We start from the raw sequence: 52,481 nt of genomic DNA, 5'->3' as shown, positions 1-52,481 counted from the left end.
TGTCGACTCCGATGTCGTCCAATCTTTCTTAGTTTTTTCATTATACATGAAACGAATGCTTTTATACATGAAATCGTTCTTAGTCTATTATCTTAGTTTTTTCAAATTTGTGTTCTAAAGAAAGCAAACAATTTTAAACGACAAAATAGGTTATATTATGTATTCTTGTGTGGGTGTGGCTACTTACAATCGAAGGAAGGAGTATTTAAATTCGCATTTTTATCTAATTTAATAAATGATACAAAAGTAAAACAACATTCTCGATTTACGAATATAATTAAAAAAAAAACTGTACAGTCGCAGATACAGATACTATAAATGAAAACAGTTATATTCATAATACATCAAAATTTATGTGAGCATAGCAATGACAGCTTCTCCAGGCCATAATGAAATATGTTTGAATGTTATTGTACCAGTCTTAGAATCTGGTCGTGGGCCAACTACAACCTCTCCGCTGTAAAGAAGTTTAGAAAGATCCGTGGATAACATCTTGTTGCCCAGATTGGAAGCCAGAATGAAAGCTTTTCTTCTTGGATACCATCTCTGCACTACCAACAACTCACCTTCAGCATATTTCACATCTATGTTTGGTTTGTTAACTCCTTCTTTGTACACCGAGTTCATATAAATAGAAGGAGATGCAGTTCTCAGTTCTACGGTTTTGTTAATTAGGTTTATTTGGTCAAATTTACCGTGTATGTTAACATCGCCGTTTATCCAAGGAAGTATTACCCGTTTTTCATTTTTCCAAGGCATCATCGTAAGTTGATGCAAATCTCTAATATCTTGCCTTTCTCCTGTCAAATCCGATATTTCCGGTAGACCTATTTCGTCACCATAAAAAATTGATGGAGTACCTGGAAGCATTAGTTGGAGGAGGGTAACCCCTAGGGTACAGTTGCCAGAAGGTAAAATATTAGCTAAACGTTGGGAATTAACATCCCCTACTGACCAATGTATCCATGGCATTCCAGGTTTCGAATATAATGTATTATTTTGCAAAGATTTGATTTGTCTACTTACGGAATTAACTCCTTGCTTTACATCTAGCCTGATATCAACCAAATCAACCTTATCTAGAATAAAGTTTAACGCAGGTGGTTTCAAGGAAGAGATAAAAGTATCGCTTACTATAAGAACTCTATGTTCTCCAAGAATTGTTTTCCAACGCTTTATAGATTCAACCAAGTTTGAATCTTCTTGTAGTTTTTCTAGACCTTTTATATAAAATCCTTCCACGCCATTAGAAATCCAATGAAGAATTGCCTGCTCTACCACATCGTATTCTCGAGCTCCTTCTTGTCTTAAAAACTCCACGTTAGATTCAGGGTAAGTTTCATTTCTTGTATTCACTTTTTTGTGAGCTAAGCTTTTAATATAAGGATATAATGGTAGATCTAATATTACCGAAATATTTCTTGCTTTTAGTTGTTTGACCATAACATTAAACTCACTTAGACTTCCCAAAACAGGAGCTATGTCCGTTAAACTTGTAATATTATCAAAGTCGTGGGGATAATTTGGATTTGGAAATATAGAATTCAATCTTACTCCTCGAACACCTAACTTCTGTATATAATCAGCTTTCTGAGTTATTCCTTTAAAATCACCTTCCATGTTTTTCTTTCCGCTGTAGAAGCTAGCAGGAAAGATTTCGTATAGTAGATTTCCTTGATACCAGTATGTTGGAGGATTACAGGTTTTTGGTAGCGTAGAGATCATTGTTATGACCAAGGCTAGCATTGCCACTAATGCCGACAGATAAATCCATGCTGATATTTTCCTAATCAGTGGCCAATTCCAGGACATGAAGAAATAATTGTCTGGAGGATTTCGGAAAGTTAGTTGAACTCCGAAAGTTTGACTTTTTCCAAGACCATCCTAAAAAAACGAAAAAGAAAAAAATAAGTAAGTGTATACATACATACAGTGGCGTAGCGTGGGTGTCGGCTGCCCGGGACGGAAGACAATTTTGCCCTCTTATTTAGGTATTTTAATTTAATGTATACTATACATTACATGCATTATTTATAGAGAACTTTTCGACAAGAACAGTCATCATTATTTTGCATTATTCTATTATACAGGTTAGATTTTAAATAAAAAATGTTATCTAAGTTTTACAATCACGTTTATTAATACAAAAATTCTTTTACTTTAACCAATTAGATACATTGATATAACTTATGTACCTATCACTTAAGATTAGGTACACCTTGACGATCGACAGGATTAAATAAAATCAATTTTTAACTAGAACTAAAACGATACTATTATTATATTTTTGTTTTTATTGAAAAGTAATCTGAGTATTAAAAACAAAACTTTCATCTTCAATTAAAAATTTATACGTCTACTTTTTGTAAGAGTTAAGTTTTTTATTGCACCGTCAATGTCTATCGCATCACACACCTCTTGCTCAATAGACAAAATAGCCAATTTAGTTAGTCTTAGAGTACTCATTGTCGATCTGAAATAATTTTTAATCAACTTCAATTTTGAAAAACTTCTCTCACAGCTGGCATTGCTTATAACAACTGTGAAAAATATTCGAAACATTATTTTCGTTGCCTGTACCAGCAACGAAAGTCCGCAGTCGAAGTCTTTCCAGCTTGAAATCCTGCTCGTCAATTTCGTTAGATGCGTAGTATAGATTACATTCAGTGTTGTCTGGATCCAATAATATAGTCGGCGTTACTTAGATATGCAACATTATCCGTCCAATTCTGTAGCTGTTGAGAACGCTCACGAATTTGTACAATAACTATCTAACGAAGAAAACAGCTTTCGTCTCAACTCATTTTCAAAAGACAAGTTAGCACCTCTAGTTCCGTCATCAAAAATATTCTTTTTGTTATGCGCCTCCGAGGTTTTATGGAAATTCTTCAGTTCTTCACACATATTTTTTGCATAAGTTACAGCGCCATTTGCTCATTCCTCCCTTTTCTCTGTCAATATCATCTGCAAAGCATTTACTTTCTACGCGCACAATATTATGTCAAGTCCCCTTGTTTGTAAATATTTTTGTTCATTATTCACTTCATGTAGCACCTGTTGCCACAGGCCCAAAAAACAAAGAAAGGACAATGAGTGCATCGAAAGTAGTAAAGCACCTGCATATATTATGTCCTAGTGTTTAAGCTTTCACCTGCCTCTGTCAGTTTTCCCAAAGTGACGAGAATGTCTTTGTAATGATGCCATGTCACATTTACGATATCGCCTCTTGCACTCCACCGCGTGTCTTGAACCCTTTTTACTGCGGCTGCTATCAGAACTTCCCAACGATGTGTTGATGAAAAAAAAAAAAAAAAAAGAATGGCAACGTTCTAAAGTGCTGAAAAAAGGCAGCGTGTAAACAAACTAGGTTTAACGAATGATTTGAGCAAGGTACGAATTCAGCTCTAGGGTTTATTTCTTGAATTCTTTGCCGAACTCCTGAATATTACTTACTCTTTCCAGCCATAACAGCAGCATTATCATAATATGCTTGGCCTCTACAGTTGCTCATATCTAGGCCATCAGCTTGAATCTTGTCCAAAATCATCTTTGAAATTCCTTCAGTAGTTTTGTCTTTAGTTTCAATAAAATTTATAAAAGATTCCATTACTTTTACTTCCTGATTTTCAATTATTACGTATCTTAATACCTGACTTGTTTGATCTTTATGAGAAAGATTTGGAGTACTGTCGAATATGATTGAATAATACTTAGCCTTTTTTATTTGTACGATGATATGTTGGCGAATGTTGGTTCAATTTTGCCGCCCCCTAAAAGGTCGCCCCTGCCGCCCTCACTACGCTACGCCACTGCATACATACATGATATATAGATAAGTCATTGTACCGGGTGTCCACTTATATTTTCCTCTATTTTAACTGCCTATAACTTCTAAACGGCTCAAGATAGAAATATGCGGTTTTCGCTGAAATGTTTTATTTTAGTAAAAGTTTTGTCTGAATGGATTGAATTTTTTATATCGCTTTCAAATACGAAAAGAAAAATGGCGGATTTTTGAAAAAAACGTTGTTGACTTTTTTTAATGGAACACCCAGTATATATTTTGTAAATTGAAAGAAAGGTCATTCACCTATCCAGCGATATAAAGTTTTTCAAAATCGGTTGTCAAATCACTGAGTAATTAATTTTTAAAATGAGGGGTGCAACGTGGATATCACATACCTAAATAACATAACTGAGCAAAATGATATTATGTTATGTGATTTCCACATTGCATCTCTCATTTTAAAAATGAATTGCTCAGTCATTTGGCAACCGATTTTAAAATTTTTTATATCGCTGGATAGGTAAATGACCGTTTTTCCAAGATACAAAAAAATATGCTGGGTGTTTTAATAAAAAAAGTCAACAACGTTTTTTTTTTCAAAATTCCGACATTTGCTATTTAAAAGCGATATAAAAAATGGCCACTTACCTAAAAACTTGAAAAAACGGTCATTTATCTATCCAGCGATATAAAATTTTTTAAAATCGGTTGTCAAATGACTGAGCAATTAATTTTTAAAATGAGAGATGCAATGTGGAAATCACATACATTTTGTAACTTGGTTAGTTTTTGTTATTTAGGTACTTGATATCCACGTTGCACCTCTCATTTTAAAAATTAATTACTCAGTGATTTGACAACCGATTTTGAAAAACTTTATATCGCTAGATAGGTGAATGACCTTTCTTTCAATTTACAAAAGAATATACTGGGTGTTCCATTAAAAAAAGTCAAAAACGTTTTTTTCAAAAATCCGCCATGTTTTATTTCGTATTTGAAAGCGAAATAAAAATTCAATCCATTCAGACAAAACTTTTACTAAAATAAAACATTTCAGTGAAAACCGCATATTTTTATCTTGAGCCGTTTAGAAGTTATAGGCAGTTAAAATGGGGGAAAATATAAGTGGACACCCGGTATATTAAACAAGCATAAAAAACCGCTAAACGCCGTAAAAATGAGTGGTGCAGACAATATTCTAGCTACAAAAGGGCTGATATGAATATTAAGTGGCGCAATAGTTATTTTCCTAACAAGTGCAGAAAGTCATTCTTTTCCGCACGCGACTGCAGTTTGCCGAACGACGCGAAGCGGGAGTTCGGCAAGCAGTCGAGTGCGGAAAAGAGACTTTCTGCAAGAGTTAGGAACAATATTTTTTCTAAGAGTCTTTAAAAAATTACCAAATCTTAATCAATTAATTTAATTAATATGAAAATACATACACAAACTAATTCTTTGACAAGGTTGTCAAAACCAAACTTTCAATATAATTAGTTAGCATGACGACGATCTTGGTTTCCATGACGATGATTCAAAACGACTGTTATTGTCTACCGATTTGACTTTCGAATATTATGTCAAAATAATTTTATTTCATCGAATTGTCGCGTTAATTTCATTAAAACAGGAACACAATAAGATATATTTGAAATAAATTAGTAAATAATATCTAAATATTAGTTTATTGCATGTATTATAATTATTTAAAGCCATATTAACATATCTAAATTAACACGCGTGCGGAAAAGTAAAAACCGCGTGCGGAAAAGTAACACGCGTGCGGAAAAGTACCACGCGTGCGGAAAAGTGAAACTTTCTAAACTAAAATGCGTGCGCGAAAGTAGAAATTTTTGCACGCTCGTAGAAAAAAATGTATTTTCATTTTGATGGAAAATAAAATTATAGTTTTATTTTGAAAGATTTTTACATAGTAAATGATATATATTTGAAGTAAAACGCGCCACAAAAGAGACTTAAACTGCAAACTTTTTCAAAGGTACTCTTTTGTGGCGCGTTTACATAGCAAATATGGAAAAAAAATTCAAAATAAAACTATAATTTTATTTTTCATAAAAATAAAGATGCAATTCTGCGGCACGTAATATTCATATCAGCTCTTTTGTAGCTGGAATATAGTGTGCCCAGCAGTTTTCTATTCTTGTATCAGGAATTTTTCAGAAGTTGTGTTGTTTCAGAAGTTTTTTTATAAATTAAATGTGTGAACTGGAATGTAATGTTTCTCGATTACATGTTAAGCGTTATAAATGACCGCCTTTATCGCATTATCGCCCAAATGATCTAGTGGTTACGACACTAAACTTATGTTAGGGCAATCCGAGTTCATATTCCAGCCATCCCATTCTTTTTTCAATATAATTCTTTGCGTGCAAGAAATGTACACTAGATTTTTTTCTATTAGGAATAGATTGAAAAAAATATTGGGATGGCTAGGTAACCACTACAAGTCGACCATTTCGGCGATAATTGTTAAATGGATTATACTTTTGGAGTTCGATAACTTTTAAACGACTCAACCGATGTGTCTGATAGTCTCTGATGTATGCAAGGTCAAATATGATAGCTGAAGGTATTATAGGATTTAGTGAGCTTAAAAGCCCCTTTTTTCCATAGAAAATGGATTTGATCATACCTATGAGGCCTGTAACTCAAAAATTCGAATTTGTTCATATATCGAGCTATACGCCGTTAGACACATCTAAAGTCATCCTATAATCGTTCAGTTATTGGCCCAATACGTGTTATAGTTATTAGCCCAACTTGAGTACCTAATGTCGAAAAACCAAAATTTTCAAACTTCAATTTTTCTAAGTAAGTTATTAATCGAAGTAGCACAGAAAACGACAATAAATATCAGTGGCGGCTCGTGGCCTTGGAGACAGGGTCGGCAAGGTTCTTTTGTCTCCTCATATAGGTATACCATCAAACTAAAAGGCTTAAATCATCATAGGAGATTTTGTTGTTTTTGTTTTTTTTTTATTTGATGTACTTGGCATTCTCTCTTGTTTCATGGTGTTTCGACTATACGTGTTGATTCTTTTGAGACAAGATAAATCCCATTTATTTGAGGCAGAAATCGGTGGTAGTGGTGATAAGATAATTGATGAACAGTTTGTTATAACGAATTGCAGTACTTACTACATAAAATTATACATACATATTTTGTAACTTATCCCAGTGTCTGAAAATATTTGGATCGGCATAATTTTTAAGTACCTAACTTGTTATAATAAATATCTTGGAAATTCTTTGGCGAAGGTAACTTTAAAATTTTGAATCGTCAAAGAGGTCAAAAATTTGCAAATCTTCAAAATTCGAAAAACGAGTATCTATATTTGCATATATTAGTAGGTACCCAAAATTTCAAGATATACCTATTCGTTTTTCGAGATATGTATCACGTTGTTGTCTTTTTTGGAATGGTTCGGAAATATCAAGCGAGTCCAAAATGTCACTGCGTATATATTGGAAACTACTATCATTACGAAAATCTCTGAGATTTTGCACCAGCTTTCATATTCTATTTTCTGAATAAATAATGTCAGTTGACTGATTTTGAACAATAATGAATATCTTGGGCAAACTTTGTCTTAAAAATATTTAAAAGAATTTAAATTTAAAAGAAAGTTTTCAAATCGATTGCTTCACGGATCGAGGTATCGCCAATTTCAAAATCGTCGCCTTCGATAATAAAATCAAAAACTTCCAAAAGCTGTTCACGAAAATCTGCTACAGATACTAAAACTACCAGAGATAATCTGCTTAGATAAAACTAACCGAGATTTAAAATTTCATCGCGTCTGACAAACTGTTCGCTTTTTTTTTTCGAAACAAATTTGTTCTAAAGCAGTAATCCGTTTAGGTGAGCTAAACTGGCAAGAAAAGACGATATTCTTTATTTTTTTACACGTATCATGCAAAACTAAATTCATTATATGCGCATAATAGTGAGTAAATAAAGCTTGTGATGCAATATGTAGTTTTAGTTTTAGTTATGAGACCATGCAATTTACCACACATCACAGCAACGCCGTCATAAGATTGCCCCAGTTTGCCCTATAAATTTATTTTTGATATCAAAAATTTTTTAAAAATTCTTTAAAACATCAAAAATATATTCTGCCTTATTGCTTTTACTCACGTTTCTAAAATCTAAAAACCTCTCATAAATATTACCACGTAACGACGTAACGCGTATGGAACAACAATAATTGATAATTGTGAATGACATGATAATCAAAAGTTTCATCTACTTTCAGCGAAAAGCAAATGGTTTTCTAAATCTCAGATTCAATAACGTTATTCAAAATGTAACTATTTTATTATATGTATTAGTTCATTCTGTATTAAGAATACACTTCGAATCAGAAAGTAAATATTTCTAAAACAATTTTATTATTTTCTCTATAATTACTTGGATTTTTAACAAATGCTTCGATCCATCATGTCCACTAAATGATAATTCCTGACAACTTACAATATCAATAAAAATTACAATATCAATTAAACGACGTAAAACGGCGTGATTATTTTTGGCAATTTCTGCCGATGCGATCTGGCGATGCACTACCGACCGGCAGATTTAAATATGCCGTACCTGCCTACGGAGAGAATGTATGTTTGCTTGCTCATCGACTTGATATTTCGTTGAGTTTTACGTGTAAATCGTCAGCTACGAATGCGTTGGGTACGGCTAGCCGAAAAGTCAGATGAATGGCTCGGATCATTCATTTTTTGAGAAGTCTGTTATGCGCAGGGATCACTTAACGCTCGGATTGATCAAATCCTTTTAAAAACCATGAATAAAATTTAGTCTGTATTATCTGACAGATTTTTTTTTACTTCACAGATACAAATATTAAAAAAATCTATCTATATAAATGTGTGGGTCGGCACTGCCGACCCTGCCGACCCTGACCGGCCGCCACTGATAAATATCGTTCCCATACCACCAGATTGACAACAGGTGGAATACTTTCTTTGATTACACCTCCTGAGATTTTCCTAATTTATAAATTTTGAAATAAATAAACTTAACCTATGCAATTAAATCAAATGCAAATCCTAACAACCACACCTTCAAATATGATCACCTTAACCGACTATCAACATTTTTCTCTAATAAACTACGTCTACACAAACCTTTCTACCACCGAATCAAAATGGATCTCTCATCTCTTAACACCACCTTACCTCTTTGTTTTCCCGTTAGTTTTGAACCTGTTGCGCTATGGACTTTGGGAGTGCCCAAAATAATAACTACCTTAACTTCATTGGACAAACATACTACTAACCATAGTATAATACATCAAAATCTGCAAAACTTATTAATAAACTGTAGAAATTTCTCTCAAATATAAACAGATGCTTCAAAATCAACAGATGGAGTGGGAGCAGCAGTAATATCCTCTAATATGTGCCAAAAGTATAAGTTGCCAATACACTACAGTTCTTTTAATGCAGAATTATATGCCGTATACGGGGCACTGATATATAATATTATATCCTCACCAAATCAGAAATTCATCATTTTGACTGATTCACTAAGCTCACTACAATCCATAGGAAAAATATACCCAGATAACCACATTTTGGGAAAAATAAAACAAAATCTGATAGAGATAGAAAATCGTAATAAGGAGGTAATCTTTATTTGGATTCCATCACATATTGGTATTAGAGGTAATGAAGAAGCAGATAAGTGTGCGCGTGAAGCCGTCAACTCAGCTGACTCTACAATCGTGAAATATGTGACAACTAGTGATGTTTCAAGTGTATCAAATCGCGTATTCTAAGTGAATGGCAAAACCGGTGGCAATTTTCAGTGTCCAATCTTTGGAATATTAAACCGAACATTAAACCATGGAGGTGTTTCCCCACCAAAAGAAGGGATCAAGTGACAATAACGCGTCATACCAGTGCCACACACAAGTTCTTTATTACAGAAGAACCCGGACCGAAATGTGATCAGTGTAACGTTAAACTCTCGGTGAAACATATAATTGTAGACTGTCCAGTTTTCTCCACAGCAAGAAGAATTTACGGTATTCCAATAAACTTAGAGAAAGCAAATTGTTCGTTCACAAATATTTTAAACTTCTTAAAAGCTATTAATTTTATAAATATACATATAATATTTAATATTGTAAATCTGCTCCTCGCTAATAACCTTCGGGTTGATGCAGAACCCATTTTACTTCAAATCAGGCCCGAGGCAATACATAATTTTCATTTCAACATGGCGAAACTGTCTCTGTCTCGAGCTATTCTAAATAGTTGTTCTGCTTTCTCTATTCCTGTCCACTCCCGGATATTCTTCAACCAAGAGGCCTGCTTTCTACCAATTCCTATGCGTCCTTCGATTTTACCCATCATAATAAGTTGAAGAATATTATACCGGTCTCCCCTTACTACGTGTCCAAAATAGGCCATCTTTCTATATTTGATGTTATCAAGCAGCTCGCGGGCAGCATTTGCTCTCTTAAGGACTGCGACACTTGTCAGAGTAGCCGTCCATAGTATTTTCAGTGTACGTCTGTGCAGTCACATTTCAAAGGCCTCCAAACGATTAATAGTCGATATTTTTAATGTCCATGCTTCGACAACATAGGTACAAGAGGACTGACCAAATGTAACATTTAATCATGCGCTTTCAAAGTTTAAGTTGCAAGTTATCCTTACAGAAGAATGACCTCATTTTTAAAAATGTCGTGCGGACTATCTCGATTCTACATTTTATCTCTTTATCTGGATCTAGTTGTTCAGTAATATGGCAACCAAGATATTTAAAACTGGGTACTCTTTGAATTATATGACCACCAACATATAACTGTGAATCTTGATGGGCCAAACGGCTAAATACTTTTGTTTTTGAACAGTTTATGTTTAGGCCAAACTCTCTTCCCACTGTGTCAATGGCATTTAAAAGGTGTTGTAATCTATTCATATCATCACTTAAAATAACTGTATCGTCTGCATATCTGATTGTATTTATCAGAATTCCATTAACTTTCACACCCCATTCCAAAATATGGAGCGCTTCCTTAAATATTCTATCTGAATATAAATTGAATAAGAGTGGGGACAGTATACAACCCTGTCTGACACCTCTTTGTATTTTGCATATTTCTGTTGATTTTCTTTTTATGCAAGCTGTCGCTGTTCGACGCCAGTATAATTTTTCTATGATTCGTACATCTTGACTATCAACTCCTTAATTCTTTAATATTTTAATTAATTTGTGATGTTGTACTCGATCAAAGGCCTTCTCATAGTCAATAAATACAGCAAATACGTATTTCGTTTGATCTCGACATTTCTGCAATAATACATTTAGTGCAAAGAGTGCGACCCGGGTTCCCAGTCCATTTCTGAATCCAAATTGTGTTTCATCCTGGTCTTCTTCACATTTATCTCTGATTCTACTGTGGATAATACGTAGAAAGATTTTCAAAGTGTGGCTCATGTGGTTCTAAGACCACAGTTGACAAATTTGAAAATTTATCTTGTTTTATTGCAATAAAATTTTTTTGATGATCTTTCCGGGCCCCATTAAAATGCGGGCCCGAGGCAGGTGCCTCACTGGTCTAGTGGTAAAATAGGCCCTGGGTTGATGCGAATTCCTAAATAAAATAAAAAATATGTAAGTTCCCTATTCTATCAGAAGCCGCAGAGATCGGACTAAAATTTTGAAAATTTTTGGGAGTTTTGGGGACACACCCTTAGGCCAAAATCGATGGTTGACATATTGATTGCCTGGTCTTTTACTTTTACGGGTCCCTTTAAGATGGGATTTGGCCCATTTTTCAATTCAGTCGACAGAATCGAAAATCGAAGTTAGATTAGTCTAAAATCGATGAATTTGGTGCCTGCTTTTTTTTGGTAATGTTATATACAGTGACTCCAATCAGTCATCTGGTATCTCTGTTACAACTCAAACGTCCTCACTGTAGGTATGTTATTTCTTGATATTTAGGCGGTCTGTGCAAGTGGCTAAATGTTACTTTTTTCGTATAAACTACTCTAATTAGGTTTTCTTTTAAATGGCTCTATATGCATGCTTCAAATATAATCTGTAAAAAGTAAAATATGTATTTTTAAAAGATTATTTATATTCAAGAAATTTCTCAGTACCTAATCAACACACGGAAACTTCGTAAAAGTTTTAAATCTCCTTGTTTAAGAGGCTTAAGTATGTCTGTATTGTTACAACGACTTACACAAACTTTTAAAAGAAAATATTATACGTTTACACGAGAGAAAGGAAAACATTTGTAATAAAGTTCCATGAAAAGTATATCAAGCTAATATTGGAAGAGACACCAACATCCTGACCTAAATCTTTTTCTACCTCAATTAAGTCAGGAATGTAAGAATCACCCACCGCTTCGATTCCTAAAATTATATTGTAAGTCTTAAACCATTATACTTCTCCCTTACCAATAATAGATCTTACCATTGTACCTTTGTAAAGTGATGTTTTAAAAAATAACGAGTTATATTCTATTGAATGGAAAATATTCTAACTACTACTTGTAGTCGGAGAGATAGAAGCGGATTTTGTGCGTGATAAGTAATATAGAAAAACTATACGGGGATATGTTGAATTAGTTGTGTACATGACTTTCACCAACTACCGGAAACCAGAGTTGGGGCCGAGGGTATTTATAAGGGGTCAAAGTCGCGGATTTTATTATTTTTTTTATGACGCTCATGATCGAGATAGTGCACCAAAATTTGGGAATAAGTAGGTCATGACGTAACTAAGTAAAATCTCTAGGGGCGGAACGCTGCATCGCCGACAAAGGGGTGGGGGTAGGGGTGAATATAAAAAATATAAAGGGTTTTTTGCGACGTTCGTGATTGAGATAGTGGACCAAAATTTGGTAATAAGTAGATCATGACATTACTAAGTAAAATCCCCAGAGCCGGAAACCAGAGTTGGGGATGAGGGTAGTTATAAGGGGTCAAATTCGACGTTTTTATTATTTTTTTTTGTGGCGCTCATGATCGAGAGAGTGCACCAAAATTTGGAAATAAGTAGGTCATGACGTAACTAAGTAAAATCTCCAGGGGTGGCACGCTGCGTGGCCGACAAAGGGGTGGGGCAGGGGTGAATACAAAAAATATAAGGGGTTTTTTGCGACGTTCGTGATTGAGAGAGTGCACCAAAATTTGGGAATAAGTAGACCATGACATAACTAAGTAAAATCCTCAGAGCCGAAAACCAGAGTTGGGCATGAGGGTAGTTATAAAGGGTCAAAATCGCCGCTTTTATTATTTTTTTTGTGACGCTCATGATCGAGATAGTGCACCAGAATTTGGGAATAAGTAGGTCATGAGGTAGCTAAGTACAATTTCCAGGGGTGGAACGCTGCGTGGCCGATAAAGGGTTGGGGATAGGTGTGAATATAAAAAATATAAGGGGTTTTCTGCGACGTCCTAGATTGAGATAGTGCACCAAAATTTGGGAATAAGTAGACCATGACTTAGGTAAGTAAAATCCCCAGAGCCGGAAACCAGAGTTGGGGATGAGGGTAGTTTTAAGAGGTCAAAGTCGCAGTGTGTATTATTTTTTTTGTGACCCGGCACAACATTTGTCCCCCACGCAGCGTTCCGCCCCTGGAGATTTTACTTAGTAATTTCATGATCTATTTATTCCCAAATTTTGGTGCACTATCTCGATCACCGACGGCAAAAAAACCCATATATTTTTATACTCACCCCTACCTACCACCCCTTTGTACCCCAAGCAGCGTTCCGCCCCTGAAGATTTTACTTAATTACGTCATAACCTACTTACTCCCAAATTTTGGTGCACTATCTCCATCATGAGCTCCACAAAAAAAATAATAAAAACCGCGAATTTTACCCCTTATAACTACCCTCGTCCGCTCCTCTGGTTTCCGCCTCTGGGGATATTACTTAGTTATGTCATGGTCTACTTATTCCCAAATTTTGGTGCACTATCTCAATCACGAACGTCGCAAAAAACCCCTTACATTTTTTTATATTCACCCCTGCCCCACCCCTTTGTCGGCCACGCAGCGTTCCACTCCTGGATATTTTACTTAGTTACGTCATGACCTCCTTATTCCCAAATTTTGGCGCGCTATCTCGATCATGAGCGTCACAAAAAAAAATAATAAAAAACGGAACTTTGACCCCTTATAACTACCTTCCTTCCCAACTCTGGTTTCCGGCTCTAGGGATTTTAATTATTTATGTCATGGTCTACTTATACCCAAATTTTGGTGCACTATCTCAATCACAAACGTCGCAAAAAACCCCTTATATTTTTTATATTCACCCCTACCCCCACCCCTTTGTCGGCCACGCAGCGTTGAGCCCCTAGAGATTTTACTTAGGTACGTCATGACCTACTTATTCCCAAATTTTGGTGAACTATCTCGATCATGAGCGTCATAAAAAAAATAATAAAAACCACGACTTTGACCCCTTATAACTACCCTCGGCCCCAACTCTGGTTTCCGGCCGTTGGTGAAAGTCATGTTCACAACTAATTCAACATATCCCCGTATAGTTTTTCCATATTACTTATCACGCACAAAATCCGCTCCCAGCTCTTAGACTATTGGTATACTTATTATTATAAAATTCTTTGAATATAAAACAAATATTATAATACCTTCTTTCAATTTACAGTGAATTCATATTTATTATTTTTACGGGCGGAGGTAAATTCCTCACCAACCAGTAGAACCATATAATCCGACAGGTATTTTCCTCACCAAGTTTAAGGGTTCGTATTAATCCGGTAGGTATTTTCCTCACCAACTCACTCAGGTAATAAAATAAAAAATATAGATGTAATTTAAGAATGATTATTATGAAAGCATCCGAAATCCGAATAAAAGACATTCATTTCCTTACGATGTAATAATAGTTTATAATATAGATAATGTGCCAAACGTATAACTTATTATTTATTATTTACTATAATAAGAAACACACTTTACAAAATCCATTATAGTCATTTGATTAGACTGATAACTTATTATAGTTATTAAGGTACCAAGGGTATAAGGATAATAACGCTTGAGGTCAATAGTGTATAGACCGAGGGCCTTCGGCCCGAGGTATATACGTTGACCGAAAGCGTTATTATTTTATTTTTATAATACCCGTGATGCCTTCAACGTTTAATATTCGACTAAATTATTCTTTATATGCAAAAAATTTGAATAAATTTTGAATAAATTAGTTTTCGAATAAGTACATTTACCAGAAATAGTCGTAACGTAATTGTGGTACCCATAGTTTTACTTAGAGTTTTATTTGTCAACATGACAGTATTTAACTCGTTATTTAAATTTGGCGGTATTTTTCTATAACACCCCCTTTGGCGTTATATCGTACTTAATAGACTTCGAAATAATGTCATTATTTGTCAAATAATAGACCAGTCGTACGTAAATTTTCTACATTTTTCTCAGCTTACTTGCAGACTGCAGTAATAAAAAAAATTAATTTTATAGTTTGCATGACATTAAATCAAACACAAAACAATCTGATACGTCTTCCGGTTTTATATAATGTAAGGCCAAAAGTATGTTTGAGCCTACTTCAGAATCATTTGTACAGTTGAGTTCGCGAGTCTTTACCCGTGCGTCATTATTACATGGCGAGATACAACACATACTTTTTATCTAGCATCATTCTCTTCCACGCATGAAATTAGTGACAAACCAACTGCCGTCTGTTACTAAGTAAAAACACATGTTATTTTTATGAACGATTTAGACTCAGTGCATTGAAAAGAGACAGATACAAAGAAAGACGATTGGGAATGTTTTCACATATTATTTTAAGTACAATTTCTGACGTTTTGGTTTGTTTACTTTTGTGGCCGTCAGTTTGTTGAACTTTTTGCTGTCATTTTGTCGAATTTTTGCATTTTGAAGTTTTTTATAATATATCATCAGTTGTTTTGACAACTAATTTTATATTGGAATTAAAAATTTTATGATAAATAAGTTTATGTTATTCTACGATAAATTTTGACAACGTACAAGATATGCTTGTGTTAAATGTTCCGTCAAAGTGAATAAAATAAAAAAAGAAAATATGTCATTGAATTTTTTTACAAATTGTTTATTCATTTATTAATCAATGATAATAAAATAATTTATTAAGCTACTTCGAATGTAGCTGAAATTATGCACCAAAATTTTAAAGCAAAATTTGACATTCTATTCATTTGATAACGTCAAATTCTATACTATAACCCGTGATCGATATAATACCCACTTTATGTCATTTGCTATTGCGTTTAGTAAATTTCTGACTTATTTCGTATACTGAATTTTCTATACCAAGTTTGGTGTACTTAGGTGAAATCTTCAATCATGTATTTCAGTGTTTGGACACATTTGAATGATTGCATTATGCATAAATATAGCCTTTTCAAAATCTACAAAAACTTTACTAGGATTAAACTCAATTTCGAGAGCTTTAAAAATTTCTGATTTTAAGAAATAGAAAAGATTGTTTTAAGTTTCTGTTTTTTTTTGTTTGACAGTAAACAGTATAATAAAGAAATATAATGCCCATTAATTGGCCCATGAATAGTGAATAATTGCAAATAATATGTGGTACGGTAATTGTGCCATACATATAATATACGAGAGGGGCAAAATTATGGAATAAATTAATTTTCTCTAAAACGGACGATTTTGGAGAAAAACCCCGAAACAGGTCGATTTTTATTTTTAAATTACAATTTTTTGGCCTATATTTTCATGGTAGTAACGTTATCTAACTGCGTGATTACGTAATCAATGATTTTTTTTAAATGGGAATAGGGGTCGTGTGGTAGCTTATTTGAAAGGGTGTTATATTCTCTATTTAGTAATATAAACATTACCGTAAGTATTGATTGATTGATTGATTGATGACGTCACTAATATGAAATATAGATATGCCAAAAAATTGTGATTTAAAAATAAAAATCGACGTGGTTCGGGGTTTTTTGTCCAAAATCGTCCATTTTAGAGAAAATGAATATATTCCATAATTTTGCCCCTCTCTGTATAAAATTCAATGTTGCTAAAAATCTTATATTTGTTTCACATTCACAACTAAATACAGTTATCTTACTTTTGACACAGTTTATAAAGAGAAAATTTTCCTCCTTGGTTGTTTTTTGAGCACAGCTCTTCACAAATTCTTGAACCTCATCAATATTGGAAGGAAGTCGACCAGGCATCATTTTCGTCGATAATTATATATTTTTTTTCTTATGTAACAGACATCAATCGTAGTAATTGTTTCAGACAAATTAGCTGCAAGCTCTTGGCGAATGATTTTTGGCGGTTTTTCAGTATATTCTCTTCGGCTTTACGTTTACAAGAGTTAGAAACAATTTTTCGATCTATCTTCTGCAGATCTGGTTCATGATTATGATGTAGGCTACTTCTAGTTATTGTAAAATTTCCCCCAATAGTATTCAATTTCGCACTAAAAGTTATTTTATTGCCTCCAGAACACTTCTTCACTTTCTAAAACTTTCACCTTATAAAAAATAAAATTCTCAAATACCGCGATTACTTTCTATTAAAAGTATTAAACATGCCATTTTTGTCAAAATTCCAATTATGACTAAAAATAAAATACTATAACTAATTAATTAATTATTTTAGGTACCTACTGTAATTTTATAGTAGATAAATAATTTCATTGAATGCCTTTTAGTAAAATCTACCTGAAACAACCATTTCAGTTTTGGTGAGGAAAATACCTGTCGGATTATGACATACCCTTCCAAACTCAGGTATAAGATTATTTTGGTGAGGAAATTACACCCGCTGATTTTTACAGATGTGGGTTTTATACTAAATTTATCTATTATCTTCCGTTTTGATACTTTAAACCCCTTAACAAACCATTTATTTCATTAAAACCATTATTTTTCTTCAACAATAAAACACTTAAAACATTTGTTTTCTATACTTCCACAAAATTTATTATAACTATGTGACTACAGCTGTTTCAGCAGAGTGCCTTTCTCAAGTGATTTAGTTAACTATGGGTTTGCATTTTAAAGTCTTTAACTGAAGAGGTTGAGGAGTGGGGAGCTGTTTGTCTCGAGTTGGTCATTCAGAATTACATCTGTATTTTGCAATTCATTAATTTCCATAGATTCCATAAAGATAGCTTAAGGCCTTTATTTTGAATATGAAGAATTTGAAACTGTTCATTAAAGGAATGATTATGGTCTAGAAGGTGAAATGCGTATGTAGAAGTGTCTGTTTTTCTATTGTTGAAAGCCCTTTTGTGTTCTGCTATCCGTTTGTCAAAGGTTCTGCCAGTTTGACCGATGTAAGTTTTCGGACAGTCACGACAAGTTATTTTGTAAACACCACTCTGTAGTTGCTTTCTCTTTCGGCTCTTATTGTTTTTAATATATTTGCTTAAGTTGTTGTTAGTTCTGAAAGCTGATGTTATTCCTTTCTTTTTTATGTATCTGGCTATTTTTGTGGTTATCTTGCCTGTATATGTGATAGAGCAGAAGGTACTGGGTTCTTTCTGTGGTGGTGGATAGACTAATTTCAGGACTTTCTTATGAAGTTTTTGGTCTAAAATTTTGTTAATTGTTTGTTCGTTATAGCCATTGTTTACTGCTATTTGCTTAATGATGTTTAGTTCTATCTCGAAGTTATTTTTTGACATGGGAATTTCTGTCAGTCTATATATCATGCTATGGTAGGCTGCTAATTTGTGTTGTGTAGGATGGGATGATGAATTGTGTATAGTTGTGTCAGTATGGGTAGGTTTATGATATACGGAGAACACATGTTTGTTTAGTCTGGTAATTGTTACATCTAGAAAGTTTATGGACTTATTCTGTTCTGTTTCTATTGTAAACTCAATGTTATTATGAAGTGAATTAATGTATCATAGAAATTGGTCAAGTTGCCTATTAGTTCCTCAGTTCCTGTAAAGCATACTAGTATATCATCCACGTATCTCCACCAATATAAGAACTGTTTGAATACGGGATGTTAAGAAATTGTTGTTTTAAGCTGGTCCATAAATATATCTGATAGCAATGGGCTTAGAGGATTACCCATAATAAGTCCTGCACTGTTGTTTGTGTAAATTTGATTATTAAATTCAAAATAGTCTTGATTTATGCAAATTTCAAGAAGGTGTAAAATTTTAGATGCAATGATCGGATTTGTACTATTATGGTCTAAAAGATTTTTAACTAGAACAAAAGTTTCTGTAGGAGGAAAACTAGGAACAAGGTTTTTTACGTCAAATGAAATTAGTCTGGAGTTATTGGGTAATTGAAAATGTTGTATTTTATTAACTAGTTCTACTGTATTTTTTACGGTGAATTTAGGTGAAAATTTAGTGTATTCTGCAATAATATCTAACAGTTTTTTTGAAAGTTTATGTGACGGAGCTGTATAAAAAGAAACTACGGACCTTATAGGGTGGTCAGTTTTGTGTAGTTTAATAAAAGAGTATAATTTAGGAGGTTGTGGGTTCATAATATTAAGGTATTTCTGTTCTAGCTCTAAACTGTCATCAGAATGTTGACTACCCTGGCTACAATTTGTAGTGAATAAAATAATGATTAAATTTCATTAAATATCTTTACGTATACACAACCGGACGCAGCAAGTGTTGTTTACATACTGAGGTCATTTACAAGATAAGCTCCCTTCTCCCTTTCACCGTTTTATTGACGCTATACAATCTTTTAACAACTACTTCGTCTAAATTCGTTCGAATTCCGAAAGCTCAGCTCGAAAGAATGAAATAAATCGATAAAGTAGCTCAAAATGAGATATCTCGGGTTGGTTATTTTAGATACAGCAAGTGCTTACGAACTATCTCGGACTACTTTCTTAAGGGGTTACTACGAAATAACCGCAGACGTTCTGATACAATTTGCGTCTCTTTTTAAAGACAATGAAATCGACACTTTTACTCAACACACGCATTATACACTACCCTATAAAGTCGGGTAAAATAATCCCCTTGTGTTAAATGGTCAGACAACATATTTCTCATAAATTTCATAAAACCGTGGTTTAGCTTTCTTTATTATATTCAGTACAGTAAAACTTCTGTTAACGGACACCTCTCCACAACGGAAGCCTCTTCTGAACGGATAGTTTTTTGGTGACCGAAGGTCTAACAAGTTTTTAGGTTTAACAATGTACATCAAGAAGACAAAATTTATGAGAATATCTAAACCGCAAAAAATAACGACAATCTCCTCATAAACGGAACCAATGTTATTCCAATGTCGAACGATTAAACCAATTAGTCTAGGCGCCAAATAGAGGTCACCGTGTCCTTTTCAATTCTGATGGAAAAACTCAACGGTTTCTTATGGATTTTTGGCTCCTGATTACGAATTTCGAGGGGGGATTTCGTTCCGAGTGGTCAAAAAATTATTATAAAGAATTTAGTTGTTTATAATTTGTTTATAAGGCTCTGGCTCATAAACTAAAAGAGATAAAAAAATGTTTCAAATAATGTTTGTTCCTTAATAAAAAACGAAGAAAAAAACGTTTACTAAACTTAAATCCAACAATTAGAACTCAAGACATTGTAAAATTAGTGTACAATGCAAATTGCAAATTGCAAAATAAGTATTTTTCGAAGCTTTATCGATTGTAACTCGTCTTCTACGCATGCAAATGAGAAATAGAAAAGTCTTTTCTTTTCTAAAATTCTAAATTCTAAATTCTAAATTCTAAATTCTAAATTCTAAATTCTAAATTCTAAATTCTAAATTCTAAATTCTAAATTCTAAATTCTAAATTCTAAATTCTAAATTCTAAATTCTAAATTCTAAATTCTAAATTCTAAATTCTAAATTCTAAATTCTAAATTCTAAATTCTAAATTCTAAATTCTAAATTCTAAATTCTAAATTCTAAATTCTAAATTCTAAATTCTAAATTCTAAATTCTAAATTCTAAATTCTAAATTCTAAATTCTAAATTCTAAATTCTAAATTCTAAATTCTAAATTCTAAATTCTAAATTCTAAATTCTAAATTCTAAATTCTAAATTCTAAATTCTAAATTCTAAATTCTAAATTCTAAATTCTAAATTCTAAATTCTAAATTCTAAATTCTAAATTCTAAATTCTAAATTCTAAATTCTAAATTCTAAATTCTAAATTCTAAATTCTAAATTCTAAATTCTAAATTCTAAATTCTAAATTCTAAATTCTAAATTCTAAATTCTAAATTCTAAAATTTTAAAGCTTAATTAATAGGCTTTTTAACAAAGTTTGTTAAATTACTTTATCTTCATTTGTTTTAAAGTTATACCCGTTTGAAGTGATAATTTTCTTAAAAAAATTGTACATTAATTTGTTTATAAGGGTTTCAAGCAAATTTGAGCTATAAACATCTATATTTTAACAATAGTGATAAAACAACTCAAAAGGTTGTAAGTTTATTCTTGACCAAGATATCGATATTTAAATGGCGCGCTATGAGGCGCAAGATCGGCTCACCGCGTAAAGGTTCACGCGCTAACTTCTCGATGCAAATTATAATTTCTATGTATATATACGTTATCTTCATTTTTCATTTTTGAAGATCCTAATAAAATTTAACAAGAAAAACGTAACTGCAAATTTTGCCAATTCTTGTTTTTTGCGTAACTAACTTCTAAAATACTGTATACATATGATAAAAAAGCGACATAACTGTAACTATGTGCTAAGCCACCACAGGGTAGTTGCGTCGTTATTGAAATACGCACCATTTTAGACCTTGTTTTAGATGAAGAATGACGCAACTGTAAATAGGGTTGAAAATGGGGGGGGGGGCTAAATTAAGATAATGAAATTCGGACCAACAGGGATGAAAATAAGAGCCATCGCTGTAAGAATAAACGGCATAAAAAAATATTAAAAAAAAATTTTATAGGGAAAACTTTTCAGATCAAGAATGACGCAACTGTAGATGGGGTTGAAAATGGGGCGATTAAATTGAAATAATGAAATTCGAATCAATGGGGATGATACTTAAAGCCATCATTGTAAGAATAAACGTCATACCGATGCTCCGGACGGTTACTCTCTATGTAATCACTATTTTACATATTTAAAAATTTTTAAATGAAGAATGACGCAACTGTAAAAAGGGTTGAAATGGGGAGATTAAATTAAGATAATGAAATTCGAACAATTTGGCATAAAAATAAAAGCCATCATTGTAACAATATACGCCATGCCTATGCTCCTGGACGATTACTCCTCATTTAATCTCTATTTTAAATATTTAAAAATCGATTTTTTGCTCTCCTGATAATTTTGGCTTTTTTCAGTTACGTCATTCTTATTCCGGACCGGCGATACTCTACCTTGTATCATCTTTCATTCTATTTACTTTGTCTTCTATTTTTTGTACTAAATGAGGAAAAAAAACATTAAAAACTAATATTTCAGAAGTATAACTTAAAAGTAAGTTGATATTATTTATTAATAGGTACTATTTTTACAAAAAGTTTTTTTCATGCATCTGAATACAGGGAATATCAGCTCTTTTACACCTGCATAAGTTCTTAGAGCAATTTTTACAGTTACATGGTGGTACTAAGTCTGTTCTTGTAGGCAGTAAAACTAAGATATCCATATAAAATGGATCTAGTTCTTTTGCAGCATCATCAAGGTGACGTGTGTATGCCGCCACATCAGGAATGCTCGTTTTATATGCAATGATGATGCTGCAAAAGAACTCGATCCATTTTTATATGGATATCACCTATTAACTCATTTGCATGCGTAGAAGCCGAGTTACGATCAATAAAGCGTCGAAAAATACTTACTTGACTGTAAGTCAATCTTGCACCTCATAGGGCGCCATTAAAATATCGATATCTTGGCCAAAAATAAACATACGAACATTTTCCTTTTGAGTTGTTTTATCATTATTGTTAATTAAAGTATAAATGTTTATAGCTCAAATTTGCTTAAAACCCTTATAAACAAATTAATGTACAATTTTTTTAAGAAAATTATAACTTCAAAACGGTACAACTTTAAAATAAATGAAGATAATAGTATATTATTCAACGAGCATGTAATGATGGCTATTACTCACGATGATGAAGTTTGCGACACGAGCCGTAGGCGAGTGTCGTAATTTATCAGAGTGAGTAATAGCCATTACGTGCAAGTAGATTACTATACTTTTTCTACGACCTTTTTTTATTTTAATAATTAGTAAAAAATATAATTATCAACTACTCGAGATTTAAATTATAATAATTTACAAAAATACCTAAATGCTGTGTACCCCTAGGCTGAATAATTGGTTGCCTACTATTACCAAATTCTTATTTATTGTAGAAATACAACAAGAAATAGTTAATCCAAGTTCTATTCGTTTCTGAAAAATTATAAGCATAAATTTGTACCTACTGTCAGTGAATCTAATAAATAGGAAATGGCTATTGTCGGTGGACATATTTCATATAGATATAATGTGTATTTACATTTATCTATATTTAATATGATAATATAACTATATACAGTATGTCCCTCTAAGTTGTATCCATATGGAAAACTTTTTTATTATTAATTTTACGAAAAAAAGTTATTCTTCATAAAAAGCTCTGCATAGTCCAAAACCTAATATTCACCCATCAGATATAAAATTGTATGAACATTATACGAGGTATGTCAAAAAGATTGAATTTCACTCAAGAGTAAAGTAGCTTTATTTTTCACAATATTGAAAATGGCTATTATGAAAAGTTGTTTGTAATTAAAAACTATATTCTAATATGAAATTACCTACATCCTCCTAATTGAAATTGTTTTTTTGAAAAATTATGGAAAACTAACATTATTTTCAGTTATTTCAATTCTGATAACTCTTTTATTATTAATTTTACGAAAATAAGTGATTCTTAATAAAAAGTTCTGCTTGGTCTGAAACCTAAAATACAACCATCTTATGTCAAATTTTATTAATTTTATACAAGGTATGTCAAAAAGTATGAATTTCGCTTCAAGAGTAAACTACCTTCATTTTTCACAATATCGAAAATTGTTATGATGAAAAGTTATTAAGAATTAAAAACCATGTTTCAGTATGTAATTACATCCTTCTAATTGAAATATTTTGTACTATAAAGGTACTTTACTTTTGATCTAAATTTATGTTTTTTGACATACCTCGTATAAAATTGACATAAGATGGTTGTATTTTAGGTTTTAGAGTATTTTAGACCATGCAGAACTTTTTATTACGAATCACTTTTTTCGTAAAATTAATAATAAAAGAGATATTAGAATTAAAATTACTGAAAATAATGTTAGTTATCCATAATTTTTCAATAAAAATTTTTTCAATTAGAAGGATGTAATTGCATATTAGAATATAGTTTTTAATTCCAAACAACTTTTCATAATAGCAATTATCAATATTGTGAAAAATAAAGCTACTTTACTCTTGAGTGAAATTCAAACTTTTTGACATACCTCGTATAATATTCATAAAATTTGATATCTGATGGTTGAATCTTAGGTTTTGGACCATGCAGAGCTTTTTATGAAGAATAACTTTTTTCGTAAAATTAATAATAAAAAAGTTTTCCATATGGATACAACTTACAGCAGTGCCGGTTTAACCTAACTTCGGGCCCTGGGCGCTTGAGGTTTAGGGGCCCCCTTCATTGCTATTCGTTGTCAGTTTTTAACAAGAAAACACATGCATTAACTATAAAGTGAAGAAAGTGAAAAGCGTGTAAAAATATTTAATTTCCTTAGCTAAGCGCTTTCAACATATGTGTCATCATCAGAGCTGATGCTCAAAGTATATAAAAAAAAGTACCGGCTACTTCGGGTTGTAGGTGTTTGCATTACGAACATTGGTCTGCTGTGCAACTCCGGGTGATGAAATGTTACTTTTCTTTGATTACTGGATTTTAATTAAAAATAATAAAACAGTAAGAACAACCACTTAGACGTTACAAACATATAAATTTTGGTCATGGTACGGTGTCACCGAACCATTTTTAAGTGATGCGAGCAGTTGACTGACCTGGGTCATGCTCGCATCACTTAAAAATGGTTCGGTGATACCGTACCATGACCAATATCTATATGTTTGTAACGTCTAAGTGGTTGTTCTTACTGTTTTATTATTTTTAATTAAAATCCAGTAATCAAAGAAAAGTAATATTTCATCATCCGGAGTTGCATAGCAGACCAATGTTCGTAATGCAAACACCTACAACCCGAAGTAGCCGGTACTTTTTTTATATACTTTGACCATTAGCTCTGATGATGACACATATGTCGAAAGCGCTTAGCTAAGGAAATTAAATATTTTTACACACTTTAATATACTTCTTTTTCACTTTCTTCATTCATTCAAGTGTGTACAAAACTTATCAGTCTTTCAACTTTTTAACTATAAAGGTTTATTGTAAAATCCATAAAATATTTTTTTTAAAACAAGCAAGAAGAATAAAAACATAAAAAATAATCCACAAAATACAGAAAGTTCCACAAAACAACACATGACAAGCAAAAAACATATTCTAAAAAATACATAAAGATAAAAATTAAATCACTTTTTTTCTTCACTTGACATTCGCAAACTGCCATATAATATTATCACAATTCAGTTTTTCTAGTTCTCCATTCTCTATATACAATAGTGATAATGCGTCTAGGTTTTCTTGACCCAAATTTGACCTTAAATATGTTTTTATTCTTTTTAAAGCCGAAAAAGACCGCTCGCCTGACGCATTAGAAATTGGTATCGTCAAATAAATTTGCAGTAAAGTTAAAATATTGGAAAAAGTTGTTTTTACATCCTGGAAGAATCAAATTTTTCATAAATTGTATGATGTTTTTTCAAATTATGGCATAACGCTACAAAATGGGTAATTTCATTATGCAAGTTCTCTTTGGTTTCATCAACATCGTTTTTATGTTTCTCGCATAAAGTATTAATTGACGTTTTGACTTCTTCTTTATCTCTGAATTAAAAAAAAAACATCTAAAAGCTGATGTTACATCCTTGTAGCATTCAATTCGCGATTCTGAAAACAGCGACTAATTTTCTAGACTCTAGATTTTCTGCCACAGCGATATTTTTGTCGCTGCGACTACAAATCACAGTTGGAGTGCTAGCCTTAGAGGCCACTGTATAATGCCAAATTGCAATTTTTGTAATCGCTTTACTTTTACTTTTGAATGTTTGAAAGAGTGTGTACCTATTGTTTGGGTATTGGCATTTTCGAGAATAATCTATTCTTTATCTATAAATTAGATTTATGTATATCTATTTTTGTCTTTCGTTTAACTATTTTAAAGGACTTATTTTGTTCCTATTTTAAAAGAACTTATTTTAAAGCCGAAAAGTGAGATAAATTATTATTTAAGCCCCACAATTCAAAATGAAATTAAAAAAACTCCGTTTGTGCGATTATTTTGTATACAATTCGAGACATGGCCATTGATTAATAACCTACACTTACACAGTTTTTACCCACTACCTGGGTAGTTTTTAATCAATGGCATGGCAAAATCTTACAACTTTCTGTAGTTTTTGGAAAAGGGCCCCGCCACAAACACTGAGACGGGGCCCCTGTGGGGCTAGGCTACGGCACTGTGTATAGGCATGAAGAGATGTAACAATAGAACAAAAGCGTTTGCAGTGTATTGGCGTATTTTCGTGTGAGATTTTTTTCGGAGAATATGTAAATTATTTAGCGACTTTATTTTTTTATAATTAGAAGGAACGGGCCCCTCTGGGGCCCGGGCCCCTGGGCGCCCGCCCCAAGCGCCCAGGGGATAAACCGGCACTGACTTACAGGGACATACTGTATAATATATTATACCATATTTAACACAATATAACTTGAAAAGTAAACACAATATTAGTTATAAAAATTGCAATTAAAACAAACAAAATGCGCTAATGTCACTGTCACTAAAATAAATGATAAACGTCAAAATTTTTAGTAAACAAGCTATAAACGTAAAAAATATACTGACATTGTTACAGTTTAAACTCATTTAAAAATATTTAGAAGTTAATTATTGATATAAATTACAACATTGTTGTATTAAATAAACAAGATTTAAGTAATTTTATTTGCAGTTTATATACGATTAATATTAAAAGTGGCATGCGCCACTTGAATCTAACTTCAGCCCGTGAGTAATGACCCGTGAGTAACTTCAGCCCGTGAGTAATGAACTATTACTCACGGGTACAGTAATGAGTGCTATTATCTATGAAAAAATAGCGAATAATGAGCATATTATTAAACGGTCGTAGAAAAAGTAATTTAACAAACTATTTTTGGAAGCCTATTAATTAAGATTTAAAAATAAGACCTTGTAAGGCTCATTTTCATTCGTAGAAGCCGAGTTACGATCGATAAAGCTTCGAAAAATACTAATTTTGCAATTTGAAATTTGCATTGTGCACTAATTTTACAATATCTTGAGTTCTATTTGTTGGATTTAAGTTTAGTAAACGTTTTTTTCTTTGTTTTTTATTGAGGAACAAATTTTATTTGAAACATTTTTTATCTCTTTTAGTTTATGATCCAGATAAACAATTTATAAACAATTGAATTGTTTATAACAATGTTTTGACCACTAGGATCGAAATCCACCCTCGAAATTCGTAATCAGCAGCCAAAAATCTATAAGAAACCGTTGAGTTTGTCCATCAGAATTGAAAAGGACACGGTGACCCCTCTGGCGTCTAGACTAATTTAGAGCGAATTGTAACAAAATGAGGAAATTGCTCTGCACAAGAGATCTGAAGTTAAACAGAGTTAGAGCAAGGTTGTCTAGGTGCTACGTTTTCTCTATTCTTGTTTTACGGAATGGAAGTTTGTACCATGAATGTGGCATCAATGGAAAAGCTGGAATCAATCGAGTTGTGGCTGTATAGAAGAATTCTGAAAATATCTTGGACAGAACACGTCACAAACAAAGAGGTTCAAAGAAAGATGAATAAAGAAATGGACGTCTTGAATACAGTAAACACCACAAAATTGGAATATCTCGGACCTACTACACCTGGAGAGAGATACAACTTGTTCCGACTCAATATGCAGGGGAAGATCCAAGGAAAAAGAAGCATAGGGAGACATATAATATCATGGCTGTGCAACCTCAGAGAATGATACGGATGTACATGAAATGAACTTTTCAGAGCAGCCGTCTCCAAAGTCCGAATAGCTATGATAATTGCAGATAAAGAAGATAAATATTATTATACTAAAAAGCCAACTGAATAATAAGAAATTAAAAATGCGATTGTTTAATAAGCATTGGTTCAGTATACCTGTGATTGAAAAACATTATTTACCTCTTCATCTTTTTGTTCGTTATTTCCGTTATGGTTGAGGTAGACATTTCTGTGATTTAGCAGCTGAGACTCAGCTAAAGCTGATGAACTCGAGGAAGCTGATTCTGCTTTATCTTCATCTGATGTTCCATCACCTAATTAAATGAAAATTGAATTAGTTCCAGCAATCTACCAATAAAATTATGCAGTATGGTGCAAATAAAAGGAATGAGTTCGTTATTTTGTAAACCGGCGACTTTAAGGAAAAAATCTTAAAACAGGTCGGTTTTTATTTTTAAATTATGATTTTTTGACATATATATTATTCTAGCGACGTCATTCGTCTGGGTGTGATGACGTAATTGATGATTTTTTAAAATAAGAATAGGGGTCGTTTGCTAGCTCATTTGAAAGGATATTCAATTCTCTATTCAGTAATTTAAACATTAGCATAATTGTTTATACAGGCTGTTCAAAAAAATTTTGGAATTAAATTAATTAATAAAAAAAGAATGTATTGTTGTAGAATGGTTTTTTTGGAAAAATTCAGAAAATAAATTTATATCAGGAACCACGAGATCGTAGATTTTCTTCACCCTGTATATGACAAAAAAATTGTATAGAGTCTAATTTGTAGGGGAGCCCAAGCGGGGATTTTTGCAGTTACTCGAGCGCTTCAGATTATCATATGGGGAGGAACCTGATACCCTGCAGATGTACCTATACCATATAATATTGACTCTTAACACAGGGGAGTTCGTTAAGGGGGGCCCGAAAAAAAATCTATTCTTAAAAAAACTCGAAATTGTCAGTTTAATATAAGGTAAGTTAAGTACATGCAAAAGAGTGTATATTTCAAAAATCTGACGATTTGAGTCGGGCGTAAGGAAATGGGTGAGTCCCAAAATTTCACAAGAAAAAAGCGAATATTTCGCGAAATGAATGACAGATCGAAAAACTAAAAAACATATGCTCAATATTTTTTAAATATCTATCGAATGATAGCAAACACGACTTCCCACGGAGAGGGGTGGGGGGTAAATTTAATATTTTAAATAAGAATCCCGCGATATGTCGCGAAATGAACATCAGATCGAAAAATTGTAAAATACACTTATTCAATATTTTTGAAAAATCTATCGAATGGCACCAAACACGACCCCCACGGAAATAGAGTGGGGGGTTACTTTTAAATCTTAAATAGAAGTCCCATTTTTTATTGCATATTTGGATTCCTTACGTAAAAATAAGTAACTTTTATTCGAAACATTTTTTCGAATTATGGAGAGATGGCGTTATAATCGGAAAAAACGATTGTTGGAAATGGAAAACTAAATTAAAAAATGGCAAGCGCCCACTAAAATGGAAAACTTTACTTAACTTTTTTTGTATAGAGAATCTTATCTAGAAAAACACTGAAACTATAGTTCACGTCTATAGAAGGGAACTGCCACTCAGAAGTTAAACAGGTAAGTAGGTAAGGGAATGATTGATCATTTTTGAACCAAAATGAAACATAAGGTGTCTTTTATTTCCTTAGTTTACATATATTGTGAGTACACAGAACATTGTGTTGGACATTTTCCCTAGACGAATGGACGGAATGCTGCAAATTGTAAAGTCCATTTCGTCACCTTTGTCTGTCGTCCCCTTGCCTTATAATTTGTAAAAGGCAGAGATTAAGTATGTCACCTAGAAATTGGTTCCACGAGAGGTTTCTGATTTACGGATCTGGGACTTCTCATTTTGTTAATAGATGTCGCCACTGCGTGCAATACGGGAATTATTTTTATAATTCTGGTTAACCTTTAACTACGGGCTACGGTGTACACAGTACACCATGCGTGTTAAGTTGGTTGCCGTTTCTTAAAACTATTTTCTGCGTTTACGGCGCTCGACGTAACCTATCAGTATAGTATCAACCATTAGTCCTGTCGCCAGGGGGGGTACAACGGCCTCGTTAATTCAGATGGACTTACCCAAGTTTTTGTTATGTATTTTGACCCGTAGAACACGAATTTTTTGGGTAACAGTTGATCCGGATGTCGATAAGATTGTTATAGACCAAGAACTTGAGGAATCAAATAACAGCGATTTTTGGCAAAACAAAACAATATTTTGTATTTTTTGGGTCATTTTAAGCAAAAAATATTTCTACAAGTTTTTTAGTAGGATGCACAGTTTTCGAGATAAATGCGGTTGAACTTTCAAAAAATCGAAAAACTGCAATTTTTAAACCCGAATAACTTTTGATTAAAAAATAAAATAGCAATTCTGCTTAGCGCCTTTGAAAGTTCAAGTCAAATTATGTCGGTTTTGATTATTTGCATTGCTAAAAATTTATTGTGTTATTGTTAAACAAAGCTACAAACAACTAGTGCGTGAGTGATGTTTCTATGATTTCTCATTTAAAATCGAACGAGTAGGTAGAATAGGTACTAGTGCAATCAAGACTATTTCTACGTTACATGCGTTAAAACGCATGTAAAAGCACGGGAAACCCTACGTGTTTATAGCTTTGTTAAACAATAAAAAAATAAATTTTTACCAATGCAAATAATCAAAACCGATATAATTTGACTTAAACTTTCAAATGCGGTAAGCAGACTTGCTATTTAATTTTTTAATCAAAAGTTATTCGAGTTCAAAAATTGCAATTTTTCGATTTTTTTAAAGTTCAACCGCGTTTATCTCGAAAACTGTGCATCCTACGAAAAAACTTGTAGAAATATTTTTTACTTAAAATGGCCCAAAAAATACAAAATATTGTTTTGTTTTGCCAAAAATCGCTGTTATTTGATTCCTCAAGTTCTTGGTCTATAACAACCTTATCGACATCCGGATCAACTGTTACCCAAAAAATTCGTGTTCTACGGGTCAAAATACATAAAAAAAACTTGAGTAAGTCCATCTGAATTAACGAGGCCGTTGTACCCCCCCTGGCGACAGGACTACATTGTCTGTTACAGTCGATACGTGATTTTTGATCGAATAGTTGAGTTGTGATAAAAAATATCAAAGTGAGTTCCCGAACGGTGCCTTCAGTACACCACGCACATAGTTATGTAAGTAAATTTAACGAATGTTAAACTTTAAATTACCTGCAAACGAGTTATTTTCTGTGTAGTAAATGTTACATTGTACTTTGTATACAAAAATGTGAAATGGAAACTTAGGAGAAATATTTTTTATAGGGATCGAGTGCGTGTTAGAAACCCTAAAAGTCTCACACAAGATGAGCTTAGAGCTATGGCTGAAGCATTGTTCGAAGAAGAACCTGAGGAAGAAGTTAGGGGGGAAGAGGATGCTAGTTCGTCAGAAGAAGAGGAAGAAATTACGGAAGACAACGATTATAACACTGAGTCGGAGATAGAACTAGATGATAAAGAGTCTTCTGCTTCAGATAACGAGAGCGATGGTGAGAGTTATTTAGCAAAACTTCCAGCAAAAATATTGTAAAAATACTTCCTGTGCCAAAGCTGAGTGCTATAGATATTACCAATGAGAGAAGTGCTTTCGAAAAAAATTTTAGTGACGACATTATTGAAAATATAGTTGAGTGTACAAACTTGAAAATTGCAAATATGCGAATAAAGTAAAACCGGCCGAGACGGGCTAAAGACACAACAAAAACAGAAATTATGGCATTTATCGGACTACTACTTCTTGCAGGAACTAAAAAGCAAAACCATACACATTTTCTTGAATTGTGGACTAAAGACGGAACCGGCTCAGAAATATTTAGAGCGTGCATGAGTGCTGATCGATTTTTATTTTTGCTTGCTGCTCTAAGATTTGATAACAAAAATAGTAAAGGGATACGCAAGGAAATTGATAAACTTGCTGCTATTCGAGTTACACTGGATCGTTTTGTGGAGAACTGCAACAATAACTACTGTTTAGGAGAAGAAGTAACAATTGACGAAATGTTAATACCTTTCAGAGGTAGATGCAGTTTTATTCAATATATCCCGTCCAAGCCTGCAAAGTATGGGTTAAAAGTATTTGTATTGTGTGATGCCCAGACATTTTATGTTACAAATTTAGAGGTGTATTGTGGTAATCAGCCACAAGGACCTTACAACAAATCAAATGAACCAGCTGATATTGTACATAGTTTACTTCAAGACTGGAAAGGGAAAAACCGGAACTTGACATGTGATAATTCGTACACAAGTTACTCATTGGCCAATGATCTTTTGAAAGATAAAGTAACAATGGTTGGCACACTAAAGAAAAATAAACGGGAGCTGCCGTTGGAGTTCCTACCACATAAAGAAAGAGAAGTTGGATCGTCCCTTTTCGGATTTCAAAAAGAGGTAACTATAGTGTCATATGTCCCTGCAAAAAATAAAGCTGTGCCTTTGATATCAACCATGCATAATGATTCTGCAGTAGATCCGGAGAAAAAAAAGCCAAATATAATTTTAGATTATAATTCTCACAAAGGAGGTGTCGACACAGTAGATAAAATGTGCGGTACATACTCGGTATCAAGGAGAACGCAAAGGTGGCCGATGGTTATATTTTTTCAGCTCCTAAACATCGCAGGAATAATAATAATAATAATAATAATAATAATAGAGTTTATTTGTAGCAACCTAGTACATAATAAATAAACCCAGTTTCTCACTGAAGTTGTTAGTCACATGGACTACAACTTGTGCGTGAGGGTTAAATTTAGATTATAAATTAATTAACAGCTAAATTAAATAAATAAAAACCTAAGAATTAACAGCCAAATCCTGTATAATGCTGCAAATATAAACAATCCTCAAAAATATACAAGGGTATTTTTAAAGGAATTATCTTTGTTGAGACCACACCTTTCAGAACGAGCTGAAGTACAGAGTTTGCCCTTACATTTAAAACTATTCCTGAAGAAATATAAGTATAAGGGTATAAAGGGTATACATATATATATATATATATATATATATATATATATATATATATATATATATATATATATATAAAACAAATGAAATAGAGAATGTGGAAAAATCCCCTTACGAATAACTCGCACATCCACTATTTCTGGCTGGGAAAAATTTTTCAAATAGAATCAAAGATCCAAACACCAGTTCTTAGAAATGTGTTTCGCCCTCTTCAACCTCCTTTTATTTTTATTATAAACTTATTTTAGATTATAATTCTCACAATTCAACCCTCTTCTATTCGAAAAATTTTTCCCAGCCAGAAATAGTGGATGTGCGAGTTATTCGTAAGGGGATTTTTCCACATTCTCTATTTCATTTGTTTGATTTCGTACGAGTGGTCGTTAAACCAGTACCTGTGGATCTTTTGATCACTGAGTGTGTTTCAAAGATCTACATCTTTTGTTTTTTCATATATATATATATATATATATATATATATATATATATATATATATATATATATATATATATATATATATATATAAGGGTATATAAGGGTACTAAGTACCCTTCAGGTAGGTCAAATGGACCATAGCCGCGGAATATGAGCATCAAGGTCACGTACCGACAGACGTGGGCTTGATGGCCACACCTTTCGGGCGCTCAGCCGTCGAGGAGAACAAAATTTATTTTGCCAATTCGCCGGCTGAGTGACCGAGCACACACGGTCTGGACAGCAAGACACCGATTTAGATTGGTGCCTTGATGTCCGGAACACATTTTTTTAGGACTCAAGTCCAAAGTAAAGTAAAAAATTAACTTAGTCATTAATAGGGAGAAAAGCTCTTCTAGCTACCCCTAAAACCAGGTGGCTTAACCACATGAAGTAATACAAAGGGTGTCCCATTACCCAGGGCATCCAAAGTAACATTAAGATCAACGCCTCCCCATTCGGTATGTCCTTCGATGGGGAGGGGTGGAGGTATAGCTTGGGGGTCAGATAGGTACCACTCCATTACGGGGTGTGACCGGTTTGATCTTCGGACATGTGGGTTCCACTTTTCCATTGGAACACACATGTTCCCCGGGGCTGGGGTTGATACGAGCATGTGTGTGTGTGTGTGAAGAAATATAAAGCTACTGTAGTGGAACAAGAAGAAGAAGAACCACCAGCAAAAATACGAGGAAGGTGCTATTGCTGCGGAAGGCGTAAAAATAGAGTGACAACCATTTCGTGTCAGACATGCAGGAGAATGGTTTGCAAAGAACATTCCACCATTATTTGTCCTGAGTGTATTAACTCAAATAACCAGGAAGAAGACGAAAGTGAATAAAGACTCGTATGTGTTTATTTTTCTACCTAGTTAAAAATTTAAAAATTTTCGCATATTTTTTTAGGTTGGTGTTTCAATGTGTAATAAATAACTGTTTTCGTTTTTTCTCACTGGTTTACCATTTTGAATTATTTTTTAGTTTTATTTTTTATTATATAAAAACTAATTATTGATTAAACACAAGTTGTGAAATTTAATATAGTTCTAATTACTAAAGAAATTTTGTTTCTGTAGCTATTTGTAACTGGTGTATAGAGTACACCGCGCCCGTATTTGAGATTCATGGTTGGGCGCCCGTAGTTAAAGGTTAAATAGACAGCTTGGTTTCATTTAGATTCAGAGCTGATCATGTAGCCCCTCTGATGAGGTCTGGGAGACTGAAACTTACGTAAGGGGATGATTGATCATCTCTGAACCGAAATGAAATATAAGCTGTCTTTTATTTTCATTAAAAAATATTCGTTTTATGTACAAAAACGAAACATGCATTCATTAAAGCTTGATTTTATGCAAAGTATACAGGGTGTCCCGAGAAGATTGGTCATAAATTATAACACACATTCTGGGGTCAAAAATAATTCGATTGAACCTATCTTACCTTAGTAAAAGTGTGCTCATAAAAAAAGTTACAACCCTTTGAAGTTACAAAATGAAAATCGATTTTTTTAATATATCGAAAACGATTAGAGATTTTTTATCGAAAACGGACATGGGGCATTCTTATGGCAGGAACAACTTAAAACAACATTATAGTGACATTTGTCTACCCCATAAAAATTTTATGGGGGTTTTGTTCACTTAAACCCCCCAAACTTTTGTGTCCGTTCCAATTAATTCATTATTGTGGTACCATTAGTTAAACACAACGTTTCTAAAACTTTTTTGCCTCTTAGTATTTTATAGATAAGCCAGTTTTTATCGGGATGTGGTTTCTTTTTTAATATGTTTACATAAAAATGTTATGGGGGTTTTGTTCCTTTAAACCCCACAAATGTTTGTGTACGTTCCAATTAAACAATTATTGTGGTACCATTAGTTAAACACAGTGTTTTTAAAACTTTTTTGCCTCTTAGTCTTTTTTTGATAAGTCACCTTTTATCGAGATGTGGCTTATTTTTCAAAATATACCTAATAATGTAAATTATAAATAAATTTTCAGATTATTAACAGCTCTCTATAATCGTACTTAAACCATATAAAGGGTTATTCGTTTAGAGGTACTTCTTTAAAAATGAAAAAACAATGAAAAAATGAATTTTATTTGAAAATCTTTATTGGCGTAAGAAAGAATCATTCCTTAAAATTACTTCTTAAAGATAATTTGTTTCAAATGTTGACCATGACTGCGGTTGAGACTTTGAGACGGTTCATTCTGAAGGTCTAAGGCCGATGTCAGATTATGCGTTTGGACCGGATGCGTTTCCGCCGCATCCGGTGAAAACGCATAGTGTGACAGATCGGTCCGGTTGCGTTGGAAACGGATGCGTTTTCAGTCATCGGTACGCGCTTACAAACTGCACCAGACTAAACGCATAGTGTGAGAGGTCGGCCCGGTTGCGTTGGAAACGGATGCGTTTTCACCGCATCCGGTCAAAACGCATAATGTGGCATCGGCCTAATTCTCGATGACGCGTTCGAGCTTTTCGATTGGTATTTGACCATTGACTCGAGTAATACTGGCCTCCAATACCTCAATCGTAGCCGGTTTATTTATTTAGACTTTGGACTTGAGGTAGTCCCAGAGGAAAACGACTAGACGTGTGATGTCACAGGATATAGGCGGCCAAGTCACTGGTCCGAACCGTGAAATAAATTGCTCACCGAACCGTTTTCTCAGTAAAGTCATGCTTTCACAGGATATATGACAGTTGACGCCATATTTTTGGAACCAAATATCACTTAAACTACGAAATTCTATTTCTGGTACCAAATATCCGTTATCATGGCGCGATAATGGTCTCCATTCACAGTAACATTCTGGCCGGTCCAAGACATGGACCGACGCGACGATGACACCGGCCCATAAACCACACTAAACAGTGGTTTTTTCTGAATGTATTGGCAACTCTTGAACCTCTTTGGGTTGCTCATCAACCCAAAAACGGGCAACGGGCATTTTGTTTATTCAGGTCCTCATTAAGCCAAAAACGGGCCTCATTGGAAAATATTTTTTTTGCTCTAAGCGCACGAAACACATTCCTCATTGAACGCCTATTTTTTTAATACAGCTAAATAATTTCTAGACGTTGTGCCGAGTTAAGTCTTTCTAGGATGAAGTGTCAAACAATAATAAATAAGAAAGCAGCTTTAGGTGATACCATTCATGCACGATCTCCCAACAAATCCTCACCAAAAAAGTACCTCTAAATGAATCACCCTTTACAAATATGTGGTGGATTCGACAAATATTCAAAATATCTCGATAAACACTGACTTACCGAAAAAGTACTGAGAGGCAAAAAAGTTTTAAAAATATTGTGTACCTAATAGTGAAACAATAATAATTTAATTGGAACGTACAAAAAGTTTGGGGGGGTTTAAGGGAACAAAACCCCCATACAATTTGTATGGCTTACAAAAATTTCACTTTAATTTTTTTTTAAATGTTGCCACTATAAGAATGCCACATGTCCATTTTCAATAAAAAATCTCTAAGAGTTTTCGATATACGAAAAAAATTGATTTTCAATTTGTAACTTCCAAGGGCTGTAACTTTTTTTGTGTGCACTATTGTATATAGGTAAGTAAGGTTCAATCAACCTATTTTTGACCCCAGAATCTGTGGTATAATTTATGACCAATCTTTTCGGGACACCCTGTATAATGTTATAATATACATAAAATTACATAAAACCCCAACTTGAATAGAGGTAATTAGTAAGGCATTAATTGTTAGAAGCTAATAATTAATTATGTCGGATTTACAAGGAAAACAAAATGTACGAGGGAAAGAAATGGGGAAATCCCCCCACAGGGTCCAAAATTAAAGAAAAAAATTGTTGATACATTAAAATTATTAGCTGATGAAAATTTAACCACAGACCGACAAATTCAACTGAATAAACACGTTAGTTAAGAATATATTATTGATGTCTTCTAAGTAGTTTAGGTTAGTCTCTTTTATGTATTTTTGTTAGCGTTTTATTGGTTTGCCCCCTAAGGCAAATTTCCCTTCCCAATGTCTAGATCCGCCACTGAATTATGTAATTAAACCTTACCACCGACATGCTGAAGCTTATTTGCCAATTCAAGTCCAATCGAGAAGTCCGGTTCTGGTTCTGGCAAAGAATTAATCAGATCGTTTGTTGGCGGTGATGGAGTTATTAATGGGCATATAGAAGCAACTTCATCAGCCATAAAAGAATTGGTTGGAGACGATGGCAAATTTGGGTTATCTACTCTTAGAAATCCGTCCATTGCTTATAGCATATTTTGTAGTAGTTTTCAATCTGAAAAAGTATAATAATAATTTTATTGGTTCAGATATTTTTACTACTATTTTTAAACGAAATTGAATATGCTAAAACCTACTAGATTATAGATAGATAATTTAAAGCTACAAAGCTACATTCAAAAATGAAATAAATTTGAAAATGTTTCTATATTTTCACATTTTTCTTTTTAGTGTGGTATAACTAGACCCATCCCTAGACATTAAAAGTGAAAGTTGTCCTTCAACACCAAATTGTTGTATATAGTCCACATATTGTTCAGTCAAAAGTTGCGCCATTTTGAGCGTCGAGTTTGAGTGGGAGGTGGGGGAGAAATCGGCAAATTAGTAGTTTTTTACGTTTTTAGTCAATATTTCTAAAACTATGAGGTTTAGCGGGACTAATGTTTTATATAAAAATGTTCTACATTGAATTTTAAACAAAAAAGATCCAATACATAATCCTCCTAAAACTAACGGTTCCAAAGTTACGGAGGTAGTATAGTATAGTTGGTCCAAAAAAGGGTCTAGGACATTTCGGCGTCGCCGTTTCGGCGTGGCCATTTCGGCGTGGCCGTTTGGGCGTAGAGCCGTTTCGGCGTAGGCCGTTTCGGCGTCGGCCATTTCGGCGTCAGAGATTTTATTTTAGTTGACTAAATACCTACATTGGAGTCTATTAGTAAGACATTATTTTGAAAAAAATCTTTTAATATAGTTATTTAAATAGATACATTGGAGTCCATTGATCACAAAATTTTAATATTAATGGTAGATTTGTATATGTCAATTTTATACTTATGTGTGTGTGCTTGTTATTTAGCTCATAGTTAATGTAATATCTGTAATTGGCTTCTAGCTGTAGATATTATATATAAATAAATGAATAAACAAGATTTTGGAAAAATGAATATTTTATTTTAGTTATTATTTACATGTTATAATTAGATATGTGCTAGTCCAATTAAAAATCCTGAAACATTTATATTTACATACAAAACATTTATATTTAACCTACAAAACTTATTCACGAAATATTAATTAAAATAAAGTATTTACATGTTATAATTAGATATGTGCTAGTCCAATTAAAAATTCTGAAACATTTATACTTACATACAAGACATTTATATTTAACCTACAAAACTTATTCACGAAATATTAATTAAAATAAAGTACCTACTTACATATTATAATTATGTGCTAGTCCTCTTAAAAATTCTAAAACATCCCCGTTTGCATCAAAATTTCCCACAAGCCGTGAAATGCGATCATCTGCGTCTCTGTATTTTCTTAATTTCAATGGTGGGAGATTACCTGCCACAAGTTGCTCGAAATAGACATCTCGACCTTTCTGCACCTGACGCAGGCCATCTATAAATTTCCATATGGTTGGATGATCTGCTCCCAATTCCATCTTGAGTCTTCTATGGGCGGCCTCAGCGTGATTATTTGTCCGGTCTTCTCCATCCAGAGTTCTCTGGTAGAGGTTCCACATCCTTTGGGGAAATAAACTTGGTCTTCTGCCATTTCCTCTTCTGTTCATACGTCCAATATAGTAGTCTTCAAACCAGTCTACAAGTGGTTGGTGTTCAGCAGGTAGAGCTTCCGCTAGAACGGCAAAGGCATCATCTAAATGTTCGATAGGAACAAATGCTAATGCTGTCAACATTCTGCAATTTAAAGCGAATTGTGGATCAGCATTATACTCTCTCGTATATCCCATAGCAGCCACTTGTTTCTTCATATTTTGTGCCAAATGGAAAAAACATCCATTGATGTCGACGCCTGGAAAACAATCTTCCATTGCCTTAAATGCCGCCTGTTCGAAATCGCAATGGATTGCTCTGGGTTGCAAATTTGGTACAATTTGTCTGATCAATTCAAACATACGGGTATATGTGGATCTTGTTTTATTCGGCAGCATGGCATAAAATATTGGATGGACTCCATTATATTTTGTGGCCATAACTGTGTATACTTGTAAAAATAGAGATGGTGCTATAGCAAATGTACCGTCACCATACCACACATCTGAGGTCTGTAGATGTTGCAGCCACGATTCTCTCCCGAAAATCAAAATTCTTTGCAATCCTTCTCCATCATCTGCTAATAAAAAATTTTCTTCTACACCATCTTGTAACGTGTAAACACGATAAGACTCGGGAATTACTAACTCTTCAACAGTTGTCGGATTTGATGGGGCTGCATGAACTTCGTTACGTTTTCGTCTGATGAATTTTCTCATCGCGCCAGTGTTTGGGAGCCGACCATGACAAGCTTGACTTGTATTTCTCAGGCACTCATTGATTACCACTATTGTCCTTTCGTTTGTTTCTGTAGCACGCTTTTTCATTTTTGTAACAACTTGTGCTACTTCCACGTCCATCGCCGAGGAGTCGTGAGTGTGAACATTTACTTTCTTATACCATATATATACTTTACTTTCTTATACCATGTCTATATACCATATAATGTATGTCTCATTAAAGTTGAAAAATGTCAGTTATCATCTAATTAGCTCTGGGACAATTAAGAGAACAGCAATTATTATTAATATGCATTAATAAAAAATCCAATATAGGTATTTGCAGAATAAAATATAACAAAATGTTTATAAAAGAAATATATTTAGTTTATTTTTCTACTTGACCATTAATGTTAAAATTGTGTGACCAATGAACTCCAATGTATTTAAATAACTATATTAAAAGATTTTTTTCCAAAAAATTGCCTGACCAATAAACCTCAATGTAGGTATTTAGTCAACTAAAATAAAATTTCTGACGCCGAAATGGCCGACGCCGAAACGGCCTACGCCGAAACGGCCTACGCCGAAACGGCTCTACGCCCAAACGGCCACGCCGAAATGGCCACGCCGAAACGGCGACGCCGAAACGTCCCATTCCGTCCAAAAAAGGCCTAACTCCGTCATCCAAAATAAAAGTTTTCCTCCAACACAAAATTGTTCTATATGTTCCAATTATTGTTCAGTAAAAAGTTACACACAGTTTAGAAGGATTAGTTTTAGGACTCTTTTCGTTTCAAATTTAATGTAGAACATTTTTTTATAGAACATTGTTCACGCTAAACCGCTTAGTTTTAGAAATATTGACGAAAAGTTAAAACTACTGATTTACCGACTTTTTCCCCACCTCCCCCACCACCCCCAAACCCGACGCCCAAAATGGTGTAACTTTTTACTGAACATTATGTTGACCATATAAAACAATTTGGTGTTGGAGGAAAACTTTCATTTTGGATGTCTGGCTTATGCCCTTTTTGGATCAATTGTATCATACTATTTTTTTAATCAAAAAATGTGTAAGAAATAGAAATAATTATTCCATTTTACTTAACAAAAACCTTTTGTAAATACATATTACTTGATTATATTACATATTACAGTTTAGCATCTCTAAGAGTACCCCCCTCAAAATAGGCAAAATGCTCTCACGTCCAGAATTAAATTTTAAATTTTTTTTAAATCTGTGTGATTAAAAAAATAAGATTTAGCACAATTGTAACTCTTCACCCGTCCCCCTCCCTTGCCACCAAAAACGTAATTTTTCGTTTTTATTTTTTTGTTGGTGAGTTGCAATCAATTTAAAAATTTGAAAATACTTACACTCATATTTGAGGCTTTTACAAAAATTGTCTATTTTTTATAGATCCGTAGATCTAAAATGGATTTTTCTCGAAAAAAGCGTAATTATAATTTTTTTTGGAGATGGCTGCAGGTCTTTTTTTATTTTACTTATTTTATCAAAATATATTATTTTTTCTACAGGTTTTCCATAAGGGTTTCATCTTTAAAAACCCGAAAACTGATTTTTATGGGCTTTTTGTAATTTTTTCTCAATTTTATAGACTTCAAAATAAATCAAGGAGTTTTTTATGGTTTATAATATAATTTGAGGTAATTAATTTCTTTAGCCTTGACTATTTAAAATTAAGCTTAACACCTTTAAACCACAAAAAACATGTTTTCATGAATTTTAAGGGTATTTGCGAGTTCTGACGGGGTTAATAATATTTTTAATTTCGATACAATCTGCACCAATACATCTCCAATTACTATTGATATTAAAAAATATGAAAAAGAATATTTCCAGGTATCAAAGAAGCAAATGAAACCCTCGTTTATCCGAGAAACCTAGGTTAGACGAGGTTTTCAAGTTATTCTGGGGTTTTTATTTTATTGACCTAATTTGTTTACCGTTCTACATCATTACACAGCATATTTTCAAAAATTATATAACAACATGAGGCGATGTATTTCCCATATTCAGAACAGCTTTATCGGCATTGCTAATATTTTTTAAAAGGATAAAAAATAAGAAAAATCCAGTAAACTCCAAAACACATTTGGGTGTTTAGTATCTAATCATCTTATAATATTTAGTATTTCATCATCTTATACTAAATAGCATGATATAATTGATCCAAATAATGGCATAACCCAGACATCCAAAGTGAAAGTTATCCTCCAACACCAAATTGTTCTATATGGTCCACATAATGTTCAGAAAAAAGTCACACCATTTTTGAGCTACGGGTTTGGGGGGGGGGGGGGGAATCGGTAAATTCGCAGTTTTTTAGGTTTTTCGTCAATATTTCTAAAACTATGCGGTTTAGCATGAACAACCTTCTATACAAAAATTTTCTACATTAAATTTGCAATAAAAAAGGTCCTATGCATAATCCTTCTAAAATGAACGGCTCCAAAGTTACGGAGGTAGTATGGTATAATTGGTCCAAAAAAGGCCTAACCCAGACACATAAAGTAAAAGTTTTCCTCCAACATCAAATTGTTCTATATGGTTCACATATTGTTCAGTAAAAAGTTACACCATTTTGAGCGTCCGGTTTGGGAGGTAGATGGGGGAGAAGTCGGTAAATTAGTAGTTTTTTTGCGTTCTTCGTCAATAGTTCTAAAACTATGCTTTAGCGTAAACAACGGTCTATATAAAATTTAAAACAAAAAAGGTAATATACATAATTGTTATAAAATCAACGGTTCCAGAGTTACGGAGATTGAAAAGTAGAGGTTTTCGATACTTTTTATATTATCTGGGAAATTGATGATGATTTTGGGTGGTGAGGTTGACGTTTTTTCAAGGGCTTATCACTAACATATCATCGGCTACTGAAATAGCAAATTTTATTTACAAAACACAATCCTGTTAAAGAAAATTTCTATAAATTGCCCAAAGAATATAAAAAGTATCGAAAACCTCCACTTTTTACCCTCCGTAACTCTGGAACCGTTGATTTTATAACAATTATGTATAGTCTCACAATAAAACACTGAAAACTTTTGTTTTCTATACTTCCACAAAATTTATTATTTACAACTATGTGACTACAGCTGTTTCGGCAGAGTGCCTTTCTCAAGTGATATAATTTACAATGTGTTTGCCTTTTTAAGTCTCTAACTGAAGAGGTTGAGGAGTGGGGAGCTGTTTGTCTCGAGTTGGTCATTCAGAATTATATCTGTATTTTTCAGTTTATTAATTTCCATAGATTCTAAAAAAGATAGCTTAAGGCCTTTATTTTGGATATGCAGAATTTGAAACTCTTCATTGAAAGAATGATGATGATCTAGAAGGTGAAGTGCGTATGTAGAAGTGTCTGTTTTTCTACTGTTGAAAGCCCTTTTGTGTTCTGCTATCCGTTTGTCAAAAGTTCTGCCAGTTTGACCGATGTACGTTTTCGTACGCTAATTTGTGTTGTGCAGCCTACCATAGCATGATACATAGACAGACAGAAATTCCCATGACAAAAAATAACTTCGAGATAGAACTAAACATCATTAAACAAATAGCAGTAAACAACAGCTATAACGATCAAACAGTTAACAAAATTTTAAATAAAAAACTCCATAAGAAAGCCCTGAAATTAGTGTATCCACCACCACAGAAAGAACCCAGTACCTTCTGCTCTCTCACATATACTGGCAAGATAACAACAAAAATAGCCAGATACATAAAAAAGAAAGGAATAATACCAGCTTTCAGAACTAACAACAACTTAAGGAAATATATTAAGAACAATAAAAGCCGAAAGAGAAAGCAACTACAGAGTGGTGTGTACAAACTAACTTGTGGTGACTGTCCGAAAACGTACATCGGTCAAACTGGCAGAACTTTTGACAAACGGATAGCAGAACACAAAAGGGCTTTCAACAGTAGAAAAACAGACACTTCTACATACGCACTTCACCTTCTAGATCATAATCATTTTTTCAATGAAGAGTTTCAAATTCTGCATATCCAAAATAAAGGCCTTAAGCTATCTTTTTTAGAATCTATGGAAATTAATAAACTGAAAAATACAGATATAATTCTGAATGACCAACTCGAGACAAACAGCTCCCCACTCCTCAACCTCTTCAGTTAGAGACTTAAAAAGGCAAACACATTGTAAATTATATCACTTGAGAAAGGCACTCTGCCGAAACAGCTGTAGTCACATAGTTGTAAATAATAAATTTTGTGGAAGTATAGAAAACAAAAGTTTTCAGTGTTTTATTGTGAGACTATACATAATTGTTATAAAATCAACGGTTCCAGAGTTACGGAGGGTAAAATAGTGGAGGTTTTCGATACTTTTTATATTCTTTGGGCAATTTATAGAAATTTTCTTTAACAGGATTGTGTTTTGTAAATAAAATTTGCTATTTTAGTGGCCGATGATATGTTAGTGATAAGCCCTTGAAGAAAGGTCAACCTCACCACCCAAAATCATCATCAATTGCCCAGATAATATAACAAGTATCGAAAACCTCTACTTTTCAATCTCCGTAACTCTGGAACCGTTGATTTTATAACAATTATGTATATTACCTTTTTTGTTTTAAATTTTATGTAGAACATTTTTATATAGACCGTTGTTTACGCTAAAGCATAGTTTTAGAAATATTGACGAAGAACGCAAAAAAACTACTAATTTACCGACTTCTCCCCCATCTACCTCCCAAACCGGACGCTCAAAATGGTGTAACTTTTTATTGAACAATATGTGAACCATATAGAACAATTTGGTGTTGGAGGAAAACTTTTACTTTAGATGTCTGGGTTAGGCCTTTTTTGGACCAATTATACCATACTACCTCCGTAACTTTGGAACCGTTCATTTTAGAAGGATTATGCATAGGACCTTTTTTATTGCAAATTTAATGTAGAACATGAACATTTAATGTAGAATAGAAGGTTGTTTATGCTAAATCGTATAGTTTTAGAAATATTTACGAAAAACGTAAAAAAACTACGAATTTACCGATTTCTCCCCCCTCTCCCCCCCAAATCCGACGCTCAAAATGATTTGTTTCTGAACATTATGTGGACCATATAGAACAATTTGGTGGTGGAGGATAACTTTCACTTTGGATGTCTGGGTTTGGGTCTAGTTATACCATACTAAAAACCTAGTTTTTTGTATAAGACAATAATTTGAATCATACCATTTAATGGCACATAATGGCATATAATTTAAAAAGTCAAGCAAAAACACCCAAAAACACTTGAAAAAAAGGAGGAGTCCAAGAACGGGACCTCTAGATAAGACTAAATATAAACTATTTTTAATGGGAAATAAGCCACAATTTTACCAAAAAAATGATTTTATTAACGTTTGTTTCGTTGTCAAAACACAAAATACTACTAAAATAAACAAAAATGTTGTTGCTAAGTAAAAAATTCTTCTAATAATTTATTTAATCTGACTCATTTATATTGGCAATTCAGAGGTATATTATACGTCTTTAAAGTAGAAAACTTTAAAATGATATCGCCAATATTTATGAGTTGCGTTCCTGGGACGACTTTACTAAAAGATAGTTCATTCGATTACATGAAATCAATCCCAACTCAAGAATATCCGTCACAAAAAAATCATAGCATGTGATCTGTCTTTAAAAAGACAACCAAATGCAACGATGACAGTAAAATTCTCGCGTGAGAGATTCTATAGTAAATCACGAGGGAAAACCAGGAAAAAAACGAGGTTTTTTTTTTATCGGGATACTATCCCGACATCGTAAGTATTTGGTCTTACATTTAATTTACTTTCAAAAAAAAATGTATCAGCTATAATGGAGTTATTGACATTATGTATTAATAATACCTATTTTCAACTAAATAATGAATTCTATAAACAAAATTTTGGTCTAGCAATGGGCACTTCTTTATCTCCATTATTGGCTAATATATTTATGGAGGATTTCGAAACTAATATCATTTCTAAACAAAATTTAAAACCCACAGTATGGTGGAGATATGTAGATGATGTGTTTTCAATAGGGCCTCATAGATCAGAATTGTTGGATACATTCCTGAATATTATAAACGATCAAGAAGTGACAATAAAATTTACAATGGAAAAGGAATACAATAACACTTTACCTTTCCTCGATGTTTTAGTCTCAAAGAAGGATACTAAATATGAGACTCAAGTGTATAGAAAACCAACACACACCAACAGATATCTCAATTACAAATTAAATCACAACATCAACGTTAAAAAGGGAATAACTAAATCCTTATATGATAGAGCCAAAATTACTTGTTCTAACGAAAATTCATTTTTAGAAGAAAAACAATTGTTAACATCTGTTTTATTAAAAAATGATTATCCCTTATCGTTTATAAATAAGGAATTGTCAAGATTGGATCGAATGGAACAGAACAACTTAGAACGGGATCCTACAACATTCACAAGAAATAATACGAGGAAAATATCAATACCATATATAAAAGGACTATCCGAGAAACTTAAAACAATAGGAAATAAATTCAACATTTCAACAACATTCAAAACAATAAACACATTGAGATCTATTCTATCTAAAACTAAACCTAACAATGAACAAGAAAGAACAAAGAATTGCATTTATAAAATACCTTGTGAATGCGAACAATTTTATTTAGGTAAAACATCAAGACCATTGAACGTTAGAATAAGTGAACATCAGTCTTATATTAAAAATAGAGAATTTGATAGATCTCAAATATGTCAACACGCATGGGATAATGAACATAGAGTTTAGTGGAGAGATTCAAGTATAGTCCTGAAAGAATCAGATAGTAAAAAGAGAAAAATCAAAGAAGCGGCTCTAATTATGCTAAATGAAACCAATTGTGTCGCAAATTCCTCGGTAGAATGCAGTAGGATGTGGTTACCCATACTGAAAGAGGAAGTCAATAGAAAGAAAATACCACGATTAGTAAGTCAATAACATATCGAGTTAGTACAAATTTTATATTTTAGTATTACTTATTGTATATCTATATATTATTAATATTATTTATAATTTAAACATATTAAAGTGAGAATTTGGTATTAGTTTTTTGAAAGTAAATTAAATGTAAGACCAAATACTTACGATGTCGGGATAGTATCACGAGGTTTTTTCCTGGTTTTCCCTCGTGATTTACTATGGAATCTCTAACGCAAGAATTTTACTGTCATCATTGCATTTTGTTGTCTTTTTAAAGACAGATCACATGCTATGATTTTTTTGTGACGGATATTCTTGAGTTAGGATTGATTTCATGTAATCGAATGAACTATCTTTTAGTAAAGTCGTCTCAGGAACGCAACTCATAAATATTGGCGATATCATTTTAAAGTCTTCTACTTTAAAATGTATAATATACGTCTGAATTGCCAATATAAATGAGTCAGATTAAATAAATTATTAGAAGAATTTTTTTACTTAGCAACAACATTTTTGTTTATTTTAGTAGTATTTTGTTTTTGATAACGAAACCCGATTTGGGCTTCGAAACGTTAATAAAATCATTTTTTTGGTAAAATTGTGGCTTATTTTCCATTAAAAATAGTTTATTATAAAAATGCCACAAGGAAATAGCTTCAGAAAAACATTAAGAAGAAGTATACTAAGGTAGAAGACTTTACAATAAAATAATTTTTGTTTATAAGAATGATTTTTAAAAAGTTTCTTCGGTGCATATTGAAAGTAATTCCTCTTACGATACCGCAGAATATCGTATTTTAGATTATTTTGTCTTAAGTTATTATAAGCTAGAATAGTTATTGTTAAAGATACGTGACCTCTAGGATAAACAATTTGGATGACTTTTAAACTAATTGATGGATCAAGTTGAAATTTTAAGAGCTTTTTAAGCACAAAAAGATTTTCTTTTGAGAACAGTCAAAAAGGCACGGACTTAGCCAGGGAGGGTATCGGGGGTTCAAACCCCCCCGAAAAGATAAGATATTAACATCTTTCAACTTTTTATTATGAATATAAAGGTTATTTTATGTAGTTTTAGTCGTTTTATTTTTTTGAACCCCCTCCGAAAATAAAACGTGGCTACGCCTGTGCAGAAAGGTTTAAGTTATTTTTTAAAAGTTATGAACAATTAACGAGCTGGTCTTATTTTACTATTTTTGGAACAACAAATTAATTTAATTTTTGAGCAAATATTATGTAGCTAGTAGAGACCTCTGCCTAAATCCTAGAAAACGAGTACTAAAGTGTTATGTATTTTCTGTTCTTTTGTATGGTGTGGATACATGGACTCTTAGTAAACATGATCTGTATAGATTGGAAACATTTGCAATGTGGACGTATCGAAGAAGCTGAGAATCTCCTGGACAGACAGAATAACCAATGAAGAAGTAGGTACTAAGAAGAATAGAGAAGAGCAGTGAGATAGTGGATTCCATCAAAATAAGAAAACTACAATATCTGGGTCATGAGGTGACAGATATAAGTTCCTAAAATAATAATGCAGAGTTAGAAAGAAGGCGCAGTATATGTAGAAGAAAAATGTTCTGGCTGAGAAACCTTAGAGAATGGTTTAGATTATGCACTATGCAGCTCAACTGAACTCTTTCGGACTATAGTGTTAAAATTTAGAATAGTAATGATGATTGCCAACCTTCATCGCGGAAGCACGTAAAGAAGAAGAAATTAATTTACAAATTTTGGAATACGCCATTTTGAAAGTTTTTTTATTTCGTTTACTTTAAAAAGGTATCTATTTATACTTAAAGATATACATATAAACATGTTTATATTTAAGTATAATTGTTATTAATGGTAATATTAGTAAAAATTCGAAAAAGTCGCATTTTTTGTACTAAATTATTAATTATTTTACATAATTCGCAAATATTTTACGGCTATCCCTACTTTTTCTGTCTTTACACGGCAAATTACGTGTAGTAAAATTCACACTGGTATGGATATGTAAACATTACTAGAATGTCACTCTACTTGACAATGTCATCATTAACTTTAAACTTTTTTTATGGCGTGGGCTTTATGCAAACATCTTATACACATAGATTTGGCCAACTCGGAAAAATAGCGTAACGCGGAACAGTTCGGGTCGGTAGTCTATCTATCTCTCTCTACCGGCGCTTAGCTTTCTCTCTCTAGCATATGATGGCTGCCGCCTCTGTGTCACTGTCTTTCCATTACTCCCACCTCTTGGTAGATACGCTCACACTCGCACGACAGACAAAGATAGCTAGACCACCGTACTTGATATCGACGTTACACCCCGATGCATTGAGTGGCATATGACTAGCCAGATCTATTGTTGACATATCTCTGGCTTTATCTCATTCAGCCAGTCACAACATGAGTATTAGTGTCATGTGTAGTGTGTATGTTGAGTAAGTGTCTTGTTACTTTGCAAAGTCGACGTCATTAGCGTAAAACTACTTGGAATTACACATAATAGACGGTATTTTACTAAACATCAACTTCAGAATATATTTTTTATTCGTAAATTATAGGGAATTTTTTTTATTTCAAAATATGAGGATATTTAGAATGATATTAAAGTCAAATAAAAAAATAATGAGTTAAAAATTGAAAATACTTTTGAATTTATTAAAGAAAAACATACGCTGTGGTCACAATTTCCCCCGCTTGGTCATCCGAAGGTTAACAACTAGACATGTTCGTCATCAATTCACGGTGTTTCTATATAAGTGCGACAAACTTTAAGACGTAATTCTGCATGAAAAAATAATGACAGTTGGCTTTATAAACGTATGTGTGCAAATGTTTCGTTTCCGAGATACGGGATGTTAAATTTTTTCTTACAAACTAACGATTTATTTATTGTTTTAAAACCAGTTGAGATATGCAAATGAAATTTTGTAGATTTTAAAAGGTAGTTATTGAGGATTTTTTGACATAAAATTAAGAATTTAATATTCGCCATTTGCGTACATACGGGTAATATGATCGGTCATATTACCCGTATGAGCGCCAATGGGGCATATTAAATTCCTAATTTTATGTCAAATAATCCGCAATAACTATCTCTTAAAGCCTACCAAATTTCATTTGCATATCTCAATTGGTTTAAAAGCAATAAATAAATCGTCAGTTTGTAAGAAAAAATTCAACATCCCGTATCTCGGAAACGAAACATTTGCGGACAAATGTTTATCAAGCCAACTGTCATTATTTTTTCACGCAGAATTACCCCTTAAAGTTTGTCGCACTTATTTAGAAACACCGTGTATTGATGAAGAACATATCTAGTTGTTAAAGTACCTAACTTTTTTATTATCCAACATAAGCGAATTAATCAAAAAGCAGAATGTTAAGAAAACCTGAGGCTATAGTCGAGTTTTAATTTTAGTATTTTATATATGCTAGAATATTCCACAGGGTGATGCAAAATTTGAGAAAAAATACAGTTTGATCCTTACACTTGGTATACAATGAAAGTTTATCTGTTTAGCAACAATATTATTACAATGGTATTGTTAAAGAATCAGGCTATAACATGTTCAAAAAATCACTTAAATCGGCCAACAGGTTTAAAAAATACGAGACATCAAAAATGACCAAATTTTTAAGTGGGCCGATTTCTATGCACGTAAGTTTATATTGCTACTATAGAACGCTTACAATTTTGAACATCTTTAACAACAAAATACTTGGATCACTGAATATATCCTGGTGTATTCTCTGCTTGGATTGTCCATAAATAATAAACAATAAATAACTTTTTATTAAGTTTACGTCTTAAATAAATTATTTATCAAGTACACTACCAATATTATTTAATCAACAACTCAAAATATTTCCGATGCTATGTCAAATATTTAAAACTGTCACTGTTTTATCAACATATTCTATTTGACTCAGTGCGTTGTATGACAAAGATAGCAAATGTTCGATTTGGAAAATAGCACCACGGACATGGTGTCCATTTTTTTTCGAATCCTGAAAAAACTAGTAAATATTTTGAAAAAATTTAAACGCAGAATGAAAGACTAAATTATTATCGAGGGCCGAAAGTCCCTTAGAATAAATAAATAGTTTCTTTTGAATGATATATTTGAAATTGAAAATCACACTACATTTTCTCTTAGTTTTTCTCCCCTGTAACTCATTAAAATAAACATTATAGCAGTTTTCAGGGACTTTCGGCCCTCGGTAAGAACGTAATCTTTCATTCTGCGTTTTAATATTTCAAAAATACTTATTAGTTTTCTCAGGATTCGAAAAAAACGAATCCCCATTTAAATAGCATTGTAGCCGAAAATACGTATCCATCCCCTTAAAAACTACGCCGAAATTTCTACAGAAAACGACTATAGTTGTATACTTATTATAGCCGGAAAAACTCTTCAAATATTGAGATGTGCCGAGGAAAACTTCTTACTGGGACCGAAAACTATGATGAACTCTTCCTTTAAAAAATTTTATCTAAAATTCAACAATTGCACACGCTGCGTTAGAAGTAGCGTAATGTTACTCGATCTAATAATAGTCCACACGAAAAATTAAATAAAAGTTTACTTACCAAATAGAGACTAGCGAACTACAATATTGTTTTAAAAACTCTCTGAATTAATGAGTTGACCATATGTCACCAATTTATTTTAATAACACAATTTTGGTGTGTATTTAAAAGTGAATATGGCAATCATGGTAAACAGCTGACTACAGTCATTGCGATCGAAGGACGTCTGCGTCGTGGCGACGACGCCAACATGGGCGTCACATAATTTGGGGTTCGACTTATTTAATATAACGATAAATTCAGATTGAAAAAAAAATACAAAAAGAAATAAAGAACAAACAAAAAAAGTAAATAAAACATATTTTAGAAAATCATTCTAATAAAAAAACAATGTTCGGCTTCTTCTTCTTCCTCTTTATAAGCAATTCTGCTTGTTCATTGGCGGATTGATACCTATATGGAAGGTTGTCACTCCATCTTTTGCGCAGTCGGCCGATACTTCTTCTACCAATAGGGAACTTGCACATTTTTTTTTATTAGATAATAATGTTCAGTTTTGTTTAAAAATGAGATTTCCAAAATTTCATGCTTCAAAAACTCGTAATAACTTAGAAATACATATTTAAAGTCTTCAGCGGTATAAAATAGTTCAAACGGCACGTGATGTCACATAGTTTTGCATTAGTTTTTATTATGGTTATATTTCGCTGTGTCTAGGTACACGCTAACGTGTACGCAAATAAAAAAGTTAGGTAGACGCGAATTAAACTTCATCAAGGCAGTGACGTCATTATTTAGCTTGCGCAGTTACTATATATTTTGGTACATGCTATTTTGATATGTTTAGTGTTTGATAGAAACATATTTGTTAAGGGAAGGGAAGCAGAACTATTCAGATGTTTCAAACTTAATTGTAATAAATCAATGTGTATATATAAAAGTATATATTTAGGTTAGCA

General features: G+C 32.9%; 1 protein-coding gene across 1 annotated transcript; it reads right to left on the bottom strand.

Moving 5' to 3' along the window:
• Positions 1–257: 257 nt before the first annotated feature.
• On the bottom strand, positions 258–51,757 carry LOC114333032 (4F2 cell-surface antigen heavy chain). The gene is made up of 4 exons (XM_028282848.2): positions 51,583–51,757; positions 37,566–37,796; positions 28,155–28,288; positions 258–1,884 (listed from the first exon to the last, which is right to left on the bottom strand). Exons 2-4 carry the CDS (start codon positions 37,762–37,764, stop codon positions 352–354), a joined length of 1,866 nt encoding a protein of 621 aa, XP_028138649.1. The 5' UTR covers positions 37,765–37,796; positions 51,583–51,757; the 3' UTR covers positions 258–351.
• Between the last annotated feature and the right edge of the window lie 724 nt (positions 51,758–52,481).

The sequence above is a fragment of the Diabrotica virgifera genome, chromosome 4, assembly GCF_917563875.1.
Source record: "Diabrotica virgifera virgifera chromosome 4, PGI_DIABVI_V3a".
In the NCBI taxonomy this organism is placed as follows: Eukaryota; Metazoa; Arthropoda; class Insecta; order Coleoptera; family Chrysomelidae; genus Diabrotica; species Diabrotica virgifera.
Note: the sequence above shows the minus strand (reverse complement) of the source record. Positions and strands in the feature narration are given on the sequence as shown.

Coding starts and splice junctions, on each gene's coding strand:
- LOC114333032 (XM_028282848.2), bottom strand. CDS start 37,764: ATGGACGGATTTCTAAGAGTAGATAACCCAAATTTGCCATCGTCTCCA. Junction 28,289..37,565: donor TAAGCTTCAGCATGTCGGTG/GTAAGGTTTAAT, acceptor TCATTTAATTAG/GTGATGGAACATCAGATGAA. Junction 1,885..28,154: donor ACGAACAAAAAGATGAAGAG/GTAAATAATGTT, acceptor TCGTTTTTTTAG/GATGGTCTTGGAAAAAGTCA.